The sequence below is a fragment of the Haliaeetus leucocephalus genome, unplaced genomic scaffold (genome assembly GCF_000737465.1).
Source record: "Haliaeetus leucocephalus isolate CR32 unplaced genomic scaffold, Haliaeetus_leucocephalus-4.0 Scaffold752, whole genome shotgun sequence".
Classification (NCBI taxonomy): domain Eukaryota; kingdom Metazoa; phylum Chordata; class Aves; order Accipitriformes; family Accipitridae; genus Haliaeetus; species Haliaeetus leucocephalus.
The window spans coordinates 672648-744736 of NW_010973188.1; the positions used below are offsets into that span (position 1 = coordinate 672648).

The window sequence follows — 72089 nt, forward strand, 5'->3', positions numbered from 1 at the left end:
CCCTGTGAAAATTTCATCACAAAACATGATGATGCAAATTGCTTTATGGAATCACAGACACACCTCTTATTAACTCTGATTGTCACTGAATTGCAAAAGATTGGGGGTAAGAGTAGAGAGTGAAGCCAGGGTAGAAGATGAGGCAGACCTAAAAACCAGGCTCCCCAGCCTGAGTAATCTTTATTGTTACAAGTATCCCCAATCAGTGAGGGTTCTCGAGCAAAGGCTGCTGACCTGAGTAAGTGTTTGCACATTGGTCCCATTATTTGCATACGGTTCCTTGTTCCAAAGAAATCTTAAACACATGCAGGGAAAGCACTGAATTTTCTGTCCTGACTGAAGCAATGCCATCTGCAGACTTCACCTATCTCCTTACTGACTCAAATAAATTAACTACCCCACGTAGTTTTTATTTCCTCCTCCTCCCTTTTTCTCCATCTCTCTTTGGCAAAAGAAATAACTAATATTCAAAGGAAATGAGTTGTGAAACCTCTAACAGCCTGCTAACCATTAGTTTCTATAACCCGTGCTGGCAATGCAATATTCACTGGGGACCTCTGGCTGGTACAAATGGTCCTCTTGAGTAAAAAGAGTAGTTAGGGATGTTCACTTCTGTTTGGATGCCCTTAGGGAGCACCACATCACTTCTTGATGGCGTCAGTGTTCCCTTCCCCATCCCTCTTCTCTCCCCCTCCCCACCAACTGCTCCAGAGATTTTTGCAGAGGTACCAGATCCCCAGGTATAGTTAGCCATTGTTAGAATGCCTCATAAGAATGTTCTGTGCCTTCCCTCTGATTCCTGCCAGGTCTCTCCCACACCTCATTGCTGGCACCATTATGACTCTGACCTCGGTTACTAGGACTTCTCCATGAGCTCCCAAAGGGGAGCTGCAACATGGGCAATTTGAACGTGCTCCCATTCACTCACTGCTTCCTCAGTTTCCCCAGACTTTGTTCCAATTCTGAGACCAACAGGCCATTGGACAGGATGAGTAACAGAGCACTGCTGAAGTACTACACAATACGAGGAAAACCTCCAGCATCTGACTTGCTTTACCAGCTCAGTCATGGGTTATCTTGAAATTGACTGTGACCCTCCACACACATCTCTGAAAAGCCATTGAGAGCCAAGAGCATGGTGCTCACCATGAGACTAGGACCATTGTAAGTTATAACTTGCAGGCAGCTTTTGTGCTTACAGTAGTGACAACAGTCTAGCTGTTGACTGAAGCACTAGACCGGGTGGATTTTTTCCTGATGTTCTAACTCAGTCATTTTTGTGCCAAGTTGCCTCCCTAGAGTCATATCTGCTAGTGACCTGGATTTGCTTGCTACTTCTACACCAGGTTTTGGCATGTGGGAAACACCATTGGAAGGCAACAAACACTGAAATCCAAGTTCCCCCCAAACCCTCTTAATAGCTCTCCTGATAATGGTCTAGGAGGGTACAAACCATAAATTAAAAGCCACAAACAGCTTGCAAGCACTTCACTTGCAGGACAGCTGTGGATGTTATGGCTCAGCCTTTGCTGTCTTCTTTCTCAATACCACACATGATGGAGGTGGGACCACAAAGGACCACATGACAGGCAAAGGGTCTTTGGAGGTAGACTATGCCAGGAACTCTGGTCTTCTTACAAAGAAGGAGTGCTTCTTAAGCTTCTTAAGCATAGAAAGAAGAGGCGCATGCCTGCAGACGGTGTAGGCCATGACCCTTCTTTTATTCCAGGACACCAAGTACAAAAGCAACTAGTGTCCCTAGAAAAAAATTCTTAAAAATTCATACTCTTTTAACTGTATGTAGCCAACTCTCTCGCTTGCTTACTTGATCTTTTTTTTCCCCAGATAAGACCCAATCTAACCTCAGAAGTTGTTGCTGCAGGATTTGGAACAGAATAGGTGATAAGAATGTGATCTTTTTCAATGTTTTTAGGGTGTATAGCTGTCCTCATTTGTTATCCACAAGACTCTATTCACCCAAGAGGAAAAAAAAAACCATCAACCTTCCCTCTGCTTTTCATCTGCCAAAATTAATGTGGTGACTTTGTTTCTATAAAGGGAAGAGGTAGGTGGGAACAGCTCTTCAGGCATGTTGACTAACAAAACGTGAGCACTACACACCAGGCATGGAAGGGAGCCTGATGTGGATGTGGGAACTGCCCAGTCACACACAAGGCCCTCTGTTGCACAACCTGGCACACAGACATGCAGCTGCGCAACCCAGCTGGGAGACAGGGGAGGCCAACAGCTCTGTGAATTCTCCCCTGCCCCTGTCACATTCAGGCAGATGCCATAACGCTGGAGAAGACATTTGCACTGCGTGACACAAGATTGATAAAAGTTAATTTAAACTGGTTTGGGAAACAAGTCTCAGAGCAATGTGCAGACATTCATCCATATTACTACACACAAACAGAATTTAACTCCTCCTTAATGACATAAAAAGAAGACTGACAGTGATGTTTTACATAACAAAATAACAGATTGTTGCATTATTCACTGACTCTGTTACCATGGTGCTCAGCTAGCCTTGAGCATACTATCTAGAATAGTAATGTGCTCCAGGTATCATGATGGTAAAACCCAGTCCAGGGCCAACATTGAGTTGGGGTTTTTGTACAGCTGCCTGCTGAACTGTCTAGATTACTGACTGTCATAGGCCTTTGGTACTACCAGTGTTTGTCTGCAAGACTGAGGCCATGGTGAAGAAGAAAGAGAAGGTCAGAGTCTTTCTTTGAAAAATATTTTGAAGGAAACTGGGTATTATCATCCAGCTCTGCAGATCCAGTGACTGCTGTGGATGGCTGAGGAACAAGGCAGTCAAGGAATTACATGCAGAAAAAGTGTTGAAATACCTGGACTTCCTGATGAAGACATTTCTCTCAAACACTGCAGGTATCTTGGTGAAAAACAGATGATCCAAATGCATATTTTTCCTTGAACACGTTACAGCCATTCCACACAGGTATTGTACTCATCACCAGTTATTCATTAAGCAGCATGACTAACATCTGTCATGTGGTGTTTGTTCACTCATTATCTGTCCATGGGTGAAGAAGTCTGTTGCAGTGGTAAGCAGGTTGTTTTGGTAAAGGTTTTTATTCTTTTTTTTATTATTATAATTTAGTATGTGTTACCATACATTCAGGGCACAAAACGTGCTGTGTGTAAAAAACTTAGGCCAAGAGGTGTGAACAATCCCATGGAGAAGTTTTGAACTTTCTACAAATGTCTCATATAAAATTCTGCACCATCTGCAGACCAGCCTTGCCCTTTCGGTACACAGTGGACTGTACCAAAGAAGCCAAACTGCTTCTGTACATCCCTCAACTTACTTAAAGCCATACATAGCTAGATGTGTAACACTTGAAAGCAATGTTGGAGGCATCCAAATTTCAATGGGTAAAGAAAAGTGAAAGATGCAGAGTTGACAGGCATCATCGAGAACTGAGTCATCAACCAGCCAAAAATGGACATCCAAGTGAAAAATGGCACAGACTTGAAGAGAGGCTCATAGTTTATACTCTGTACAACATGCAGTCTTTGCCACTACATGACAGGTTTGCTTTGCCCAAATATGTCTTTTATTTGCTCCATCTAAAACATTTTCTGACATTTACTCATTTATTTCAGGCTGTTCTGGGAAACATCTGTACAGCAAATGTGTCTTAGACATACAGCTTGGATGAAAGAGATTTCCTTTTGGACTGGACAGCCTGAAATATTGACCTATGCAAATAATACAGATGATTGATACCTGTAGTATTGCTCACCACAGTGCTATCTGCTGTTTCTCCCCTGATTTTTTTAATGAGATTTAAAAGTCTTTGAGTGAATAACCCCAGCCTTTTCATTAACTTAGCTAGCATGAAAAGCTTTGGGGCCTATATGGCAGGTGCTGTGGGTTAACAATAGGAGTACTGTTTAATCCAAGGGCAACAGAGAGTAGAAAAGGGCCATGAATAAAAGGATATGGAGTCTTTTATGAGGTTAGGAGAGGCATTTTAGATCAGGAGGTGCAAAGAGAGGCCAGCTACAGAAAACATTCCTTCTTGCCACACTCAGACAGCAGTATGAAATTATGCCTTGTAATTTTTCCTGCAAAAGACAGAGGAATCAAGGTGAAGTATCTAAATGCAAGAAGTCTGTTCATACTCAGAGGATCACCTCTACTTGTAGGAGTAGCTGGCTATGGTTCCTTCAGGAATAAACTATTCTTCTGGATGGTGTTCCTTATCAGGCTCACCTCTTTGAAACTTGGAGAAATACAAGGAGACAGTCTAACAAGTGCAATAGCATTTCAACACAGGGCAAAAAATGGTATGTGATTTACAGGTTGGTTTGTTTTTAAACCCTGACTCAGTTACTGAGAGTACTAATTATGCAATCAGTGATTGGGACTTTAGAGTGGAAAGTAGAAATGTTGAATCAACATTGCAAACAGACTTTCTATAAAATGCCTGAAAGTGGTTTTGCTCTCATGTGCACTTTATAAATGCAGTAGGTTCAGGGTCATTTGTGTCATTCCTTGTGCCTTTAAAATAGTGTTTCAATGGTATAAATAAGCCTTTAGAGACTTAGAGACAGATGGAGAAGAGTACAGTTTCAAAATTTAATCAAATACCTTCCAGTTACAAAGCACAGATGTTCAGGGTCAGGAACACACAAGTGTAATATTGCTATAATGTGTCAGGCTACTGATGCTGCTGTTGGAATAACCTAACTGTTTGCAGGTGACTCAGAAGGTGTGAGAGCACCAAAAGGAAAATTATATCATAGTTTGCCTATGGGAAGAGTTCTTCCTCAATACATTCAGTCACTTGCCATATTTACATACCTTACAGTTTTTAACTTTAATTTTACATTATTGAGGCAATGATGGATGCTCACATCACTTACTTATGTGGCCAATAGCTTTTCAAGTTTGCAGATGTCTTGGGCCAAGTGATAACACCTGGGAATAATTTTCATGTGGTAATTATGCATCATGAAATTCTTCTTTTCCTTTTAATTAAAAGTTCTGCCTTACAACTTCATGACACATGCCCCATTTTTGCCTTAATAAAAAAAAGGTTACTGTAGTTTTTCTATAATATTCATTATTTTTAAAATGTTTGTTATGATGCCTTCTACTTGATCTCTCCTCTGGCACATATAAATGCTTCTTTTTTTGTTGTTTTTTTACTACCACAGTTTGGCAATCCTTTTCTCTTTTTAATGTTTCCTTTACATAACTGGGGAATCCCATGCAGAGACAGTGATGCTGATCATGTAACATGCTTGTGGATTTTGTGGTTTCTCCAGCCCTGCATTTAGGCTGCCAGGAACCTTTTGCAGATACATTTTTACTGAGCACTATACATGTCAGTAGGAAGGACTGTTTAAGGGGCCACGTAATTTTCTGTGGGCAATCTCACAAGAGCATCCATTGGGCATGATTCAAAGTTTTACAGATAGGTGTCTCCGGATACCTCCTGACCAAGGCATGTTCCTTGGCCTTCCATGTGCTCTCCTTTTTATTTTCTTATATCCTGTTGTGTATTTCCTACTTGTTTCCTTCCTCTTTCCCATTCTCCCTCCTCCCATTTCAACTATGTCCGCATGAGAAATTTCAGCTGGCTTATCTCAGCCCTTCGGTGTGTGCACTCTAGCTGACATACCTATACATCCCCCAATCCTTAGTTTTGATGCAATTGATATGGACAACTCTATATTTTGAGTGTTTTCTTCCTGGCGGTGGGGGGAGCTGTAGAAGGCAGAAAATAAGTTACCCCCACAAAAAAGTGATTATAAGATGAACCCTGTCCACACCAGAAGCACTTTGCCAGGTGCGTAACACACCACTATATCCTGTCACTGACTTGCTCTTTCCCTGCCCCATTTAACCCCCTTTCCAGCCCCATTCATTCAAAACAGTCAGGTTGCCTTCATTCTGCCTTGAAGTGTGAAGGTGGAGGAGCATGCACTTAGGCATGGCTGTCAGCAGCTCCTGGGAAAGGCTTCACGAACAGGGTGAGCTTCAAGAGAGCTTCAGCCCAGATGGGGTTTTGAGCATCTCGTGGAAAATCACTAGCCAGGATCTCCCCCTCACTCCCGAACTCGGAGACGCACAACAGACACGGGCGTGCACAGGAACATTTATTGAACGTACCAAATGTATGAAGAAAGGGAGATGCAGTTCCTGCTGTAAAGGATCTGTAACGCACACGTGTGGACAACATCTCCGGGAAGGGGTGAAACCTGCCAACAGCCGCCCTTCTTTTCTCCCCAGAGCTCCTGCTCGCCTCCCCCACCCCGCCCCGCTCTTCGCTGCATCCAGGAAAGCCACAGCTCTCGTTTCATAGTCTTCCCGTGTCGAAAACAAGAAACTGCGCTGAACCTGGCAGCACGAGGGGAAAAAGTAAAATAAAGCTGAGGGACGTTACCCCTTCTTCCCTTGACTCAACAAAAAACGGAGGGAAAAACGCGGCTCCGGGCGCAGGGACCACCCCTGTTCGGGGGGGAGGCTCCCGCGGCCGGGCTCGCCCCAACGGCCGCGCGGGCCGGGCGGGAGAAGGGAGGTGGCGGCGCCGCTCCCCTCCCCTCCCCCCAGGCAGCCCCTCGCGGGCGGGCGATGGCGGTGGCCAGACCCCAGCCGCCGCTCTCCCGCCCCCGACCGGGGCCGCGGGGCCGGACCAGCCCGCGGCGGGTCCAGGAGCACCCCGGGGCGTCCTGCCAGCCTTTCCCGCGGCGGCAGTCTCGCATGCGCGGGCGGGTGGGGGAAGGAAGCGGGAGGGCACCAAATTCAAATCGCTGCTGAGGAGGGAGGGGAGAAAGCTGGGGGAAGGAGGCAGCCAGAGGGGAGTGGAGTGGTGGAGGAGGGAGGAAAAGAGGGAGGAGGAGAGAGTGGGAGGGGAGTGTGGAAGACTCTAAGGGAACGCGGCAGAGGCCAGGAGAGGAGGCACGGCGGACGGCGGGGAAGGCAGAGGTGTCAGGGAAAGGACAGGGCGGCTTCGGGCACCCACGGCCGCAGCGCGGGGCAGCCACCCCGGCCCGCCCGCCGCGCTCCGCCCGCCCTCCCGCCGGCACCATGGTGGACAGGGGCCCCTTGCTGACCTCGGCCATCATCTTCTACCTGTCCATCGGGGCGGCGATCTTCGAGGTGCTGGAGGAGCCGCACTGGCGCTCGGCTACCGACGACTACAAACGGCAGAAGACGGAGCTGCTCAAGCAGTTCCCTTGCCTGGGCCAAGAGGGGCTGGACAAGATCCTGCAGGTACAACGGGCGCGGCAGGGGCTGGGGCTGGGGCCGGGGGGAGCCGGGCGGCGGCAGCAGGTGCTGCCGGGCGCCCCGGAGCGGAAAATACCGCGGCTTTGGGCGGGCGGAGTGCTGCCGGGCTGGAAAGCCAGTCGGCTCCCCGGGAAAAGCCGACCGTAGCCGCGTCCTCACAAAGCCTGGTGCCTAAAAACTGTCCCTCGAGCGGGAGCGCGGGGAAGGCTCTTAATCATTCCTAGCTGCTTAATGATAGAGTGATTAAATGGGTCCGCGTTTCTTTCTCTCTCGTCCCCCCAGTGATACTGGAGCTCAGGGTTGATTTCGGTTTTAGCTGGCTGGTCCTGGGAGCTGAAGGCGTGTACGCACGGAGTACGCTCCCTCAAGCCCGTCTGCTCCTAAACCTGGTAGCCGTGAATGCAGCTCTTGTTTTAGCACCCAGGGTGGTTTCTCCTGCCTCAATGGATGTTGTGTTATGAGGAAGGGGAGGTGAAGCCAAGCGTCTTGATCCTCTTCTGTTTGGTCTGATTTCCTTTCCTTCCCCTCTTCTTTTTTTTTTTTTTTTTTTTTTCCCCGTACTGAATACTCTCGTTGTGAGGAAAACGTGTCTGGGGGTCCGAGTGCGGGTCCCGGAGGTCAGTTGGGGTAACCGGGGGGAAGGCTGAACGCCTCGGGCGGAGGGATGCTTGCAACTCTTGCGCTGTCCTTTTTTTAGGAGAATGACTTCTTTCCAAGCCATGAGTTGATAATCGTCCTGATAAATTGCTCGTCTGGCAGAATGCCTTTTCAAAACTAATTATTAATCAATAGTATGTATTAAATCATAGAGCAGTATAAACTTGGTTAGTGCCTTTTCATGGATGTGGTATCCATTAAAACGTGGTGGCAGGCAATGGTGAACCATGAAAAATAGGCTGCCCAGATATGTGGGGCTCCAGTGGTGAGAATGAGTCATTTGGGACTTTATTTCAGAAATGTTTATATTGACTAGATCTTCTGGTCATTGTGTTTTGGATTTTTTTTTTTAAATTATTTTATTTTTAAATTCACTAAAAGTCTACTAAAATGCTAATATACAGAAGACTGGGAAAATGGTTGATTAGTTCTATTGGTATAATCTATACTGTGCAAGCCTAGAAGAGGATATGGTTCTTAGTCCTAAAAGTTTGTGGTTTAAATTCTCTTTCTTCAGTTGGTGGCTGCTTTCTGTCTGCTTCAGATAGCAGAGCTTTCTGGCAGTAGTGTCCATATTATTACCATCTTAGTACCCTATTAAATGTGTTTGTGGTATACAGTGGAACGGGTGGGTGGAAGCTTGAAACTTTAAAGGGATGTTGGAAAATGAAAGACATGCTATGTTTTTTGAGTATACTTTTGCTGTTCAGGAATCTCAGCTGAAATCTTACTCTAGGTTATATCCCAAACCTGTCTTAACATCCTCAAGAAAAACACCCGTATTTGGATTGGGATGCATGTTAAGCCTGGCATGCTTAACTTGCTGCAGACATAATGCAGAATCTAGATTCTGGCTCAATTTAGGATGAAATTCATGTTGGTATGAGGGTATCATTAGTTGTTCTGGTTTTTTTTTTTTCCCCCCATGATACTTATCACAGTTAATCCTGAAGTGGCAGAAGGATCTTTCTTAAAATACAAAATTACTATGAAAAAATTATTGGACAGTTCATTAGAATGGACTGTGTGATAGAGCAACACTGTAGAATGGGGATGGGTGCAGAAGCAGCGAGGAGAAAAAAAATGGCATAAGGCGAACTATGGCCAGATCAAAATACTTGGTTTGACTATCTCTCCACAGCACAACGTGGAAGGCCCTCCCTCTTCAGTGTGTGTTAGCTCCTGGTGATATTCTCATATTCATGTGATTTCAGTTTTACCTCTGTACTACTTCTAATCATACCTTAACTTTCCATGTCCAGTCTTGCTGGTCTGATGATCCTTCATAGATATTCTGTTGTCATTGTAAGCTCAGGTTAGCTAAAATGTTAAGTCTTGTCTTGCTCTTATTTCACTCTTACTGGTAACTGGAAACTTCACTGCTTGCTTTCTTCCAGACTTGTAGTTTTGTTCCTGTTTTTACTCAACTTTTATGTGAGAAGTGATGGTAAGAACAGGAGTGGCATTTCTTACAGAGGAGGATGGCAGGGTGAAATCTAGCATAGCTGAAGCTAACTGAGGTGGGGGGGGATTCATGTAAGGACATCAGGATTTCATCACAAGTAAGCTGTAAAGTATACCAGAAATAGTCTTTGTAGTTGTTCTTTTTCAACCACTACCCATGCTGCTTCTATTGGGTTCTGCTGAATCTTTAAAACATTACTAACACCTGTTCTCTTTCAGCAAATCCTGATCATCCTGTTCTCATATCAAACCTCCAAATTTATTATCTTACAATAGATCCAGAATATTATTGATTTGAATACATGCATTTCCCCCCCCCGGTTTTGTCCCTTTTGAGCCTCTTCCTCTAGCCTCTTCCATGGACTCCCTGAACTTGTTCTTGAGATTTTTCATGATTTGACTCATTTGTCTGCTCTTGTCTCTGTTTTTTAAATGGCCTTCAGTCTTCATCTTAGACCCTTTTCTCTCGCTCTGCTTGTGGTCCCCACTGACACTCATGTGACTTTACGGAGGTGCATTGAGCTTTACTATTACTTCACTGATATTCTTTTTAATATCCCCATTTAAACCACAGTAGAACATAAAGTTTTTCAACAAATATCACCAACTATAGAATTTGAAATGGTTGTTAGTAAAATAAAAGAATTCCAATGAATGTTCAAATTGAACTAACAATGACCATTTTGTTTCCAGAAGCAGCCTGAAAGGTGACAAGGACTGACTTATTCAGAGACCGATCTCTCTGCTGCCCTTGTTCCCCACCCAGGTTAGCTTGTGTGTTCATCTGAGCCTAATGCTAGCTGTAAGTGCAATGAAAACTCTGTGTGGAATGGTTACAAAGTTAGATCTGTAGTGTGATCTTAACCACTTAAAAAGACAAGTAGGTTATCAGCACAGATTCTCAATTCACATACAGACTAGTATCTCTGTACCAACAGTTCAAGTGATTATTAAGTGCGCTGTATTAGGTCAAATACTGTCTAAAGTTTATATTCTGTAAAAAAGGTTTCACAACACATTACAGTAGAAATACACTGCAATAAATGTTTATCGAAATTGTGTTTAACATACTTTCAGAAAACTCAAGCTGAGTATTGTAGGATATACTAAAAAGAAAGCCTTTTTACCCAATCCTAACTGAGAAATGCCTAAAAATAAGCTTGTTTAAAAACAGCTTTTAGAAGTCTTTTATGTGAAGAATCCACTTGGTTTTGATTATTGTAAGTACCATATCACTTATCATAACTATAAGAGGTAAAGAAAGTACTTAAACTCTTCTTGGAGAAATGCTACGTAGACCCTGATTTTAAAGGTGACTCACTCTGGACAGTATATAGGCTGGTCGCTGCCTGACCACACTCTTCTGGATAAAGCTGATTGCTCGAATGAAAATGTGGCTGAGATGCTTCACATGACAATTTATGTAGGCCTCCAAAGACACTCACCGCAACCATGTATTGACACAAGGGACTATGTAATCTCTCCTCACTATGTACAATTACCTTGGAATAGAAATGTCTCATAACATATCTGGAATATCTGCAAAAATAAACATTTTTAATAATGATGTAACTGTGCCATATTTATTGGCATTGTAGAATCTTAAAAGTAGTGTAAGACCTCTGTCTGTTGATAAACGCCTATGGCCTGTTCATAAAAGTCTATGGCTTGTCCTTGCCACTTGCTGCTGTGGCCCTAAGTCCTGGGACTCTTTAGGAAGGGGGAGAAGGCAGAGACCTGCAGTGATGACACCTTTGCCTACCCTCCTGTAGGAATGAATTTTGGAGACTGAAGCAAATGCAAGGCAATTTAGTAATTTCCCTCTTCTCTAGTTCCTTACTTTTACTCTTTATTGCTCCATCCTGATTGTGAAATATCAGCTTAATGATAAAGGAGCTATTCATGCAAGGAGGAACCTTCTTGACCCTCATGTCACTATTCACATGAGCAAAGGTTTGTCAACACCAGGCCACATCTTATTTACTGGGAAATCTCTTTTACTGGCCTGCTACAGTCATAAAAAAATTAAATGCTTCCCATTAATAAACATCAAGGCCGGTGACAAAAAAGGGAAGAATCTGAAGATGAGTGAAAATGGTTACTTTCAAAACAGAGCAATAAAATGAAAAGAGAAACTGCTGGCTTCCTTTAGGAGAAGCAGTCAAACATACTGAGTATGAGAACAAATAATTGAGGTCTTTATTTGAAAAGCATGCAAGACTCTAAACAGGCCTGAGAGATAACTTTAGAAGCCTAAATGTTTAGACTTAAAGCCCAGTGCTGTGAACAAACATTTAGAAGACTTTTAAGGAGAGCTTCTGCTGGGATATACATCACACACAGGACATTTATGCTAAAGGAAATAAGTCAAGTGGCTTAATATAGTTTATCCCCTCTGTGTTTTTAAAGCCAGGATGTCTTCTCCACTCACAAATACCAACAGGTGCATTTACAGGATTTTGGTTTGTGTTTGAGGATGCTGAAGTTTGTTTCTAGATTTGTTTATTCTTGGAGTTTGTCAGTTTTATTGTGAAACTTTAAAAATACTCTCTGATTCTGAGCGGTTTCCCACAATGCTTTACTTCCAAGCTTCTACCCCAAGGTTTAAATCTGTGTGCAATACTCTTGACCGAGTCTGCAAACTATAGTTTTCTTAAAAACTTGAGGTAGGTTTTAAATGCTTTTTGTTAGTTTGATGTTTAATAAAGAGATTATGGCTTTTGCTTACTCTTTGTAGAGTGATTTGTTTTCCAATGTAAAGTTAATATGGCATATCTTTCATAATCTTTCCCTTCCCCTGTGTTCTTCAGGAGGTGCATAAATGAGATTCTAGACTACTAGGGTTTGGTTGGTTTGTCCTTAACTACCTGATCCCTTCCATCTAAGGTACTGAAGGTGGGGGAAACAAATAGGAGACTGAATCACTTAGTTGGAATGCCAGATGAGCTGTACCTTTCAAGACTATGACTTTTGCATAGGCCGAATAAAGTAAAGCTAAGCGGCTACTGGACAAGGACAAGTGACTGCCGGTGGAAATTCTTTAACTGCAAAGTTGTTAACAACTACACCTAATACCCCTTGTATAAAAACTTGACAGTGCAAATTAAGGCTTATGCCTGAGAAATAGTTATTGCTAGATTTTCCAAATGTATATCTCTAATTATGCACCCTCTAAGTTCAGCAGGGATGAACTGACATGAAAATGTAGGACCACTGTCCACAATTCTCTGTGGCATCTCAAATTATGAGTTATGGATATTGCCATTGCAGCATTAGGAGAAGAAAATTGAGTACAGGCAGTACTACATTACTCCACAGCTTTTCTCTGGGTGTTTCTACATGCAAAATCAAGTTTAAGCAGGCATGCTTTTCTGTTGTGTTTTTTTTTTTTCCCCCCTCTTTTTCTCTGTTTAACCATTAAATTGTTTAAACTTTGCTGGAACATAGTTAAACAAAGCTGATAGTGCATACACTGCAACTCTCTCTGCTGATGGAGCAATAGCAATTGATCAGAAGTTATAATTTTCCTGCTATGGGCTTTTCCTTTTTCCTGCTATGGACTTAATCCTTGAGTGCTTGTAGTATGTTGTCCTTTTGTTACTTTAGGACAGAATATTTATATTACCTGATGTGTTACCTTCTGCTACTAGGCATGTTTTCTGGCAAGCTCTGCTCTAGACACCATGGCATGCAAGAAGATTTGCAGGTTATGAACAGCTTGTTGTCCTAAAAGATCTTGGAACTTCTGCTTTGGTTCATGCTGTATATATAGTTATTGCAAGATACCTTTTGTAGCCAGTGAAGATAGAGTGTAATGATGACTTTGTACAGATTTCCTTTTTTAAAACAAACTGGTTTTTCTGCTGTTAGTGCTAATTAAACAAAATTAATTGTTTTGCTTTTCTCTGAATGCTGTTGACCTTCAGAGCAATCACATTTCATTGAGGTACTGCAAGTAGATGTCAACATAGTAACATACAACCAGAAACAAGCTGGGTTGCAAGTGGCAGTCAATGGTCTGATTAACAGGGGAGCAAGTGAGAATGCTTTCACAGTTTGGTGCTGTAGACCTGCTGATCACAGTGTCTGTATTTGCAGGGCTTTTATTTTGTGCTGACTCTTGTATGATCCCATGGATTGAATACCTATGAGCAAGTAGTTAAATTTCTTCATGGAGTATGTCTTTAGGTTTTGTTTAGTCCAAAATAAGTTCAGCTCATAAGCTTCGAGTCTGCTCTGAGTATGAAACAAAACATGGTAACAGGACAACTGGAAGGGTCGCACTCTTCATCTAAATTAAAATCCCACTGTGGTCACACCTGAGGCTCTCTACGGTGCTACAGACATCCTCAGGAGAGCCACACTTAGAAGCAGATTGAACCCTTAAAATACGGCATGCAATATACACTGCATTTTTACTAGCTCTATTTATTGAAGGGATGGCCTAGGCTTGAAGGCATTTAAGTCTTCCTTTATTTGCTGTCTTCCTTCTGATTCAGGTTCCTCAACAGCACTGCTGGTTCTAGTGTTACTAGATCTTTTCTTTAAAACACCAAGTTCTTTAGCAGGGAACTTCAGACTGGCAGTTTGTTTTCTGTGTCCACCCATCTTATTTTATTATGTCTTTATATTAGAGTTCTTAGATATTACTGTGTTAGTTATGTACTTATCAACATTTTAATTGTTGGCAGGAGAGATCCCTCCTAGGCATGCCTTGCCCTAGGAGCTCTATTTACAGTCAAATCAGTAAGGAAGTTATAATTTCTTTTTTTTTTTCCCCCCATCGTATTGTGTGAACTCTAGTGGATCAAATGCACCCTTAGGTGCAAAGCAACTTCTGAAATGTTTTAAATTCAAACCTCGTACACTGTTTTCTTAAGAGAAAGAAACATGAGTGATGAAAAGGGAGTAGGAAACTAATAATAGGTTGTATATCATAGCCTCTGTTGAATCTGAAATCAAGTTCCTTCTCTAACAATATGTGTATCTGTAGTGTTTCTTGTGATGGACCTGTTTTTTTAACCCCTGTTGTGGGATCAATTGCTACAGATTAGCCTATCTGTAGGACTGTGTTTCTGCCTTAATGAAATGGTAGACACAGATTGTGATTGAGCAAACTGGCAAATACTAATTTGACTTTGTTCTGTGCTGGCATCTTACAAATATTGTGTAAGTGGGTTCCAACTGCTGAGAAAGAAAACCCAGACCTGTGTGTCTCTTTGAGGGTGCAACAGGTGCGAAAAAAGTCCCAGTTGAACCTATCACAGGTCTCTGAACTCTGATCCTTCTTAACAAAAAAGATGTCAGCTTTTTAACATTAACTTGGACTCCAAAGTAAGTCATAAGATTGTCGAATGATGGCAGCTAAAGAGTGATAGCTAATGGAACTTGAAAATAATTCTGCAAAGGGTTGTGAAGGTCCTGAGGTAGAAAGCATAGTCAGATATGATGCAGTATTTTTGGTGGCTTGGCTAAAATATCAAATTAATCAGTGATGACTTCTGTGCATGACCTCCAAGCGCTGATATTGCGGCTCCTCTTTTCTACTCCCAATCCAATCCAAGGGAGTAAAAAAAGGTTTGGAGGAAAGTTGCCTAAGAATCATGTGTGGTCCCTTGCTAAAGAAACAGCAGCTGGAAGTATGTTTGTTCTGGCTTATGAGGAAGGTGAGGCTGATGAGTCTCCTCCAGGTACCAAAGAAATAGGGGAGGTGTTTGGAGGCAAGCAGCTGTATAAAGAGAAGGGGTCTAATGAAACTCACTGGTGGTACTGACTTCTTCCTTGGCTTCTACTGCATCAGTCTGGCTGGAGCCCTCATCCTACTATGTGCTCAGCTGTTACAATTGCTGCTAACCAGCTTCACAGACTGTAATGCAAATATGTTAAAATCAAGTTAAATAGTTGAACTATGATAACTTGCCATTTAAGTTAGAATTTCAGTCTTCAGACCTGTGTAAGTGGTGTGTACATGACTGCAGAATGACAGAGGGCAGCTCTGTAATCCATACTTGCCTTGTTGGCACAAGGGTTTTTGAAGGGACCTGGAGTTTATGCTTAGAAAATCACTTTTTTTTATTGGTATCAATGCACTCTGAAAGCTTTTCACCTGTGTCACTATCTATTTGCCCTTTTAAAATAATACTTGCATGTTTCCAACTGATTTTTTTTTTTACAACTTTTGGGGCGGAAGGCAAGAGAAAGGAGGGAAGAATGAAAAACATTGAAGTTTCTTCTGTTGTAGCAGCAAAACCAGTCGCTAATTTTGTTGTGTCTCTGTGATTTGTTTACAGTAATACTAGATTTTCAAGGTAGTGTCTTAGCTGGATTGTGACTGTAGGATAACTGCGCTTTTTCATGAACTTGCTATGTAGCCTCTGCAAGGTCCTAAAGCTGTCAGCTTGATTAATGAAGGGAGCATAGATGTCTTTATCTTACATTTAAGAAAAGTAAAATAGAGTTCACGCTCTGAGAGTGCCTTGGCTTTATTTGCATGTGTTTTAAGAATGCTTGCTCAGTTCTGCTACAATTAGACAGTTGGTTATTTGGACAGATGTCCCCACAGCTGTCTGCTTCTTGTTGTTGTTTCCTAGCAGAGAAATGCTACAATAAAGTAGTTTCAGGCTAGGCATTGACTAGGTGCTTTCAGCTGAATTCTATGCATCTTAGGAAAACAGTCTCACTTATTTGAGGTAACTGCAGCTTTTCTGTGGTTTTGACGACTCTCTGAGCATCTTGCATGTTGAGCAGCTTTTAAGCTAGTGGGTTCTCTACTTAGCAATGTGCAAGTGCTTCCTCTGTCTCAGCTTCTAAGAAGATAATAGATGCCTGCTGAACATTTAGAGATATCAGTTGCAGGAAATCCAGGTTAGGAAGGAAAAGAGTGTAACAAACAGAAGGCAGCAACTACAGTGCTTCTGCTAGCTAATTCTTCTTCCCTTTAATACAGTAGCAAGAAGATATCAAAGTGGTTTGGCTTTCATACATCCTCAGGGATGGGACAGTTGAGAAGTGACAGGGCACAGAGCCTGTTAATTACCTGCCACATGTCAATGCTGTGCATTACTCTTTGCTTTCAACTTGTCTTGTGTTAGATGCTTAGGAGTGACCTGCAAATATATGGGAAACTGTGAATCTGGAAGTGTGCACTGTTTGGTAGTCTTAAAATTGGAAGATTTTCTTAGTTGACTAAACTTGCTATTCCACTTAATCAAAACACTTTCTACATGGTATATTCAATGACTTGTTTACCATCGTTTTTTATCCAGGAGCTAAATGTGATAGGGGACTGAAAAGATTATTGAAGTATCTGCTCTGCTTTTTGTCAATGTTATTGATTGGAAGCTCTCTTGGGAAGAAAGACCTTTATGTGCACTTAGTAATGCAGTGCTGAAGATAATAGAATAGCAGAAGATTGTGTTCCAGTGTGCATGTTGTATGTGTGTGGTTTTTTTTAATGTTATACTATTCCTGCAAAAATGGGGTTTGTGTGTATGCTGACACAACTGTGTTTAAGAAATATTTTAATGCATAGGCAGCGCTTACCAGCAAACTGATGCTATGACCAGTCTAATTCACTCATCCAGCAGAAGAAACAAGATAGGCTAGGCAAGTTGTGCTATTTCAGGTCTGAGACTGTCTAGATCAGACTGTTTTCCAGTGTGCTTATCTTAGTAACTGATCACACTTCTTTCTATCCTGCCGTAATTGTGCTGGCAGATCTCTGTATCTATATTTGAAAACGTTTGTCCAGACCAGCCTCCTCTCCTTCCTCAGTCCTCCTCAAAGATCAGTCTTGAGCTAATCTAGTGTTGAAGGGATTTATAGTAAGTAACATAACAAAATTTTGTCTCAGGTTAAGCCCTGGATAAAGCTAAATACATAGTAACAGGAATCTCAAAGCAGATAGTATTTCTGTGGCAGACTTTTCCCCCTTGTTCCTCCTCTTAATATAAACCCATCACCTTGCTATTCATACAAAGCATCCCGTCCATGTTGACACTGGAAGCCTGCCTTGCCTCCTCCTCCTGCTGTCTGATGGACCGATACAGGGAGAGAGACTAGCATGGTTGAGGTTATGTAAAGTTTTTGGTTGACCCTGGAAACTTTGTTGTTTGTTTGGCTTAACAAGGTGCGTTAGTAAAGGTTCTACCCCAAAGAGTTAATAGCTAACAGTGTGACCCTGTTTTGCTCCTGTTCTGTAGTTCAAATGTTTACTTGCTTAATGTTGTTACACTTGGTACTCTGCTCCACCCAAGTCTGATCACTTTCAGTTTTGTTTCATCGATTTGATGCTGTTGGGACAAATAAGATTTTCATTCTAGCATGTGTAAGCTCACTGAACTGTCAAGACAAGTAACAGTTGTTTTACCAGGATGTGCTTGCCTTTTCTTTTTTTTTTTTTTAAACTTGTTTCTCCTTAAGATAGGTTGTTAAATAGGAAATGAGAGGGGTGATGCTACTAGCACACTTGGGCAGCAGCTTCTAGTTTGTCTTCAGAGAAGCAAGACCTTTAATGTATTGAAACTTGGGGATGAAATACAAAAATGCTTGTGAAACCAAAAATATATAACATTTTGGTCCTAGCCACTAAGAAACGTATTCCAAAGTTTTTAAGGTGTTCTATCAAAGTGACTTTCTGTACATTTCTTAATCTGAAGCATGTGTTTATGCATGGATATGGGAGAGAGCATAATATGCTTCTTAATGCAATGATACTTTATGCTGCAATTCATTCACTAAGTTGAAAAGCTTATTTAGGCCTCTAAGCAAAGTTGTCAAGCTTGGATCACCTGTGTTTTGACTTGTCCTTATGAACTATTCTTATACATGGAAAGCATGGGGGGCAGGGGGAAAGCTTAATTTTAAACTCAGCTTCCTCTTTTACTTCCCCTGTATAGTATCAAGGCTTTTCTGTCTAAGTATTCCAGTTTATACTATTTTATGGGTGGGTGAAAATCTGCAAAGATTAACTAGATTGCTGAGTTGCTGCTCCAGGTCTTGAGGCCTTGTTTGAATAAGGAGGTTAGGGGGGGAAAATTGCAACACTTTGAAGATGTGGTCCAACCCCTCCCCATCTAGTAAATTAATCTCAGTAAACTGTTTTTATTGATACTAGGATTGTTTGGGTTTGATTTAAATCTACTTAAATCAATTGCGGCTAAACCGAAATATATTATTTTGGAAACTTAGACTGCTGCATGGGTTAGCATCTGCTTATGCAATTGGTACCAACTCTGTTGCAATAGTCTCATGTAAACACTGGTTCTAACCCTGCCTAACATAGGTCACCAACCGGTGTGAGGGCTTGATTAAACTCTTGACTCTTCTGCTTCCACTTTCTTATCTCTAAAATGGGGACAACAGCATTTTTCAAAGCCCTTTTAAAGGGGAGTTGGCTACAATAGTCACCATGTATGTATTCAGATAGAAAGGAAGCCTAATCTGCTATGATAGATTATTCCAACTTCTTAATTTCAGCTGGTGTAACCTAAAAGTTGTTGAAATACTTTTTTTTTTTTCTGCAACCAAGAAAATGTGTGTTATAAGCAAATTGGCACAGAAGCCCTCAAAATTAATCTGTATTAATGAAAGCTATGAAATCATCTGGTAGATTTTATTTCTGAATGAGAGTAATTGGAGACCAAAGAAAAGTTGGGACACTCAGCATCTGCAGAACAGCTGCAGTTCTCATGCAGCAGTAACCTTTAGTTAATTTGTCTTCAAAACATGTCTATGTGGAACTTGGGAAAGTGAAAAGGAAACAGTTCCATAATTGCATTAATCGCAAGAGGAAGGGAATGCTGGTAGAGCACTGAATATGCTTTTCATCAAAATAGTTTATTAACTAGTTCATTAAAGTGGAATCTAGTCCTGAAACTAATAGGGGAAAAAATCCATATCAACTGTCAAATTTTATAGTCATGATCTGTCAAAGAAGCCAGCTGCCTTTTCAAAACTGTTGGTGTTTACATCTATTGCATATAAGTGGAAAGGAGAAATAATGTTAAGCAGCTTTAGTTCATTCAAGCATAGGATCTGCAAGTATCACAAATAGGTGAGCTTCAGCGTTCAATTCTGCAATGACAAAATAGTTTCAGTTAACTAATTTGCTGAATTATGAGTTTTACTTATTATTTAACTCTGCAGAAAGCCACAAAAAGGAAATAACCTTGTTGATCTCTTTCCATTAATATTCCTCACATTGTTTGTCCTATGAATTATGACTTATAGGAAAATTAACTGTCCATGCTATACATCATACACAAGCAAGTCTTAAATAGTGCATGCTGTAAAAATATTGACATGCCTCCAAGAGGTTAATATCCCTACAAAATAGACCGTTTTTCCAGAGGAAACAGTAACACCTATTTGTCCTGCAGAATGGAAGTAGAGCTCCATTTGTTCAAATGATATTTTTTTAAAATTTTTTATTTTAATGAGATCTTACCACCTAAGTCTCGCTTGACTTCATGTTTCATCCTAAAATAGAAACTATTCCAAAACTTGGGGGTTTTGGAGAATTAATTCATTCTCTCATTACGATTGTTTACCTTTAGTTGTTTTTTTCACACATCTGGGCTGGCAGGTCACTAATAAAGCATGCTGTTAGCTAGTTATGGCAAAGGGAGGGTTAGCAGCAGGATAGCAAGGGTTGGTAGTGAGGAGAAACTTAATCATTCAACTGTAATGGTTCAATTTGCCCCCCCCCCCCGCCCCCCAAAAAATCGCCATGTAGCAGCTTATGACTACTTGATTTCTGATCAAACAGTGGCTTTAAGTTCTTCTGTGCTTTCTCTTAGGGGCTTGATTACATGATTGATTTCATTTCTAAGAATGAAAACTGCTGATGTAGCCACAAGAAAGTTCATTATTACATACTTAAGGTACAGAAACAGCAATAAATATTTCCAAAGACCTGACTACTCACAGTTTTCCTGTCAAGTCACGTGAGCAATGCTGGCTTGGCCTCAACTTGCCTTGGTAAGGAAAAAGGGGCATGTGCTTATGTCCAACCTTGTTTGGGCTGAACATCCTTTTGTGGCCTTATTCTTGAATTTACTGCGTGCAGACTGAAGCCTCAGACTTGAGGCGTTCCATTCAATAGAGGTAGTTTGGGAAAGCAATGGGGAGTTTCCATGAGAACGGAGAAAAAGTCAAAATGCAGAACTTATTGCAGACTGTGAAATCAATAAGCATTATCCAAATACTGGCTGGGCAGAGTACAACAGGTTTCCGCAAACATGTGTACACAATGTGAGGACTTTTTAGAAAACACTTATGTGTCTTTTGACTGAAAATTTCTCAAACTGCCTATTTTTAAAATACTGTTTTGTAAATTAGAGGTTTATGATGGAAAGCTGTAAGGATAAATGTAATTCTTGCTTTGCTTTTTACAAAACAAAAGAACAAAGACCTACCCTTCTTCACCCCCCTGCCCCCAGCTGTGTAGTGTTTCTGCTGCAATCCTCGATTAGTGTTCTGTTTCCGTTATCAGCTGGAATATTTTCATGCAATACTTGCTTAATTCGAAGAGGATAGCTCTTGTTATGTCTGTAGCTGTAGATGTAACAGCCATCTGTAAACCTTCAGTAGGGCACCACTTTGTATAAGTAAGGAGTGCAAATTATCGTTACAAAATCACTAATCTTGACTAATACTTCTCTTAAATGTGGCCTTAAGATGAGGCTTCACAAAATCAGTAGGGCAATGTGTCCACTTTGTAGAACTACGAGTGTATTCAGTAAAGGAAATTACATGTATTTTATGATGCTTGAGCCTTATTGAAAGACCTTTTAAAACTCTTGTTAGAAGTCTGCCAGGAAAAAAATATAAATCAAGCTGGTGCTGCAAAAGTTTTGGTGTTCTTGATCCTTTCCAAGTAATTTGTTTTACTCTTTAGCATTTACCTCTTTCCTACCCTGCATCATGTCAGTCCTTGAGGAAGAACTCCTGCATGCTTTTGAATGGTGCCACAGAAAATGGTGAAATTGTTTACTCTTTCTCACAACTTCTGTCTGAAGAACTCCTCTCTTACTGAGAGGATTTTACTGTAGGACAATAATATGCTCCCCAATGCACTATAATTGTAAGAAGGATTTCAGATCCAAAATCTTACCTGTAATGCCATGTTGTAGAAATATTTACATTAAACTAAACCAATCATTGTTAAGCTGGATCTTGGTTTAGACAGGGAGGTTCATCTACACTACTATGCTGAATGCTTTGATTAAAAACTATTGCATAGGTTGAGAACTTGTTTAAATTTACAGGTTAATTTCACTCATGCTCAGTTTTTTTGTTTTGCTCTTATACCAACACTGGGTTTTGTTTGTGGTCTTGCTTTGTAGTTTCTGATGTAGTATAAAAGAAAGCAATGCTATCCCCACTCAGCTTTTATTTTTGCAGTACAAATTGCTTTGGCTGACTCATAATAGTCTCCTCATTCTTCTAGCCCTTGTCTTACCTCTGTTCCCATTTCTTGAAGGTGAATGACCAGAACTGTAGAAATCATGCCAGCTAAGTTTCACCAGTGCTTTGCAGAATCACAGCAAGACATCAGGAAAGGGATTTCAAACATCTAGCTGTTCCTTGAAGTTCTTCCCCTTTTGTTTTTATTGATATGCTTCTATTGTTGGGATGCCTAAACAGTATGACTGGACTGATGAGATGTCATGAAAAAAATGTATTCCCCTTGCCTTTACTGCTGTAGGTTATGATAGTGTTTTTATGTCAGAGTGGGAAAGGAGAAGCAGAATAAATTGCATTGGGTGACTAGGACATCTTAAAGCTGACTTTAAAAATACCCAATTTTTGAAACACGATTCTTCATTAAGATACATTATCCTTGAAACTAAAGCAGTAATGATTTAATGTACAATTGGCCAGGACTGTTTGCAGGCCTCTCAAATCAGCTGAGCAATAAATGTTTGAAAAAGGTGTTTATATGTTGAAGGTATGTCGAAGTCTATAGTATCACCAGATTTACAGGGTGCCCAGGTACATGGGTAATACAAATGAAAGGTCTGGTGCCATCCTTGCTAATGACTGAAATTATGCCAGTAAATGACTCTAAAAGACACAGCCAGTGTGCCAGCTGATTGCTCTGTCACTACGGTTTTTTTAAGTTTACAGCACTGCTGGGCCTTATCACAACCCATGTGCTACCTGTATAATACCTTATCTTCTCTAAATAAAATTGATGACAAAACCTATATTGCTTTCAAGGGCAATAAGGTCCAATTTCAAGATACAGAAGTTCTGGAACTTTGCTCTTACTTCAGGTTAATTAAAGGAGAGATTCAGTTCATAGCATAGACTGAAGGAGGAAATTACGGAAACTAAGATAAAATTTAAGCTGTGTTTTGCTAGTCTGCTCTCTCCAGTAGAAGGATACAATTCCGCTAAGTCAAATGGTTTTCCAGTGGTTCTCTTCCACAGGCAGGCACTTTCTGTTGTTAAATCAACACCCTTTCCTGGAACTACTGTTTTTCTATTTATTTTCAGATACTGCAGAAGTTGGGAAGCTAGGAGGGTTAAGTGGTACATTTGTTCCCTGCGCACTTGTTTGTCCCACAGGAGATGATCCTCTCATCATGTCAATGGTGATTATTTCCCAGGATATTTTCCATTAACTTTAAAACTCCCAGCCCTTGTTCTCCATGCCAATGAACAAAAAAAAAAAAAAAAAAGTGCACTTGCATGATGTCCTCAGGCAAGCTTTCACGATTAGGTTTATTACTCAGCTGTAACTTTCCATGCAAAACTCAAAAATACCAATACATTTTGTGAAGCTTGTGTTCACCCTGGTGGGAATGAAGAGGTGATAGTGCTAGTTGCCAGTGCTGATTGAGCAGGTCATCTTGCAGTACATTACAGCAATACTAAGACTCTTTATCCAAGTAGAAGCAACCCTAAGGACTTGCTGTAGGTAGAGTACAATTTGTTGTAGTGATCAGCATTTAAATCTATGTGAACTACTAAAAAGGTCAGCACACCACTTTAACTGGGGGGGGGGGGGTAGAGAGAGAAGAATATTCAGTATATCTAATGCTGGCACTGTAGAAATGCCCAAGGTATTTATCCTCACTTCTTCTGTATCCTGTTTCATCCTGCTCATGCTTTGTCTAATTTTGATCATCCTTCCGAGCAGGGAATAGCTGTCACAATTATTTACCTTCTCTATTTCCAAACAATAATGTGGAATTAATTTGACTGTAGACTCACAAATTGTTTCCACTGGACTGTGTCCTGAGGCCTCCAGACTCATAAATATTAGCCACAATTAAATTTTTATGAGTCTTACAGGTTGAAGCAAGTACAAAGATGGTTCTTTACATCTCCTCTAAATTCATGATTTATTGCACGGCCTTCAGATAACAAGCTAAAACCAGGGTAGAGCATGTCTTCTAATTTTGCATGTAAAAACCTTTTCCCCCCTTTTTGTCTCTGACTGATTAGAGCTATTTCTGGGTAGTAAATTGAGATTATGCTTGAAGAGCATTATTTGTTCTGCCCAATATGGAGTAATTAACCGATTGCCTTTCTAAAAGATCACTTAATCTGGTTAAATTGTAATCGAAAAACAAGAAAACAAATGAGCACTTAAAAGAATGAAATAACAAGTGTTCCTAACTGTGACAAATGTGCATTCTCTACCCTTGTTCTTTTTGCCAACAAGGAAGCGTATAGAGTTAGAGAACACAGTGGCAAGAAGAGATGCTTGTGCCTGTAGTACTGTCTTTAGCAAGAATACCCTTCACAGGTTAAACAAATAATTTCCTCTCTTTACTGGGTTGTCAGTGTCAGCAGTTGATGCTTGATGCTTGGTCCCTGCTACAAATTTATCTTTTTAATATTGTTCCCACACACACATTGCACTTGCAAAAAGATAAAACCCAGGAGGAAAAAAACTGAAGTGCCCAGGCTTATTTAAGTTTTCGCTCTGTTCCTTTTGAGACCACTGAAGAACTTCTTGCATTGTTTAACATGCATAATTGGTGGTGTGTTAAAATAATGATGCCAGAGGGGGGGAAAAAGTGCTGTCATCAGTGCTTGGGAGAAGATGGGAGAAAACTCCATTCCACTTAGCAGAATAGTTACAAAGAAGGTCTCTTCTGCAAGGTCAGGATGGATATTTAGACCACTAGCCTGCCTAATAAAGGTAGGGATCCATGCCAGTATTCTCTCTTCAGTTTTATTTATGATGGCATTGCATCCAAACGCAAGTGCTTTTGAAAACCTTCGCTTACAACCGTTTTGGAAAGTCCTGGAGTCTGTATGCAGTAGTACACTAACTCATAGCAAGGATGCTCTTGTTTAAATGCTCTCTGTACATAGAGGTTGTTCTAGGATTGGGTAGTGTGAATTTTAAAAAGAACAGCTAACCTGATATAGCTTCAGGTGCAAATAGGAATTCACTGGTGTTGTGGTTTAACCCCAGCCAGCAACTAAGCACCACACAGCCGCTCACTCACTCCCCCCCCATCCGGTGGGATGGGGGAGAAAATCGGGAAAAGAAGTAAAACTCGTGGGTTGAGATAAGAACGGTTTAATAGAACAGAAAAGAAGAAACTAATAATGATAGTGATAACACTAATAAAATGACAACAGTAGTAATAAAAGGACTGGAATGTACAAATGATGCGCAGGGCAATTGCTCGCCACCCGCCGATCGACACCCAGCCAGTCCCCGAGCAGCGATTCCCCGCCCCCACTTCCCAGTTCCTAAACTAGATGGGACGTCACATGGTATGGAATCCCCTGTTGGCCAGTTTGGGTCAGGTGCCCTGGCTGGGCATGAGAAGCTGAAAAATCCTTGACTATAGTCTAAACACTACTGAGCAACAGCTGAAAACATCAGTGTTATCAACATTCTTCACATACTGAACTCAAAACATATTACTGTACCAGCTACTAGGAAGACAGTTAACTCTATCCCAGCTGAAACCAGGACAATTGGCATATCCAACAAACTGTCTCTTCTGCAGAGATACCATAGAGCTCACTGTTGAGCTGTTCCAGTTTGCTTTGGGATATATCTGTGTTCTTCCTTAGTTCTGAGCACCTAAATAAACCACAGATGAAGCTTCCTCAGAACTACACTAAATAGCAAATATTTTCCAGTGTAAAAGTATGTGTGTAGGGTTAAAATGTGAATGCTTTCTAGTCCCTTTTCAAGCTCAGTAATGTTCTTCGAAAGACATGCACAGGTTTTCTTTACAGCAGAGTGATCCAGTTTAGTCAAGAGTATTTTCCATCTGCTGAAGACCACTTCTGTGTTTCTCTGGTTTTGGTAGTACCTTGTACACCTGTGTTTAATGCTGTGATCTTCAGGTGTTAGTACTAGACAGCCTGTTCTGCTTTCCTGGCTAATCAGTAAATTTAAAGGAATCTGCAGCTCTAATCCATGGCTTTCCTCATAGCATTTACTTAATTACTTTAATTGGAATCTGGTTTCAAAGTCCAGTACAAGACAATGTATCCCACTCTGTGCTTTCTCCATCTAATAAAACTAGCAAAGCTGCTTTGGGAAAAAAAAAGAAAGAAAAGAAAAAAAAAGTGCTAGGCAAGTTGAAGTCTAGGAACGGGAGTTTCCCCAGTATTAAAAAAAAAAAAAAAAATCAATAAAGAATTGTGACAAAACAGCCTAATTAAGAAACCAAGACGCATGTAAAAAGCCCTCTGGGTGTGCTGTATTCTAAATTAACAGACACAAACCATGTCTGGTTTGCTGTCCTGTTATATAACAGAACTATGCAAAGTGAAAACCAGGCATGTATTTACATGCATTCTTTAAATATCAGGCTTAGATGTAGGGACAGCTCTGTATGAAGTGGCATGTGCTGGAGGCTCTATTAGGTAAGAAAAGGTATGCTTAGATGGAGGTCCAAGTTGCTGACAGACCAAAGTTAAGCATAATGAAAGGAAAGCAACAGAGTGTCTTGGTTGTGTAATTCATTTATGCATTGAGAAGCAGAGTTGTATGAATAGAATGAAATGCTGAGAAGTTCCCTGGATAAACAAAGAATCAACAAGATTAGCTAAACTTTCTCTGCAGAGCAAGTTCAGTCTTGTTTTATAATCTTTGGATGAAATGTGGTATCTACAGTGCGTTTGACCTATATATGTACCTTTCTATTTTGTATGCTAAGATACTGGTGAATCATTTAAAGTGACTTTCAGCAAATTTAAACAACTTTTATAATTGCCTTGTTAAAAAAAAAACACAAAAAACCACTGATATGTGTAAGCAGTTAAAAAGAAGAGTTGAGGAGAACTTAAAGAAGTTCTCCTTTCCCTGCAGACTGTGGAAAACTGACAAGATAACGTTCTATCTGCAGTATCTGTAGGAGTGTGAAAATACCATCTCATTCTGGATTAAATCTTGCTATTGCTGAAAAGAAAACCCTTGCCTGAAGTATGTAAACCCGTATTTTGCCAGTTGTTTTTTTCCCCCCCAACTGGGAATTTTCAAAAGTTTGCCCTTCGATAGGAACTGTATTTTAAGACTAAACTGTTGATTGAAAAATGCAAAATATGATTTTACTTGCAATAACACTTAACCATTTTATAAATGCAGTGTATGACAGCACAGGGAAAAACCATCCCCTGCTATTTGTAGCTGACCTATGTAGGAATGTAAACATGGGGACTAACACTTACTTTCCAGGATTTTATTTTATTTTTGTTATAGTTCAATTCATAGATAAGGGGGAAGGAATCCTGTGTACCTGTATTGATCTCTCTAGCTTTTCAGCTAATGTTCATGTCTGCTTTTTATTAGGTTTATTATTTACATCTGTCAACACTAAGCATGAGGCTTGCGGGGTTTTTATTCTTTTATAAGTAGAAGTTAACATTAGTCCCTCAATGACTACTTCCTATTTTTTGCCTCAATTTCAACTTTGTCCTTGTGGTAGGTGGCTACTGGCCATAACCCCATTGTGCTATTAGAAACAAGCTGTTTCTGCCTCAGATTTAACATTTGTTAAAATAGACTGTAAAAGTTCTAGGATTAGTGAGAGTCTTGCAGAACCTAGCAACTCTTAGTATAGGACAGCTGGGAAGAAATGCTGTGCACAGCAGTTGAATTAACTGGGGATTCACTCCTACATGCTCAGTTATCTGGAATCAGACTTGTGTAGTCAACTGATGTCCTCTTTAATAAATGTGGAATTTATTAAATCCCACCATCCTTCTCTAACACAGGTGCTGCTGACTCATATCCTGCACCTCTTGCCCCAACCACCTTCCAATTCTACTCTCTGCATAGGTCAGTAAAGGACAGTAAAACTTCCACAGGTTAGCAAGACACAAGGGTGTTGCCTGTTAGACCGAGACAATATGGTTCACTTGTCTTATTTTTCTTTCTACAAAAAAGGTCGCAAACCATTCCCCACAGAAGTGAAGTAGGAAATCCAGGACTCATCTAAAAAGACTTCTTTTTACATCTGGCATGGTTCTTGTCCTGACAAACATGAAATTCATATTGTGAACACAGATAATGCTGAGAGGGAAATGAAAGGTCACCTATCCTAAGTCCTGCTGGTTAGCATAGTCCTGCAGAGACTGTCAAGTGGCGAAGGCACCCTGAAAGACTTGTTCGCTTGGCCCTGTGTGCTGGCCCTGGTCATATGCCAGCGTGTTTCAGTCAGCTGGGAACTCAGAGTCCAAGTGAGCAATCAGGATAAGCCTGTCATTATGCTAGAGATGAGGGTGTAAAAAAGGATGTCAGGAACCACAAGCGTATGCTTTTTTGGTGACTTTGAGCTGCTCTGAAGGGGTAGATAGTTACTACCATCCTTCCCTGAGAACTTTTGCCTTGAGCTGATTACGTACTATGTGTGCCAGGTGCCAAGTGGCTGGCAGAAATATGTGTGTCCAAATAGGGTGCTGCTGTTTTGTATTGTAGGCTGTGGTTTTTTGTATTCTAATCCTCAAAGGATTTCTTTTTTTCCCTATCCAAGAAGCGGTGAGCTTTGATTTCTCTGTGCAGACACATGTATAGCAGCCCTTCTAAAGATGACACTGGAATAGCTGCTCTTTCTGCTCCCTTGATGAAATCATTTAACCTTATGTGTATTCTCTCATCTTTCTGCAGCTCTGCCACATTGTGTCTCTGGCTACCAAAGTGAGCATCATGGCATAGGAAGATTTTCTTAGCAGTAGTGCAGCTGTCTTTGAAAGTGAAGGCTGGGGAGAGAGGTGAAATATTTTAGTCTCAAGAATATATAGGTTAATATGAAGGTTTTGGAGAACTCAAACAGAAAATTTTAATAAATCATTACACGTATACACCTCGTATATCTAGACATGAAAAGTAATTGGGGCAAAAATGTTTCTTACTTATTGGTAAAACCATTAGTTACATAGTTGGCTTCTCCTTCCCCTTCCTTACCCAACCCCCAAGCTGCCAAGATGCTCTAGTGAGGAAAGTATTTTCTCTGATGGGCAGTATCCTCCATTCAATCAGGACATATCAGGGGTGTGGGGGGAAGGCAGTTGGCTTTAAATCTTTATTTTCTTCTTTTTTCTTTCTTTTCTCTTTCTCCAACTACTATAACTCAAAACAATAGATTATGGCATTTATTATTATATTAAATATATATTTGTTGCTTAACAGCTAGACACACAAACTTACTCAATAGATGAGCTATGACGGCTGTCAGCCAGGATTAGTATATTCCTAGTTTGACTGTGAATCTACTACTTTTGGTCTAGGTATAAAGTACTTACAAATTCAGGCTGTGCCTGTGAAATAGTTTCTGCTGCTTTTAATATGCAAGCAGATGTCAAATTGCAATATGCCAACAGGGCAGGAAATTTCTGGCCATGGCCGCTGTGTTGCCTGTCTGTATGATGAGTCTGAGGAAGTTGTTCTGCCAATCTAGCTGTGACCACCCAAAGACTTTTTTCCTTCAAAAGGGATACTGACTGAGAGGGTTTCTTTTCTCTTTATTTACATGTAATCCTGAGACAATATTATCTAGGTCAGCAGAACTTTGTAGTGTGTATCTGACCTGGGAGTCTTAACATGTGACTCAATTTTTTATTATTGGAAAGATAAACATTATCAATGAAATGTTTTGTTTGCATTTAAAAATCTGATTATTATAAACAGCTGACTGCTACTGTAAATTTATAGCTGGAGCCAGAAAACCTAGGTAACTGCAAAAACCATGGGGGACACATAGAAGGGTGTGCAATTTGCATGACATGGTTTTTTATATTTTTTTATTATTTTAAAGTAACTTAGGAGTTACTTTAAGCCTTTTCTTGATTTTAAAAATCATGAAAAATGTCCATACAGCCTCTTGTACCACTTCTTGTATTTGTTTTGCTCTGCTGCTGCTGGATTTGGTTAAAATTAAAATCTGCTTAAAGATGAACAGCAGTATAGAGTTTCATGTGATATTATAAATTTAAACCTCATTACCCTGGACAATTTTATTATGATTGGCTAAATTGTTAGTATTGTACGTACCTATGATTAGATAACTACTACACAGTTTTCTGGTTTCTTCAAATTGTATAAAAGATTTGGGTGTCAATGTGAAAAGAGATTGCTGTTGAAGCTTTATTCCTTGTAGGAAGGTCTCCGAAGTACTTTGTAGTAATTCTCAGTGGTTTTCTGTGCATTAAATCTTTACATCCTCTATAAAACAACTTGACAAAGAAGCAAAATCACTCCATGTTCCTTCAGAGTCAGAAGTTGGGACAAAGCCTGAGAGTCCTGAAAGGATGCATCAGTTATTGCTTTAACGGCCTCTGCTTTTGGATGCAGCAGCCAGCAGTGATTGTCCTTTATGTACATGGTAATACTCTTGAGAGTAGAATGAAAGCCACTGGTTACAATTTCAGGTTTAATAGTTCAATTACATCTCGTTTCTTATGGAGAAACACTTCACATTTGCAAAAGAAAATTGTTCATACCACTGGGAGAAGCTTAAAACTACCATTAGATTTATGTGTCAGATCTCCAAGAAATGCTTTGTATAACATGGGAGGCTTCAGCCTCTTCAGAAGAGAGCTGGCACTGAGCAATATCTGGCTGTTCTATGTAATAGGGTGCCTGTGGAGCGGGATCTGTTGCTCTAGTTTATATAGCCTATTTATTGTCTTGTGTCTTTAGTCTGGCTTATCCATCTATCTGGCCATAAGTACCCCGGAAGTCCTTTTACCTTCCTATTGCTCATTGTTATCAGACCCAGCTAATACTTATTAAAGTGTCTAGGATTTCATGCCAAATACAAAATTATACCTACTTGATATGCAAAACCTTTATCACAGCTTTCTTGCAGTCCTTAACTCTTGGAATAAAATCACTAACTGCATGTGGATCCAGGTACCAGTACATGCTGGGGGCCACCCTGCTGGAAAGCAGCTTTGCAGAAAAGGACCTGGGGTCCTGGTGGATGTCAAGTTGAACATGAGCCAACAATGTACCCTTGCAGCCAAGGTGGCTAAAGGTATCCTGGGCTGCATTAGGCAAAGCACTACCAACAGGTTGAGGGAGGTGATCCTTCCCTTCTACTCTGTGCTGGTGAGGCCACACCTGGCGTACTGTGTCTGGTTCTGGGCTCCCTGATACAAAAGAGACATGGGACATGCTGGAGAGAGTCCAGCAAACAGTCACTAAGGTGATGAAGGGACTGGAGGGTGCTCCGGTCCTCCTATGATGAAAGACTGAGAGAGCTGGGACTGTTCAGCCTGAAGAAAAGGCTGAAGGGGATCTCATCAATGTGTATAAATACCTGAAGGGAGTGTGTAAAAGAATATTTTCTTCTTTTCCTAGAAAGAAAACAAAGCCTTGCGCACTTCTTCATGCTTACAGAGGCAGAAGGTGATAGTTCTGTCCCATTTTTCCTTCTTCTGAAGGCCAAGAAGCCAAAGTGAAATGGCATATTCCACATACCTAGTTATGGTAAAGCTCGCTCGCTTGCAGGCAGTCCCCAGTGTGCTTGTTCTCTTACTTTTGTACCCTTGCATTACTTCTACAGGGACTAAATGTCATTCTGTTGTGAACCATTTAATCTTGCAGCAGTATTGATCACATTTCAAACTTTTCTATCCCTCCTGCTAATACAAAGACAAGGACAGCTAAGACGCTTCTGCTGACTATTGCAAGCTTTTAAACCACCATAGAGACTTGCCCTAGCAAATTTTGACAGGCCAGTAGAAAAAAAACAATTTTAATAAATTCATTATTATGTAGCTTCCCAGTTTGGCAAAACCTTGCTGCTGTTCTGGGCTTGCCCCCAGCAGAAAATGGAGAAGTAGAATAAATAGAGGTAGGAACATATCCATAATACCTATGTGGGTCCAGGCTTCTCCTTGCTATTTTCAAATTTGGTTTGAGAACTTTTCAGCCCTACTGGTACTCATGTAGAGAGGATGCAAGTGGCATGTGCCCAAAGGATCTGAGAGAAACTCCTCTCCTTTGCCCAAGATAGGGGAGATTTTACAACTACTTCTTGTGATATCTGGTAAATCTTGAGTGAACCTGGTCATCGAGAGTTAATAGAAATGTCACCAAGCCCAGGAAACACAATGCTGTATTGGAGCAATGCTCGGGTTTGTGGGGAAGTACCTGCAAGTGGAGCAAATTGTCTGCTTGATTATGTTCAAATAGCATTCCAGTTTCTACTTGTGTTAATGTCATCAGAAGATTTATTAGTTTTATGTGTGTCTTAAATCTCCCTCTGCAATTGCAAGTCTGTTTACCTTCAGCAATAGCTCCAGGAACTCTAGATCTTATTTTTCTTTTTCCTTTGCCAATGTGCAGAATTGGAGTGGTGGGGAGTGAGGGAGAAGAGGGGGTTTGACTCCTGTGAGGCAGAAGTCATTTGACTGAAAATGAAGTCCTGCCTTCATCAGTACAAACTGTCACGAGGTGGGGTCTAAGGCGATGTGTAAATTCTGAGTTAGTTAACTATTTTCAGCTTTTGAATTTGGGCATACTTGAAAAGGTATTTTCTAAATGACATCTTTCAAGATATTAAGAACACTTGCACCATCTACCCTTTTCTTACTCTCCCTCCTTGCCCCCTATTTTCCCATCCAAAGACTCTTTAGAGTAAATTTTCTGTAGTTTAAGAAATCCAGCACAGGCAACCTGGGGCATTCTGTATTCTAGTGTATGAAAATAAAGGCATCTTTGACATTGCTTAACAGATTTACCAAGCAAAAGAACCCATATTTGCTGTTCAGTTGTATAGTGTCCACTCACAATGTTTGTTGAAGCCAAAATATTTAATTATTTCAATATGGGTGAAAGTTAACGCTGCTTGGAAAGCAGCTACGTATTTCCCACTGCACCAAAGCTATCTAAGCGTGTTTTGTGACCATCTTTGTTCCTGCAGCTGGGATGCATATAGTGCACTCAGGCTTTTTGCAGGCATAAAGTAACTTAAAAGACTAGACTGTAGGTCATAGATAATTGTGTGCTAATAGCCGATAGCTGTGTGTAAATAGGGACAGGGAGAGGGTGACAGCTTTGGCTGGAGAATATCTGTGTCTCTCTCTAAGGTGTTTATATAGAGACCTGGTCATCTCTCCCCCAAAATGTTAACTGCCTGGGCGTGGAGGGGAGCTGTGTGCTACTCAGTCCATCAGCTTCTTCCCTTTGGGTCTGGGCGCCCTTCACACCTCCAGACCTCAAATGCTGGCAGATCTTAATGTTAACTGTATGTACTGGGAAACTGAACTCATTAGCTCAGACTGAAGGTGGAGTAACACAATGAGATAATGGCCCAGTGACAATGGAAACAGATACTTCAGTGCATCTCTTATAAGGTCAGTTGCTCTGTGAGGAAATAACAAAAAAAAAAAAAAGTCCCAGTATGCTTATAGCATGCAAAATGACTGGAGAACTGGTGTTTGATATAACATTTAGTGCACTGTTGCTGGACAGTGGAAGAAGTCAAAGAATCTTTTCAGGGATAATAGATCACAGATTGTGTCTATTGCATACTTTGGATGTCCTTTGGGACTTTTAGGAAGTTCATCTGCAGACCATAGCAGAAATAAATGAAGCTACTTTGATTGTTCTCTACTCAGGTGAATTCCTGTGATCCACTGTAGCTGCCTCAAATATTTTTTTTTTTTGGAAGGGGATGGCATTGTGTGTTTACTTGCCTGCTGTCGACCTGCCTGTTTTAAGGCTACTTCTCATTTCAGCACTACTTTCTTATGACAAATTACTGCCTTGGTGAGAACTCTCTCTCTATCCTTTTCTATTCAGAGCCTGTAGGCTGTGGAAAGACACTGCACACAGTTTTGGACATGCATTGAGTTTACCAGGAGAAAAATCTAGTTATGTACCTTCGTTCACTTTCAATGCTTCTCTTTTTATCTTCTGTAAGAGCTTGTGTGTTGAAAGTGCATTTTTAATTAAATTATTTGCATCTTGTATATGCACAATACATTCACTTTGAGGGCATTTTTATTACAGTAGGAGGGTGGTGATACGTAATAAGTCTCAAGAATAATTAAAACCTGTGTTAACTTGTGTACGTTTTCGGTAGTGATTGAACTTTGTGTTGAGTCTCTGCTGGGTCCAAGATCAGATCTTAATCAAGGAGGAAGGAAGCAAGGGGTGACAAGGGAAGGAAGAGTTGGTTGTAGGTACATCTAAGTTCTTACCAGTTGAAGACAAACCTCACCTGTCATGTTTATTAAAAAAAAAAAAGTATACTGCCTCCAATTTTAGGTATTTAGCACAAGATAGTTTCTGTGCTCAACACTTATTGAGGGAGAAACACAAAGTGGGATAATGTTATGAATCAACTTTTGAAGATACTTTCACCTCTCCTGTATATGGATATAGCCTCAGAGTTTTGTTCAGACAACCTTTGTTTACACTGAAGGGGAAAAAAGCAGAGTAACCTGAGAAGGCTTTAACTACATCATGATGTGACAGAGCAAAGATTTAAATAACTAGGGATTTCTAGAAGAGAATATAATAAATCATTTTTCTCTTTTACTTCAAGGAGGTAGAAATACCTGTCAGAATTGGCAAGATGCATGATTTTGATCTGAAATTTTGACTTTTCGAGCACTAAATAGTCATTAGGGGTTTTTTATCAATGTGTTTTCTACAGTCTAGTTTTGGAAAGGCAGGGGAGGCTGGGTCTTCCAAGTCCCTTCCTATGAAAGATGAAGATGGTTAAAAATTCTTGAGCACCTGAAGACCTGAACAGATGTTAAAAAATTGACTTGCTGAATCTGTGGAAATGCCAATAACTACACTTGCTTCCCTAAAACATTGTCAACGAGTGCTTTGCATTCATCATGGCATACTAGATTCAAAGATGGGATAAGAAAGGGGCCTGATTCAAGGACAATGATTGGAGTCCTCTTGAATAAAATACTTTGGAAAAGTGTTAATTTGTCTGCCTTTACTGAAAAGTACAGTTTTATGTTGGCTTGTAGATGGTTTGACTTTGCCAGGGACAGCAGGTGAATTAACGTTAATCGCACTAGCTTTGCCAAGGATTCTATGACGTCCTACTCATACCTAATGTATGTATGTACCTATGTACAAGCTGAGGCGTGTACCATTGTTTTGAAATGGATAGTAGTTCTGAAGATGTCCCTAATATTAAACCAAACTGAAGAACTGCACTGGAGGTTAAATGCTAGTTCAGTCTGGAGGAGTGTGCTTGGTCTCTGGAAGAGATCTATTTGGGTTAGACTGGTAAATCAAGTAAAAGCTTATCTGATTAAACCCCCCTATTTAAATGTCAGAGCACCTGCACTACTTTTTCTTAGGTGAAGCAAGTTTTTAATATTTCATAAAATTATTGTTGGTGAGTATACTAGGCTAACCTTCACAAAAAACTTGAGTGATTATTTTGGAAGTTTGAACAAAGGGGGAAAACCTGAGAGGGACAGACACTTTTCTTTTTCATGCTGCCAGGGTTTTCCAAGAATGACTGTAAACTGTTTTCTTACAGGTTGTGTCAAATGCTGCTGGACAGGGAGTTGCCATCACTGGGAACAATACTTTCAACAACTGGAATTGGCCTAATGCTGTGATCTTTGCTGCTACTGTGATCACTACAATTGGTAAGTATTTATTATGTCAACTTTCCTAACTGTAGTTTTCTGTATGCTGTAGTGTGTTTGTACTCTTCCATTTATGTGTCAAGCTAGCCACTGGATAAAGTGCCCATGGCTGGAGTTACCTAAAGTACATGTTCACCTGCAGGTTCATAGAGGAAAAAAACAGGGTTTTGGCACTGTCTGCATGGGTATACAGAAAAGAAGTGTGTGCCTTTCCAATAAGTAATGGATTCAAGGTGCTGTTGGGGATGACTGGTGTCATTCCAGTTCCATTAATTCATGCACTTAAATTTCCAAATCATAAAATCCCCAAACAAAAGCATTACAAAGCATTCAATTAAACTAATACTTAAAACATGTGCATATGAGGTTTTTGTATACCTGTCCTGTTATTCACGTTCATCCTCTTAAGCTACTGAATTATCAGTGTTCTTGGCTTGCAGAACAATCTAGACTTTTTATTTATCTCTTTAAGAAGGCAAAGTAAAACAAGTGTTGTCTTCTACTACACTACTGATTTGTGCTTGTAAAACCCTCTTCATTGAAAGACTTCTTACTCCTTTGATGTACAGACTTTCAGAGCTCAACATCATCTGCCTTCTCCTTTTACAGAAAAATCCTTGCTATGTGGTATTGCTACACCCTTGCTACACCTACAGTGCAAAAAAAAGGAATGCAAAATAACCAGACAAGGCTGGAGGTATACAGAAATGGAAGTCTTACTGTTAAACCATATGCAGTACTCTGGTTTTCTTTATTATTTGAAACTCACAATACCCAGCTTATAACGTAACTTAAGACAAAAAGTTGAAGTCAGGAACACACCTAAATAAAAAAGCTCTGGCAGAAGTTCTGAAAATAGGCTGCTGATATTAGAGCCTGAGTCTGTAATGCTGTGCTGGGTTCTGTGACCAGCAAAGAACTAAATTCAGTTGAAATACCTTGCTATGTCACAAGTTACCTTGCACTTAACTATCAAACCCTTACCCTGGAAAGGTACCAGGTCACATGTTAAATGTGGATCTTCCATGTGGAAGCTAGCTTCAGGATGAATTTTGAGCTTTTATTATATAAAATTGAATCAATCAAGTTTTTAACAGTGCTGGCTAAGGTTGGGGAATCATATTAGAAGTTTTGAGATGAGCTTTATTTCATATTTATCTCATCTTGTCAAGAAAAAGATGCACAAAATCTAGGAAACACTTAAAATGCGGTGATCTTCTCAGCTTGCATTAATGGAATACATGTTTGCTAGAGTAGAATTGGAAGGCATCCAGATTTAGAGGATAGCAGCAGGAGTAGACTAAAGCTCTTAGAGATGGTGAAGTAAGGAGTGTCTGATACAGCAAAAGCCCACACAATATTGTTTTGTGCATAGGTGGAATTGCCTTGAATTCTCTGCACCAAGAACAGACGGTGCACATACTTATGTCTTTTAGGTTACGGAAACGTTTCTCCAAAGACACCCTCTGGGCGTCTCTTCTGCATATTTTATGGGCTCTTTGGAGTTCCTCTCTGCTTGACATGGATCAGTGCTCTGGGGAAGTTTTTTGGAGGACGTGCCAAGAGGCTGGGCCAGTTTCTGACAAAAAGAGGAGTAAGCCTGGTAAGGCCCTCGCTTGTTTACCCTCGTGCTATGTATTTTTTGATGCATGAATTAAGCTTACACTTCTTTACTTAACCTGCTAATCTTGGTACTAAGTGATCACTTGCACGAATATGAATTTTCCCAAATGGTGTTGTGTAGAAATAACTGAAAGGGGGATTGGGTCTGATACGTTAGTTCCACAAGAAGTTTTAGCAAAATGAGTTCTTGTAGAAACCTTTGATGCTAAATATAGATCTTGCAGCTTCTATGGAGACATGCATCTCCTTACATTAGAAACCTGTAGGACAAATGTAGGTAAGGCTCCATTTGACAGACGTTCTGTGCAAACTCCTCTGGCACGGAAATAAGCTGTCCTGCTTTGTTCCTACCTGCTGCTCTACTAGCATGAGTAATTCCTGCTGTGCAGTGAACCAACAAGAAAATAAGGTTTTGTTCTGAGTTACTGGCTTGTGGTTTTGTTGTTTGTGTCTTTTTGGTGTTGTTTTGGTGGTGGTCTCCCCCCCTCCCTACCCCCACCCCAATGAGTCCTATATCAGTTCTAACTCTCCACAGAGATGGAGGGCAATGCAGGGCCATAGTGCCTGGAGGACAGTGGGACTGGTTTAGGTCCTGGTTTCAGAAACAGAGCAAGAAATTTATTCGTTCAGCACCTGAGAAGAAAGTACAGAAAATGATGGTGAAATGCATGTGTGTGTGCAGCTTTGTGCAGAGGTTGCATGAGTGGCAAAGGGTAGGAGACATAAATAGGAGAGAAGCATCTTAAACACTTCTGATCCTCTATACTCAAGTGGATAAAAAGAAAGTCAGACGTACTGACTGCTTTTTAGACTAGAGTGTTATGTCTGTATCCCATGCCTATTTATAAAGTATCAAACTTTTCAGGAGTGTGAAAGAAAACTATTAGGAAATAATTCTGTTTGAGCAAGTAGTTGTAAGAGTAGTGGGTTCTGCATAAAGGAAAAAAAAGTTGTGTGTTTACTTCAGTCAGTGACTTTTAGTTATGGCTGATAAACTGTTAGCACAAAACTCTGAAATGTCTGATAGTGTCAGATGATGCTTGATGCCATGGATGGGAAAAGAAAATTTGGATAACTTTCCCTGACTTTTTTTTTTTTTCTTTTTTCTTTACAGAGGAAAGCACAAATTACGTGCACAGCTATTTTCATTGTTTGGGGTGTCTTGGTCCACCTCGTTATTCCTCCCTTTGTCTTTATGGTGACTGAAGGATGGGATTACATTGAAGGCCTCTATTTCTCATTCATCACTATCACCACCATAGGATTTGGAGATTTTGTTGCTGGTCAGTAATTGTATTTTATGTATTATTTCACTGCATGCATAGTGTCGCAGTTCTATTTCCCAACTTTAATTTGAAAAGGTGCTTTCTAAGCTTTTCCAAAACATTTTGCTGAAAAGAAGATTCAGTTAAAACTAGGTACTGATCCAATGGTCTAGATCTGGCTCTTCAATCTTGGTTTAGATAGCTAAGGCCTTTATTGGGCTTAGTCTGGAGCCAAGTTTTGGAGTTCGTAACTCTTTCAGGTGCCCCGTGTCCCTATTACAGGCAAGGAGCTATCCTATCCACCATGATAGTTGTGTACCTTTGAATGGAATCCAGTATACTAAGCAGGGTGCATAAGTACTGGGCAATGCTCTCTGTGCAGCTGTCTAGAACTAGTCAACAGGAAATGCTGAGCATACTGGTGTCTCCCTCCTAAATCTTGTCTTTCTCTAAAATCCACTGCCTTGTTCAGGGCTTTGGAGATGGTCCTTGTAAGTGGACTTATAAAACCTTTTCTCAAGGAAGGTGCCTATATCCGTACCTCAATGGCAAGGGAGAAGGCTTATAATTTTCAAACAGGAAAAAAAGTTTACTTTTATAGCTTACAAGGAGAGGACAAGTATGTTGCCATTTGATGTTGTAGTCCAGTGGTTAGAATACATGCAGCCAAGAAGTGGAAGACCTGGGATCAACTTTTACTTTCAGAAGGGTTTCAGATCCCCACTTATCACCTCTCAGAGCAGTGTTCAAACAACTAGGCTCTGTTAGTGTGGAAGGGAGTAGTTCTCAGGGTCATAACTTCAAAGGCTTATCAGCTGCGAGTCGTCTTTCAGTAATGTTCTTGTTTTTAATTCTTTGTAGGTGTAAATCCAGATGCAAACTATCATGCCCTTTACAGGTATTTTGTGGAGTTATGGATCTATCTGGGACTAGCTTGGCTTTCACTCTTTGTGAACTGGAAGGTCAGTATGTTTGTGGAAGTCCACAAAGCAATCAAGAAACGGAGGAAAAAAAGAAAAGAGTCTTTTGACAACCATCCTCGGTCTAAAAAACCCCTTCAAATGGGTACCTCAAAGGACGTCAACATTTTCAGCTTCCTTTCAAAGAAGGAAGAGACCTACAATGATCTTATTAAGCAAATTGGGAAGAAGGCCCTGAAGACAAACAATGACAAAATGATTAAAGTAGAAAATGCCAAACAAAACTTGCAGAATGCCAGTATAGATGCCCAGGTGACTTACACAAAGACAGAGTCATTCGAGTATGATGAGGCTTCCCTGGACATTCAAAAAGGTCATGTACTGAGACCCCTGCATGATAAACGTATTGGAGATAGCCCATTAGAAGGAACCATGTTTGTAAACCAGCTGGACAGGATTAGTGAAGAAGAAGGTGAAGTGTGGGATTCCAGAGACTATCGACCCTTAATATTTGAGAATGCCAATATAACATTTGTAAATGAAGATGATGAGGAAGAGGAAGATATCTCAGATGATGAGGAAACATCGAAATCCTCCATGGATGATAATCTTGCAGAGGAATCTGAAACTGCAAAAAACCTGGTAAAATTCCCATCCTCTGATGAATCTACCTTTACGAATAATGAGTTAGAACTTTCTGTGCCTTATGAACAACTGATGAATGAATATAATACAGTAAGCACTGTGAAGTCTGCAACGTGAAGCATGTTTGACAATGGTTGTCTGGAATTGATCAGTACATATTGAACAAATTAACAGAGCAAGGAGAAAAGCATGTTTTTACAGCTTTTCCTGTCTCTTTGAAAACAAAAGCAAGTCCCAAACTAATAAACTCCAGTGTTTTTTTCCCACCCTGAGTTGGTTTCTGAGCCCATCAGCTTTGCTTATCTGAAAAACTTGTAAAATAACAGTTGAATTTGGAGTCCTGCTTCTTCTTGGGGTTTTATGGTTCTTGAACAAAGTAGAAAAGAAAAGACTAGTTAATACACTGGACCTGCTCTGCTTTTATGCATTTCATTGAGGAATTAGTTTGGGAGTGTAATTATGCTGTTGCAAAGAGACTGTTTGGCGCATCAAATGTGTTCGGTTACTCCATTAGCCTTTCACCTCTGAAAACCTGGATTTGAATCCTGCTTTGATTGCAAATGAAAGCAAGGGGGTTTTGTGGTTTGGGTTTGGGGGGGGGGGGTTGGTTTGGTTTTTTTTAAAGTTGCCCGTTGTGAAATTGTTACCACAAAAAAATGGTGCAATCACTAGTTGCACTTAATGAGAAACTTTAGATGGAATACTAGGACACACAGATCTGAGCTGAGGTGTGCTGGCAGACTGAGGAGGAAGCTTCTGAAACATCTGTCTAGAATATGTCAGTGCTTGTCAAATCACAGTCAATTGTAATTTCATAAATAAAATATTAACATAAAAAATTCCAAAGGAATGGATTGAGGAGCCCTCTAACAAGGAAGAATCATCTGGGATGAAGCTCACCAATTGGGCTGCTAAACTGCACATCAGCCCCAGAACTGTTAAAGAGTAAAATGACTGGAAGACCTATTGATCAAAGCGTGTATGAGCACAAGCAGGATGCAATGAACTTTTCTAATGTTGAAAGTGTCCTTCCACTGTTCGTTTCCTAGAGGAAATACTTGAATGAACCTTATACAGTATCTATGTACAGGTGAAGTTTTATTGACACTGTTCTTCTGAGGAAAACATCACCTTGGGAGGCACAGATATTCTCCAAATGCCCTAATGCCTGTCAGAAGGGACCTGTAGCACTACTGCGGATCTGTGCAGTGTGTTAGTCAGTATTGTTATTTGATGTTCCTCCCTGTCATGGTACTTCAGACTAGACTTGAATGAGAGATGGTTTTTGAAACAGTTGATTACACTTTGCTTATTTGTTTTGTTTTAAAGTTTGACCTATGTGCATATACAATGGTTATTCTATCCCACTTTCAAGAAGGCTGGGCAATGTCAAATCTTGGACAAACTGAGATGTGATCAAGTGACTTAAGGCCATAAGGCACTTCTTTTAAAGAAACTTTGGCTCTAAGCTCCTGAAAGTATTATCTTTTGGCTTGGAGATGGGCTTCTCATTGAGAAGGAAGTATGTTTCTTCATAAAATTTATGCCCAAATTGTTTTGGCTACAAAGAAAATTATTCCATGGTTTTATTTTTCTTTCTTTTTCCATATCTATATGTTAACCCTGACAACTCTTGCAAATGAGGCTCTTGATTGTATGTTGGCAAAAGGTACTGACTTCAGTTGTATCCAATATACTTGGAAGAGAAAATAGCCAAGACCTTTGAACCTTAACATGTCAAGTTCTATGTTCTATTTAGTTTTACAGTATTCAAGTCGTTCCAGTATGTCTAAAAGTTTCCAAAGTTCAGTGAACAGTTAAAAGTTGTCTCATTCTCGTTTCAGTGTGATGCTGGCAGACTCACTAGCTCTGTAAGAAGAGCTTATGGAATATTGCAATGCTAATCTTGAATTACTAGCTATTTCTAATAACTGCAAATATTGGCTGCAGCTTCAGTTGCTGGCCTCTTCCACAGAAAAAGGAGGACATATGGGAAACTAGCACTCTGGTTGGATAGCCTGTTGATGGGAAGTTTTGAAGTTATCTACTGTGAAACAAGGGACTGTCTTTACTAATCTTTTTTTTCAGAATTTTCCGCATATATGACATTTTTTCAAATAGAAAGTGAACACAAAACTAGGGCCAACTCTATTATACTGGCAAAAGTGTGGAATCGACATAATTAGATTTGGTAGTTAATCCATATTTTATGGTAATATCGCTGAAGAGACATTCTAATTTGAAATCAAATTTTATTATATTACTGCTTTTCGGAGCGAGGGTGACTGGATGAATTTGACTTCTATCTGACAGGAAAGAGAGAGAGGCCCTATCAAGAAGATTCTGATTTACTTATTATAGACACCCCAATCCCCATCATTTTAAAGTAACTCCAAGCCCTTCAAGTATTTCTATATATCTGAAGGGTTGTGGTTGACAGCTATACCTTGTAACTGTAAGAAATCGTAGGTAAGACAATGCATGCATGATACACAGGATGGATGCTTGTGTAGCAAGTCTAGCCTTTTTTGTTGTTGTTGTTTAAAAAAGTGCACATTAACTTAAAAATAATGAGAAGACACTCCATATAGCTTTTGTTCTCCAACTTGTCTTCCGTTATTGACACAAAGGTCAAAGTTTTAATGACAGTTAGAAAGCTACAGGACAGCGAGGAGAGAAAAGGCTTGCTGAAAGTGCATGAAATGGAAAAGCATAGTCCAATCTTCATTTTAAAAAAAAGAAAAACAACTGTCTTTAATACAGAAATAATACAACCCAGACATTTGGCTGGGCTACTTTGATTGGGAGAGGATTTTGCACACTGGAACCCAGACTCTCCATTCTCCGTAGCGAAGTGCACTTGTACGCCAGAGCTGAGAATGGATGGGATCTGTTTCATATTATCAAGTTAGATGTGGCTCTCTGGCCTTTCCCAGTGTAGTCAGCATAGACTATAAGTCTGTATAATAAGTATCATGGGATTTAAAGTAATAGTTTAAATTTATTAAAACAAAGTACAATATTCCCACTTTTTTGGGAAACATGATCACACCTCACTAAACTGTTCTCAAGACATCCCACTATGTGCCTTAATCTAATCCTAACACTGGGAAAAAATTCCTCTTTACACAGAGGCCAACACAATTGGTGTCATTAAGCCCTACTTGTTTTCAGTGTTTTGGAGGGGTTTAGTTGGCGCATAGCTTTCATACTGGCTCCCTCCAAAAGTTGAACCATTTCCCAGAGTTTTTAAAATTATGGTGCCATCTTAGAACTGCCAAAGTGCTAAGCAAGACAGCCTTTTGCCTGCCTGTCTTCCATGCCTTGAGAAAAGCAGCTGCCTGGGAGATCTAAATTAATGTCTTTTTGCCTTCATATTTACATGTAGTGAGTTAGAGGGGTGTCCAGGCTGGATTTGAGCTATTCAGCCCCAAAAGTGCCTCTAAGTTAATTCCCCAGTGCTACTTGGTAAGGTCTTGTAGTTATTTCAATTATCTGGTCAATCTGGAAACATTTTCTTTGGATGCCATATAAGATTTCATTTAGCTAACCAATAATGTTAACAGCTCTCTTAATGCTATGGAATTGGTTTTATAGGTGAGACAGATCTCTTCCTGGAAAGAAAGGAAAGGAGATTTTTAAAAAAGAACAACTGAAAAAAAAAACCACCCCACCAAAAAAACACTTAAAAGCACATATAAGGAAGGGATGGAATAGAAGTAGAAACTCTTCTTTCTAGCTATTGCCTACAAGTAGATTGTATTTCCAGTCACATCATGTGAAGCATGGGTCCACTTTCACAATATAAACTTAATAATTTTGCCAAGATGAGCCAGTACTTAAAAAAAATAAAATAAAAAAATCCTGAAATGTGACAACAGAAGTCTGTTCCTACAAAAGCCCTTTTAAGTGCTATAGACTGTGTGACCCCATCCTTCCTGACATCATTGTGATGCTTCTTGGTTTTGTCTTGTGCTGTTGAAGCCTATTTTTACCAGCAGGGCATCATTTCCAGATACATATCTCACAGCGGGCAGTCTAACACATCTGATACACTGGTACGAAATCACTGAGGAAATATAAAAAGTGGTCTGTTAAATTTTCCTGAACTAATGATTTTTGAATCTGTTGCTGGCAATGGATGTCACAAAACATGCAGAAATATAACCATAGACTGATAACAGATCCATGGTGACACAGTTGTGTGTGTTTGTTGAGATTTTTTTTTTCTTTTTCTCCAGTTGATCTGTGAGAGTGTGTGTAGAGACAGACAAGCGTCACTGATGAGGAGAGCAAAACAAGCAATATATAAGTCTGACCTAAACAAAAATACCCCAAGAACTCTGTAGACTTGTAATTTTTGTGCCTCGTAGGATTTATTCCATTTGTGATGGATTTATCTTTTAAAAAATTAGCTTGTCTCTCATATGGCTTTTGAAGTTTGTACAGTTCTGACTTATCACTCCATAATATGTCTGTCTGTTCTTTGTTGCTGATTGTCACTGGAATCACACTGTATGTAAATATTTGCTAAGTCTTTGTAAAATGTAATTTATTTTAATATTTTGCAATAAAAATTTTACAATTTTTCCTCTCTGTCATGAGGAGAATGGCAATCAAGAAATGAGATGTCTTTTTACAACTCCGTACACTTGTAATGCACCTCACAGATGAGACTGGTCCTGGTCCAAAGAGCTCGAAGGTAAGGAGCCAATAAAGCAAGTTGTTTTATGGAAGCAGATGCCTGTACTTGTATGGTGTATCAATGACTTCAGTTCAACGGCATCTGATCTTCAGTTAGATATAGCATAGGAAAGTATTATTCAATGAGGATTTTGGACAGCTGTTGAAAGGTAAACAAAAGGTTATTCTAGGGGCTGTGTTTTATCGGGGGGGCTGTTTTTAAAGAAGTTGCACTGAGACAAGAAGTGCTAGAATTGGTCAGTACTACAATAAAATGGGTGTTTGACTGCTATCTGAATATTATGCCAGAGCTATTAAAATATCTGAGTAGATGTTTATGAATTTTCACAAGATTTGTAGCAGCAGTGCTCACCATTTTGCAAGCTGGAAGTATTTGCAGTCCTTCAACTCCAGCAGTTTCCTTAAAACACCTTGGAAAATAGATTGCTACCTACCTTAATGGGTAGCAAAATGTGACGTGGTGATACCCATGATAGAGATGGAGCCATCTGCAGAAATTGAGACAACCTCAGCATGAGGGCAAAGAGACTGAACCTTGGCTTTTAGGCAACTGAATGAAATTGCTGAGGCCTGAGCTAGGAAAGTGGGGAGATGCATAGGCACAGGAAGGAAGGGTGGATGCTGTCACAATTTGAGTAAGGGTAGCTGATCTCTACATTTTCCTCCAGCCCCACAACAGAGGAGTAGTGGAGGAGGAAGAGGTGCCTGATGGGTGACTGATGCCCAAAACAGCCAAAAAGGGAGATGGGGTCCCCTCATGGAGCTGAGGGCAGGACATAACATCAAGTCTGGTAAGCACCTGATAATTCTATCTGCTCCCAGCAGGTTGGAGCACACAGACTATTCTTCACCTCTGCCCTTGGTATTTTAGTATAGTGTTAGTAATTTATAGGGGGTAAGGTAGCAAGAAGTAGGAAAACAGGATAAACCTGTATCTGTTAAATGCCTGTTCTTATGGTGCATGCCTGGCTTTGGGTTCCTCTGAACACAATAGCTTAATAGATAAAATCGCAGACCAGCTGACACTTAAAAAAACTGCAATCTTTTCACTGAATGCTTATCATAGGTCCTTAGAATGTGTGGTGCAACACGATACCAGCAACCTTCACAGTTTGTGGAAACAGAGAACTCAAACCTTTAATTCTGGGGGATGAAGATGGTGACATAGCAGGTAGAGAGTTGCTGTTCAGGACTGTTTTACACAGGAAAATGCTACTTCACTCCTTTCATGGCAGTTTCCTGTAGCTGGACTTAAGTCCTGAAGAACCCATAAAATATCTCTTTCAACTCTATGTGAGGACCTGCAGGGAGGTGTGGAGGTCTGTTGCTCTATAGTTTGAGCAGGAAGAGTTTTCTTTTTAAATTCACGACTTGTACCTTGTGCCTTTCAACAAGGGTTGGATGGGTTTTGTTGGGGTTTGGGGGGGGGGGCGGGTTGTGTGGTGTGGTGTGGTGGGTTTTGGGGGGGGCAGTGTTTAGACCTTTTTTTAGCCCCAACCTCCCTGTTGAGTTTGGGCTGAGCACAGCACCCATTCAATTTTGGCTTTTTGTTCCAGAAAGCCCTCAGAGAACTCCCCTGACCTGCATGCAGACTGGGCCTCGTCTGTGTACCTTGCTGGGCTTCACAGCATGATTGTAGGCTGCGGCTTTATTTCAACTCTATGCCCAAGAAACAAGGGCAAGAAACAATGGCTGGCTAGGTGGGTGGGAGCAAACCTAGCCCTGCCAGGGGCCACGCATCTCGCTGAGAGCAAACCTGTGGCATTGCCTTTCCCTGGCAGGCCCTTTGCTGTCCACTCAAACATGTTCATCACCTACAGGTCTTGTGCAGCCTGGGATACTTGAAGGGCTTGCTAAAGGATTGCTTTTCACTTTCATGTTGGCAGATGCCTTCTGTGATGCAGCTCGTGAATCCTGCAGACTCATGGCATGTGGCCAAAGTCTCAGGGAAAAGGGGTGCACTACTGACTTTTACTGCCTTGATTTCCATTCTGGCTCCCAAGAAAACCAGATGCATAAGGGGTGGGATTTTGGGGGGGTGTTTGTGGAAACACAGATAGGTGTCCAAGTGGGTGGTTTGTGTCTTGGGGTGAAAACAAATTGAAGCAGTGGTTATCTTGGACTACACAGTCACTCTAGCACAGGGAGTGGTACCATGACTGATAGGAGCACAGAGGTCTCAAACAAAACGCCCACAAATATTCAGCTTGCTGACCAAAGAAATTTGCTCTTTCTCATTAGAAGGGCTTATCTGGAAAGGGAGAGTTGAGGTGGACTGGGATGCTAGAGGCATTATCCTGCACAGAGGCTCCCTGAAAGCCAGGAAGCATGTTCTAGTTAGGAGGGCTTCCTCTGATGGCCAGATTTCCAAGTACAGCCCATAGCCAGAACTCCTGGTTAAAAAAAAATATATATGAGAAATATATTGACATATGAGAAATATTCTGATGGAAATATTTTAATAATCACTTTGGAGTTTACAGGTTGAACTGAAACAACTGTGAATAAAAGAGTTTTATTTTCCTATTTTTAGAAATTTTTTTAATGGGGTGCCAGAAGTTGTCTCCCTATTGTTGCTCCTCGCTGCTCATAGGAAAGAGCAGAAAAGAGATGGTGACAACTCACTCTTCATATTTTGATGGTTATGTTGTTTTCTACATGGAGAAAGTTGTGAAAATACACCCTGCCCCCCTTTTCTCCTTACTAAGGTGGGACCATGAATGACAGAGAAAGCAGAACAAAAAACCTGAAAATTTGAATTCTGAAACCGGGGTGAGGAGGTTAAAACACAAAACACCTGAAGTAAAAGCTAATATTTTTCCCACAGGCATTCTTTGACATTTCCCATGCTAACCTTTAATAAAATTCTTTTTGATACTTTCCTAAATATGCCAAACAAAAGTACCTGTGTTTTCAAATTAGCTCTATGCATTATTTATTCAGAGAAAAACCAAGTACTTTGACACACTTTTAATCTTATTTGAATTATACTACTTACAAAAGTAGCGTGTAGCACCATGATATGCCTTTTAATTGTAAGGAGAATGAATATACTGTGTGAATGACCATAGTCCAGTACCAAGAGCAAAAATCCTGTTCAAGGCCTGTCAATAGCTTTGCACTATTCTGTGGACTTACAGCTTTGGGCACTTGTTGATCACGTTTTTGCTTATCTACTTAAGTTTCTGGGTGTATAAGGAAGTATCATAATTCCTAATGCTGCTAAGATCAGAGACAAAAATAGTCTTGTGTGCTTATTCGTGGGTTGGGCCTTACCTGTACTGATCAAAATAAACTGGGTGCAGAGGAGTACTTGTTCCTGCGTACTCCTGCTTGCTGGGCAGAACCGCAAAATACATGCGTGAGGATGTGAAATAAGTTTATGTTCACCTTGAAGTAGAAGTCACAAGTTTCTGAAACTAGAGGATAAGTTTTTATTCATAAAGCTGTGTTGTCCTTCTCTGGCAACCTTCATATTTGCTGCTTATGGGTTGTACTTTGGTCGTTAGCGAAAAGGAAAGGAACAAATCAAGACTTGAGACACAGACAACTGCTTTTGATATTTTCTATTCCTCTCAGACTAGCACTTTTGCCAACTCCATCTCTAGTACAGCTGGAAAGGAAGGAAAAATAGTAAGGTAATTGGTCTGCTTTTTAATTGCTGATTAGAATGGGAAATGAATGCAAGAGCAGGAGTAAGCAATATGCCTTGGACATCTGAGGAAGACGCTGCCCTCTTTGGCTGGTTTTGTGGCTGTTAGTTTTTAATAAATGATAGAAAATTGGTGGTTTAACTCAAATTGAGAAAGGCTTGCAACAGGGGCTTGCTTTTGCATAAGGAAGAAGGCCCAGGTTTTAAGATTTTCTTCTGTGCTGCCTTTCTTCACAAATTGGAGCTCTTTAAATTAATCAAAAATATCATACTAGACTCTAAGATGTACAATAGGGATCAGATGAAGGCAAGAAGGTAAAGTGAATACCTATTTTTAAACTTTAACCTCGAAGCTCTCTGTGTGGTGCAAGTTCTCCATCCTTTACAGCTGCTCAAATTGAGGAGAGAGCCTGATATTTAGCCCCTACTCTGATAACCTCAGCATGTCACTCAAGCAAAGTTAAAGGGATGTGGTGTTGAATTGAGAAAAATTCTTTTAGGGCAAAAGACATAATTTTTATCAAGTACAGAGACCCAGAACTCTAGTAGCTGAGGAATCTGTTATTTGTGGGGACATTTGCTCTAAAACACTAGGAAGTAAATTTTCTGGCAAATAATTTCAAGCAGTTTTCTGAAGATGATCTCTAGCTAAGTGATATTGACTTCTCTGAGGGAGTTTAATTCTATGATGCTTATCAGTAGCTGAAAAGTATAATCTTATGGGGACATAATAGCTGAAAGCCTCAAAATCTGCAGGAAAGAACTGGCAGCCTGTTAAAATGTGTAGGCTTGAGACAGACTTTTTCTTTCAGAGAATGCAATAAAAATAAAAAATAAGGTGGAAATGGATTGAAGCTCTAACTGGCTTTTATTTAAAAGTTTCTGACCCCATATATTAATGTGCCTGCAAATGCTCTGTGGTTTTGGAAGTGCTTGGGATAAACTTAGCTTCCTCTGGCACAGAGAGGGAGGAAAAGGCTTTGGGGTTATCACAGTTTATTTACTGAAAAATGACCGTTCTTTAAAACAACAAGATTCAGGATGGGGAGAGCAGTGACTGGTTTCAAACACTATTCTACTCAGACCTATGCAGTAATGACCCAACTCATTTTTCACAGGATACCACTTCCACCTCTTTTGTCTGCCTCTTCTGGCTCCCACCACCTTTCTCCTTGCTTATATGTCTTAATTTTCCCTTTCCTCTGCTGCATTGCATCTGCCCCGTTATGATTCCTGTGGCCCCCTGGGAATGCCACAGCTGCCTGCAGGCAGGACACAATGACCACTTGGCATGTCAGGCTGACAGCCAGAAGATAGATTTGGCTTCTCCCACTCAGAGTGCCACCCTGAACTGCTTCAGCTAAAGGAGACAGAGGTTGAACAACCAAGGCACCCAGCTGAGTGGTCATGGCTTCCTTCAGTGAAAAGGTTCAAGCTTTTGCACATTTTCAGCCATGCTATTTTTATCTGCTGTGGATTTAGATTTGCAGGGATGTGATTCGGTGAGGGCAAGGGTAGAGCTTCACCACGGGGCCATGAAGTGGACTAGGCAAGCCTATCTAAATACTTGCAGAGACTTGTTAGTGAGGCTGGGGTTCAAATGGTTTTTGAAAGAGGCTCTGCCTATTGTGAGTTGTAGTTGCACCCTTTCCAGCTCCATATTCCTCCTCCCCTTCTTCCCACTCCAGTTCCCTTTTACCACCACTCCTCACTCCCCAATCCCATTTTATGACCACAGTTGTCCCTACTGCTCCAGCCCCTGAACTGGGAAGATAAAACTCAACTCTTTTAAGTCTGGAACTCTCCAGAAGGCTTCCAAAGCCTTAGAAACAATTTAGCTTGTTGCTGTGTGTTCAGACTGCTTGACATGACTACGTTTGTCATGTAGATGTGACCTAAAACTATGTTCCAGTTGCACCAAGTAAGCAGCATAGTTATCACCTGTTTAAATAAACCTTTGGCTCCTAATCAACAATGCAACAGAAGAAAAGAAATTGAATAGAACAAAATATGTTTGATTATTTACTAAAGACATAATGGCCTGGAGACTGAAAACAAAGAGTGGGACTGAGAGCCAGATGGCAACCAATATAACCTAGACAGCCTACATGTTGAGTCTTTAGGGTACAGAAAACTCCCACGGTGGAATTTTTTAAGCACTAGAGAAATCTTTATGTGCTACTTTTCCAGTTACAGTTGTTCCCAATAAATGCCAAAACTGTAACTTTAAAAATATCGTAGATCGATGTCAAGCACAGTTTGTGTATTTCATAACACTTGAATGTAAATGGCCCCAGAACATCAGTGGGAGGGCAGGAGTGGGAATGGGGTGTCTCACCGCATCTGTGCAGAAGCCACCATCGAGAGATTTGCCATCTGAGTTGTCAAGGAGTCTATAGAAAGCTAATAATGCATGAGAGCACGAGCTCATAGCATGGATATAGCTGGTACCATGTGCTGTAGTTGAATACTAGTGTATTGTGGTGCCAGGGAGCGTAAAGGGAACATTTTAGGCAGGGACTATCAGCTGCTTACAGACACAAAAGAACAGACCATTAATAGTGGGTGCCACTGGCCCCAGGCAGAATTATCAGCAGTATTCACATAGTTTGCATACCTCTTGGCTGGCTAGTCATGAACTGAGGTAGAGTCGTCATCTTCAAGTACCAGGGATAGCTAGCACTATTAAAGTAATTGTATTTGTACACAAAAATATAACCCTGGGAATGAGAAAAAGGGCTAGATGGGGACAGTCATCATCTAGAGCTTTGGGAAGGAGGAGGACAATGGAGTGACCCTTACTCCAGAGCATCTGCACACAGTAGGTACTTTACACAAGGCGGGGCAAGAAGCTTTGTTAGCTACAGATGAAGAAGATTCTTCTACATACCCATGTCCTGCTAAACAGATCTTTGCTTTGGCTTATGTTTAGGCCTGGCTGATATTTGAAGGGGCAAGTGTAAGAACATGAATTTGAGTGAATGCAACAGCTTTAGGACACTTTCTCTTGTTTCTCTTGTTGGAGCTGAAGACCCTCTCTTCAGATATCCCTGTGCACTGGGACTCCGGGATGTGGCATGTTCCCTTAACAGGAGTCTGCAAGAGAGGAGGGCAGAGCATGCGCTGCCATATGTTACCTGCTGGGAAAGGAGTTTGGGGAAGCAAAAACTAGCATCTACTCACAAGGAGCAAATAGTAAAGAGATGTTTCCCCTCTTCCCAACTGATTCCCTCACTGAATCATCACAGTCATCTTCCAGGGTTAAAAGCAGCTAAGCCTATGTTTTCATACTGAAGATCTCCATTATATGAAATTTAAACAAAAACTGATCTGTATATGCTTCATGAGAAGTGTATAACCTTCTCTTGTGGAGAAGACTCTTCAGGAGGGCAGCTGACAATTACTGAGGAGATTACCTTGTTTTCCTGTTGCTCCAGACTGTGAGGTGTCTCATGCCTTGTTACTGCTTCTTCATTCACCCATCTTCTCACAGGGAAGGCAGTGGTACTGTTTCCCTCAGGATCAGACCAGAAACTAGGTATGTCTCCTTCTCAGAATCCCTAATGCAAGCTTAGTTTTCCCTCAGCTGTTCAATGCTATTTATAGCCTTGGAAGGCCAAAGGGTGTGAGCAGACCTTTTTCCTCCCTAACTTGTGACTCTTTGCAGTAAGCAAACTTGTACAACTGTGTGTAGACAATGTGTGTAGCCAGGTAGTCGTCACTTTGGTGAGATCTACTGGTGGTGTTTCCAACACCACCCTTGGGAGATTTTTTTTTTTTCAGGTAGCCTAATTTTTCTTATGTGTAATATGCAACTCTCTGAAGTTTAATTTCATGGTCATTTTCTGTTCTCATTAGAAAGTAGAAATAATTAGTTCCTGTTCTCATCTTAATTTTAATTTTTGGCTGCCCTGGGTGCACAGGTCTCTGGGCAGCAAAATAGGAAGAAATTAAAAACAGAATTCGTGAGAAAAAAACCAACACGTATCAGTATAGAGCCCATATCAGGAAATTCTTAAAATCCCATCCTCTCACCTCAAGAAAGTCATCCCAAGCACTTTGAAGATAATTAAAATCAAATAGAAGATCTGGAGTAGTATCAGAATTACTAACTGCATAAAAGGATCTGGGAGGTGTAAAAAGTTCCCCCACCAAAAAAGTGTGATGGCTTCCAAAATGATGAGTGTTATCCCGGTATGTATAAGCAAAAGTTGCATGTGTGAGAGATGGGAGGTATTACTCCACTCTCTAGGACAGTGGAGCTAGTATGGGCTCAGATCATCAGATTTTAGGGAAGCTGTAGATAAGCTGAGAGTATCACAGCAACAAGAAAATGTTTTAAGAAAGCATGATGTTTGAGAAAAGCACTAGAAAAGGCTGAAAAAAAGGGGTTTATTCAAATTAGAAAAGAAAACAAAACAGCTAGTACACAGAAGTTTTCTGATGGGTAAAAGATTGCTGAAGAGTGCTACATGGGGACTAAACTGTTTCTTGTAGACCTTAGAGAAAATAAGAAAAGAAACCTGTCCACATTGCAATAAACAAGACAGAGTCTGATGCTACAAAATGCTTTCCCACTGTAAGAGCAATAAACTCTCCTAGATGGACATAGACTTCAAACTATTGGAGGATTTGAGAAGTTTAGGCAAACAGCTTCAGGGATGGTCTTGCTACATTCACTGGCCCCCAGTACAGAAGGGAGGATTCAGTAATCTCTTGAGGTCTCTTTCAGCTTGAAGTTTCTGTGGTTTGTATCCATTTCTAAGAGGTCCGATATATTTTTATCATCCCCTAACATTATTCCTAGATTGTATAATTAGGGTTCCTCAGCGCACTGAGTGTCTGCTAGAAATTGGATGCAATATTTCATACACATCTTAGAAATAAAATATTCTCTTCCACTTACCAAGACTAACTGGCTGCCCTAACATGGTTCAAATGCACTAACATAAAAAAGATTGAAGCTCTGTAAATAAGAAAAAGACAAGGAGATGTCATATCATTTCTATTTCCTGAGCTTCCTTAGCTGTTGAGGCCATCAGAAAATTATGCTGTGTGGAATCTTCTAGTTCATTGTCTGGCTCCCCTTTCCAATGCTGAGTGTTTGGATACACTAGTGTTAAGTCAAAGCTTGCTATGCCTAGGCCAGTGTATTCCATCTCTTTTTCTTCTTGAAAAGAAACAAGGATTTTTTTCTTCTCAAGCAGCTTTTCCTTAAACAGTGTATCCTCCTTGCCTAGCTTTCCTCCTGTCCTTATTCACCTTCCATTGCTTTTCAACCACACGTATGGATTTTTGTGACTTGGATGAAGTGGTTGTACTGTACATCAGCTGTCACGCATGTAAACTTATGAAAGTTATCTCTCGATTATAGCCCTCTGGGTTCTGAATTTGGTGGCCTTTCATTGCTGTGTAGCAGGTCCATGCTCATTTACCCCACTGTTTACAAGAAGGGATGGAAAAAGAGGTAAGAAATTCTGTGGAAGACTTTGCCTTCAAGAGAAGCACAGATGTTTTGCACAGCCACAGTTAAAAAGTAGCAACTGGTATCTCAGAGGAGCCTCATTCCCTTCATGAGTGAGAGAGCTGGCAAAACCTCTGACTGTTGGGAAGATTTATAAAAACAGCTCTCTCAGGAAAAAGAACAAGAAGCTTATTTACAATTCACTTCCAATTTTATCCCTGATTTTTTTTTGTATGTGTGTGAAAGGTTTTAAATCAGCTCCTGAGACAGACTCCTACAATTCACAAAATGCTAAGCTATTTCTGTTTATGGAGCAGAGGAATAAACAATCTTCTCAGATGCCTAGGATTTGCTTGTATAGAAGAGAAGCATATTATAATGAACTGATAAATCAGCTGGACATATGATTTGAAAGTGCAGTGAAAAGAGAAAAAAAATTGCTTTACTAAGGTATGTTAGAGACCATCTGAAATACTTACTGACATAAATCATGTTTTATTCTGCTCAGGGAAAGGATCTAAATAAGATCCGGATTTCTGAGTCTTAATTTCTTGGGTTACTTGGATTACAAGGCCTTTAAAGATTGTTTATATTACAGCTAATTACAATTCCCCAGACTAGAGCCAAAAAAACTTATTTACTCTTGTATTTAAGCATTCCTGGTAGAGAAATGGGAAACACTTAGCTGCCACAAGGGTGATCATGATACAGATGGAAGATCCTTCCTTGTAGCCCATGTTAAGCAGGCCATTCAGGAAAGACAGAGGGACAGGTGAGGAAGAAGTGAGGGTTGGACCAGTGTAAGGGAGCAGCCTCTTTTCACAAGAGATGCAGCAGCCAGGCCTGTGCCTTTCCTAGGTGGGGACCAACAGCACCTCATCCAGGCAGGGACACATCTGTCCGGCTGAGGACAGACGGGCTCCTCTGGGTCTGAGGCTGGCAGCCCCTTGGGTCCTGCAGTGCTCTCACAGCAGCTTGGGGTTCCCCGTCATGATTCATGGCACTTTGCTGTGTCACATGGAAATTTATGCTCATAAAACAGGAGAAAGAGCTAAGAAAGTGGTCCTGGGACACCTCTTTTTCCCAAACTCGCATTCATTTTTTGTGTTTTCCCCTAACTTTTGCAATTTTTCTGCTCTGCAGGGCAACCAGTGTGATTTCTCACATCGAGCCTAAAGTCATCTTTGCCCTCTACTGGCATCCTGTAGAAATACAGGAGCACATCAAGCAATAGCTGCATCACTTCAACTATTCAAAATCACCGGACAGGAGGAGAGGGTACACGGAGACGACATGCAGTCAGTGGTGGGACAATTCTCTTGGGGTGGGAAGCAAACCTGCATAAAAGCTCAGTGAACAGCTTCCTACAGCTCCTCTAGCAGTAACATTCTGGTGAGATAGGACACAGTGATCCCTTCCCCTCATTCTGTCCAGATGTTTGCAAGGGAAAAAATCTGACACTTTTTAAAGTGGTGTCTGATTTCAGGTTATTTATGAACAAGCCAGTCTAGAAAATAAGAATAGGCTCTGCCAATTGCTGTTGATGATATTTCTTTCCTTTATTTCTAGGTATAATGCACTCCAGCTGGTTTGCAAGCTCAGGGAATGAGAACAAGAGTGGTGGAAGAAAATTATTTGAATGGCTACCATGGATGTAAGAACAGGCTGGTAATCTCAGATGGCACTTTCAATCCTGAAGGATCACACAGTGCTTGAACATAGTATAGCCTTGAATCATTGCACTGAAACCCGCTGGAAAGCCAGATTTGGGGTGGGATGCAGTGGCTGCTCAACAGTATGCAGACATTTGGGACAAAGTAGAAAAAAACATTTTATTCACTTGAAGATATGTGGACACTTTAGCTTGGCAACAGATTACTGGATAAATGGAGCCAGCACACCAACACTTCTGAAAATTTTGACCACAGTTTCTGTATTCAGACTGACCTATTCCTGTCTTGCAAGGTTTGGAGGGAACGTTCATATCAGCCCCAGCTGGAAAATCCAGTAAATTCTGGTTCCTGATAAAATACACTATGAAAATACTCATGGAAGAGTTTGTTAATATAAAATAACTTGCAATAGTTAGGTAGCTAATGCTAAATAAATTTCTGTTAGTCACTCTTATTCTTTTTTATTTTTAAAATTCAATGCATCAGAAATAAATATGAAACTACATACAAGTAACAATTTTCCCTCAATTTGTACATCAGTAATAACAACCAGCGAGGGACACCTCCAGCAATGGCACAAATAGCTTAAACAGAGAACAGCAATTGTTTTCTCAGAGAAGAAATGTTCAAATGGCACCTTTAATTCCAAACTTGTGATGCCGTTTATAATCTTTAGTTGTATATGTTTAAAACAAAGTTAACAAAATAACTTATTTAATCATGGCTTAAAAGAGCAATTAGAAAACCTGGATTATTCTTTCAGACATTGTCAATGTGCACATTACTGTGGGTATATGTGCATACCATGTGCCAAGATCAGACATTTTGCCTAGCCAAAACCTGTATAGCAGTGCCATTGGTGCTATGTCCTCCTTAGCCCTGACGACAGGAAGAGCAGTGCAAACTCTCCATTCCTTAGTTTCTTCCAGGCAGCTCCTAATGTGCTTTTCTGCAATGCATTTTCATCAGTCCACGTCAGCCTCCACACTTAGAATGGACTTCCCCTCCAACTAACTTCTTCATCTGCTTCTGCTTTTTGCAACCACAAGTTAACCTCAAAAGCTCAAAAATGACTGAACATCTCTCAGTACCTCAAAGGTAGCAAGGTCTTCATGAGGAGCTTTCCACTTTGTCCTTTGCCAGCAGAAATTGCCACTGTGTTGGTATATCACCCTGAGCCAGAGAGAAAGGCTCAAAGTCACCATTGGATCCTGCCCCAGCACTAAATCAACTTGTTTTTTTCTTCTGCTCAGCCTGGGAGGATGTCTTTGTCCTTCTTATGTCCACAGTGACTTAACTGCAGTACAAGCATTTACCTTGAAATGATCTGATCTATCAACACCTGATTTTGCAGTAACACTGGGTTCTCCAACCCTTCCCATAATCTTGCCACCCAAATTTGCATCTGAGACAGATGTGACCAGAACTTCACTGGATCCAGCAGCACCTAGTGCAAATATTCTGCATTGCCCATCCTCCTTCAAAACTGCATCAGTCTTTACAGTAACAGATACTGGTCTTTGGAACATGCTGAGCCAGCATGTTTAACTTTGCATCCCAGACATCATTCCCATGTGGCTTTGCCCTTGGATGCTCTAATGCTCTGGTGGCTCACAGGAAGACTGTATACCTCAAAAAGCTTTTGAGACCTTGGCATAAGCTTCAAAAACTGTTTCTTTTCTGTTATTGGTTTTCCATCTCCAGATCATAAGGAATTTGTGGAACTGATTTGCTACCAAAATCAAACCATTACAGCCCTTGTGCCCTGTAGAAGTGATTGCTTCTCTGAACTAAAAAGACAAGTATCTGAGATACTCCATCCAGTTACCCCAAAAGCCATGTCTTCGTCTTAGTTATGCAGACCTTTAGAAATGTCCCATACTACTACTAGTGACCATACGTAGGTGCTCAGCTATTTACATCACCTTGACCCTTATCTTCAGCTTCTGGTCTCTAGCCCTTTTTAACCTAGAGATCTTTCTCTCCAGATCCCACTGCATTGAGATGTTTCTTTGCTACCGTCTTCTTTGCAGTAGTGAAAAAGCAGTGGAGAAGCTCTGTTTTGGGGTGTGAATGTTCACATTAGCATCAAGATTCACCACAGAAAACATCTAAGGCTTTTGGTGTGTTTGCATTAATTACCAGAGCTTTCACGGGAGAGGCAGTCCACTGGCCAATGAATTTCATAGCAACGTAGTCCAATAGACATATAAAAAAATGAGTCACAATATAATCTTATTTATCAAAGAAACACCTCCTGGATCGCTTGTTTGCTTGTTTGTAATAAACTCCAAATGTACCCTGCTTCCATAGGATCTAAGAAATGACATCTTAGGTTATTTAATTTAATTTTAATAACAGCTGAGAAACTGCATTTTTTTTCCCCTCTGTTTTTTTATAGGGTAAAAATGTCTTTCAAATTGACCTCTTGGTCACCAATTTCTTCAATTACAAAAGAAGAGAACTATTTTTCCTCTAATTCACAAATGAGGCTTTTATTCACCAGTAGCAAGAGTTCCTGAAATGAAAGTGAAAGAGGCATCTGGTCTATTGAAGTCACTAGCAGAACTCCCACTGCCTGCAGCATTGTCAGAATTTCACACCAAGGATTAGGCATATCCTAATCTGTCCTGATCTTTTATGCAAAAGACCAGTAAAACAGCATTTAAAGTTTTTCAGATTAGACAGACACATACTTAACAAATCTAAGGCCTTTTAAAGATAAACCTTGTGCCTCTAAGAGGCCTGAATAATGATGTCTGAATGTTTGGAGACTTTGACTTAATTCTGCTGAGAGGCATACCTTGTTCAGGCTAATGATCTCACCCAGCTGATGCCTGAGGCACGGTGTTGGCAGCAGAAAAACACAAGAGGTAGTTTACCTCAATAGGCTGATGTAGCAAAGGTTTGGCAGGCCCGATTTCCCATTGACTCTTCTGCCCTTCAGATTCACCAACTCCCATTACATTAGGTATTTTGTTTCCTCTCTCTTGTTGCTGCCTAAAGATATTAGGGAGGATTGCTTAAGCTCCTATAAACATGTATTATTTGCAATTGATAGATGCAAAACAATACTGTCTTGGAGGAACTCAGCAAGGTCATTTCCAAAGCAACAAAGTTACTCCCTTTTATCCTTCCTACTAAAGGAGTACATTCCTGGCTTCTTTCCTTTGGGGACAAAATACAGCATGGAGAGAAACAAGTAACTAAAATACAGTGTGGGGAGAAACAAGTAACTTTTTTCACTTGTTGAAGATTTGTTTTTGCTTAGTTTGGCTGATAACAGCTCTGAGTTTGAGTAAGGCCATGTTTCAACTCATACTGACAGATGCACAAGAGGTGCACCATACTGCCTTGTAATTGTATGGCAAAGACATCCTAAGGTGTATATCTGACCTGCATACTTTCTGAGATTTTTTTCATGCTGCATCCAAAAGGAAGGGCTGAAAATAAAAATGTCAGAGGAGAGAGTATCTCCTAGTCGATCAGGCATACTCCATGGGCATCACAGGTATCATTTTCACAAATACATCCAGCTTCCTTTTAGGACTGGTGAGAGATTTTGGCCCTAGGAGAAGGCTGTTCCAAATTTTCATTCCTCTGGGACTTGGAAACCTGATTTCCAGCACAGATTTATTCTTGATCAGTTCTTACCTACTTTTAGTAAGCTAACATTGTCCTTTAGCTTGAGTATTCTCTTCCTTTCCTAGTGTTATGTCCTGCTGTATTTACTTACAGTAATTGTATCCCCACTCCACTAATTTGTCCTTGTTCTGCTAGACTAAACAAGCTGATGTCCTTTACCTTCTCCTTAACTAGCATATTTGCCTTTCTCTGTTCCACTCCAGTGTGCACAGTAGTCATCAGGTATTTTTACAGATTAAGACTCATCAAATAAAGACTCTTTTTTCACTTCAAGAAATTCAATAAGGAAAACTATATTGTAGCAATAAACTCTTGGTACTATTGCTATGAATACTATTGCCCTAAAACAGAGCAACAGAACTTGGGACTACAGCAGGAGCTGGGGATGCAGGCTGAGCACCATAAGCAGGCCCAGAAAGGCTCTGCACATCTAAAATGTCTCTTCTAAGAGGCTCTGAGTACACCATATAAACAGGGATGCTGTCACCAGAAGAGTGAGAGGAACTGCTTTCCCTGCGGTGCCTTGTGCCACTGATGGCCAGAGACTCTGCCGAGGTCTGCTGCTTTGGTGACCCATCTCTCCTCCCAGACACTGAGCTCACCTTTCCCAAGGAGGAAGGCTGTAATCCCCAAAAAGCCTGGGGAGGAATCAGCCAGGCTTCTTATGTCAGACCTGTGCACACTGCATGTCTTCTGTGACCCTGAAATATGGTATTCACCATTGGTGTAGAATCTGTTCAGAAATCAGCCTTCATTTATTAAAAAGTTAATTTCCAACCACTGTGATTGCAAGGAAACCTGAACACAAACTGATGCATTGGTATTTACTACCCGAAAAATGGCACTTTAAGCTATTCTGCTCTCCTTAGCAGGAATATGAGTGTTAGTTCCTTGTGATGAAAATGAAATATTCATGGATTTTGGGAAGAATAACCAACAAACTTGTTTATCGTCCCCACCACATGTTGCCTCTTGTTCCTTCACAGCTGCTTACTTAAGCAGCTGTCCTCCATTCCAGCTCTCCTTTTGATAATTCTGCGATACTGTCACGTTTTCAATGTAGTTTTGCAGCACACTGAAATTCTGAAAGTGTGGAGGACATATAAACCAAATTGCACTTATGCATAGAAATATTGTTTTACCAGCTTTCTCCAATGTATGCTTAGTTCAGTAAATAAATATACATTTAATTGATAAGCAGCTGAATTTTCTCTTTGAATTTGATATGCCCCCCAAATCTAAATACCTTGCTGTCAAAAGTGGGTCTAATTTGCTAAAGAATAGTAGATGTAAGTAAATATCCAGCATGACTGCACCGCCAGGATCTTTGTGCTGAAGACTTTTGGTTATGGAACATTATTTTCTTGTCATAAAGAGCTGCATGTGACAAGGACTACTACCCTCTGAGGCCTCAGCATGAGAAACAAAAACTGAATTTCACTGGCAAATAGATGAAACCTACTGTTTTGTTTTGGTTTGGTTTATTTTTTTACCTCACCCAGTGTGACTATTGTAAGGAAACCTGTAAGGCTCTACAGTGAAAAATTTTAAAAACATTAGAAACTTCTTCTCCCCACCAAAATGTTCACTCTGTAAACCTCTGCAAACACAAAAAAAAGTATTTAAAGATGTGTCTGGCTATGCTATTATTCAATGGTTTCTTTGCCCCTAAAACACCAAACAAATGAAAATACTTGGAAGTGCTTTGGGGAGAAGGGAATGCCTGCATCATGGAGTGAGCCACTTAAGGGAACCTGCTGTTCTTCCAACTGCCAATACCTTCAAGTGACACTTAGAGGCTTCCTCTGCTTCTGGAATGTGGATTCATAGAAATACCTAGCACAAAGGTAATCTGAGTGTTGATGTTAGCCCACACACACTGGATCAGTCTGGCATGTCTTTCTTCTCTCCTGGGGATAGATGTCTTTGATTGCGACAGGTGCTTATTCCCACATAGAATTTCAGGTCTGAAACAGACTTTCAGAAGCAAGGTTTTGGCTTTGAGTCTCGTTAAAGAACTGCTGAGCATCTGTCATGAAGACAGTCTTCAGGCATTTTTTAATATATGTTTCAAAACATTTACAGGAAGAGAATGCAACAGGCAGAAATATTGGGGAAGAATAATGGAGCTTGAAAGCAGATGCCAGCTCATACAGAGTCCTTCCTACTGCATATGTGACCCTTGTAAAGATTACGTTTGCTTCCTTGAATGTATCTCCAGGCCTGAGTTACCTACCCTAAGTTACTTTAATTAATAGAAAAAGCAAGTTCTCTTTGGAGTGTCGGGTGCACCGAGTCCTGGCTTAGAAGTCCTGCATGTCTCACCGGGTAACTTAGAACATGTTCTGGTACATCTCTGTGCCCCAGTTGTCCCAGCTGAAAAAGGAGTAAAGCACTCAAATTTCACCCTGGCATGAAGCACCTTGAAATCTGCAAGATCAAAAAAAAAGAACTTCAAAGCAAAGAGCAGTATTATCACTCTACTATGTAGGCAAACTCCTTGTATGTATTGCTAATTTCTGATTGCTTCTTGTCCCTATCTCCCCAGAGTGGCAGCTACAGAAAAGGCAAGGCAGGTACCACATATCTTATCAGTGGTTTCAGATGAAGACAGAAGGAAAAGGAAGGGGGAGAGCCAGAGACAAAGTGGGGGGGAAATGCCCATCAGTTTGCAGCCCCGCTTCCAATGAGATTAGTCTTCACTGGGTCCTTGTGTACATCTAATCTAGACATTACCCAGAGGTTAATTTTACACTGATGAGAGCACTACAGCCCGTTGTACCACAGCTTAGGCTTCCACCTAGTTGTCAGTGTAACTGACAGAGAGTAAACTACGACTCCCTGATTTAGCCTGAACTTGCTGGTTCCTGCCATCTCTGCAGGAACACGTCCTGAGCATTAAGTGATTTAGAACAATGCTCTGAATAATCAAAGGAATAGTGTGTGCACCCACTGCTATGTTATACTGATGAGTATGATAAATGAATTGACCTGTAATTTCCTGCAGCATTAGCTAGAGCAAGTATTTCCTTTTGTAGATTGTATTTATGGAAATCTAACTGTAGCAGGTCAGAGTGACTTGATACATGGCTGAGGCAAGCAAAGATCTTTTTAAAGTCAGACAGGCTGGGAAGAAGCTTTCCTCCCATCAGGCTCAAACATGGTTCTGTCACTTTGTCTTCTGCAACTATGAGAAATCCAGGTAACTGGTCACTGTTGGTCACACCACAATCATGCAAGGATCATCACAGCTGAATTATTTGTGGCACTCGAGAAGTATCTATTCAGAAATGACTTTGAGAGTATCTCTCCAGGTCAGTGATGGTAAAGCACTGGCACCGGTACCCAGTTTAGCACAGGCAGAAATTTGGACCAGCCAGAAGTTCCAATAATTTTTTAAAAGAAATTTGATACTGCACATCAGAAGAATTTACTGCCATTGATCTACGTAATGATTTTTCAACATAGACAGTACAGAAGTGTGGCTGCATATAAGGAGATTTATACTGTTACACATTTGGGAAACAAGAGCAAAAATTCGCTTAAGAAAATATAATATGCTAAAGGCAACTATCACCAACCTACCAGCTAGTGTCTCTGTGTAGCTAAATTAAATTTAAAACATTTCTGATTGCAGACAGTCTTTAAAAGAAACCCTGGGCACTCAGTATCACTTTTCCTGATTCATAAGGAAGCCTACTTAAAATCCCCAAAGGCCTTACTGAGCCCAGACTCAGGCACACTTTTCCACTTCAGTGACCCACTAGGACCCAGCTGTGCTATCAGGTACCTGCCCTTGCCAGCCTCTAGGAAGCAGGCAGCGAGAATAAACGTTACCTGAGCAAACTTCAGGGCAATTATCTTTACTTAAACAGTTTACTGTAGTAATTCCACACCCATCCCCCTGTCCCATCCCGTCATTCCCCCTATCCCACCCCCCCTGCCCATTTTCCTATTTGTCTTGCAAGCAGGGGCTGGGGAAAATATTCCCCACCCACAGACACAAGCCATTTTTGGAGCATGAGTTGTATGTATTTCGAAACTTTGTATGAGTAACTCTCCAGATCCCGTCATGTTCCAGCCCAACTGACCAATTCCAGCGAATTTCTAATGTGCCACCCTATGTCCCCTGTGCTTTCCTTTAGTTGCTCTTCCCTCCTCCTCCTGATCAGACTGCTGGGATGGTTATAGTAGCTAAAGGGAGAGAAATGGGGAGCTCCTCACGGGTGGGTTTTGCCACAACCCTGGCTCTGAACCCTGCTGTTCTTTCCTCCCTCTCACTTTTCACCTTGGGGCATAAGGAAGTGGCATCTGGCTGCAAAGTCTTCTGCTTGACTTTGCCTAGGGCAGGATAAACCAATCTTCCTCATGCTCAAATCCTGTCCCATAGCACATGACAGGCAGCTTCATCACCCTCCAACTCCCACTGTTTTCCTCTGCTACCATGTGCTGTTGCCCACAGCAGGCAAACAGTCACCTTCAGGGTGACTGTTGCTGTATCCTGATGTTGCTGCAGCTTCCTAACCATAAAAAAGTCAAACCCAGTGGGTCCACAGAAGAATGTCCCCATTAGAAAGTGAGGTAGTGCACGGGCAGCTTGTCTGGAAAAAAATGGGATGTTTCTATTCCTTTGCTACAGCCAAGATCTGCCAGATATTTTTGCAAAGTTCACAGCATCACCTATACTGATGCTCCTTCCTTCTCCCTCTGTAACTGTTCTAAGAAAAAAAAAGAGACACTAAACGGCTGCTGTGATCTTAGTAGTGCAATGACAAAAGCTTATCAGCATGTATGCAATAAGCCTCCTTTTCTCTGTCTCCTCAATATAAAATAGCCAGCTTCAGCTTACTAAATATTACCAAGAATTTCGGACTGAGATCGCCACTCCCTTTGTAAGAAGTATACTATCTCCACCCAAATGGAAAGAAAGGGTGATTGTTCCTTGGGGAGGGTGACTCAGGGTTTGGTGGCAATACAATGTGCCTTTTGATCACTATGTTAAACAAAGTCTACAATGGAGAATGCCAATAGCTCTTACTGCAGGAGAGGAGGGTTAACACAGTGTTGCCAAACACTTGCACAACATTTTCAACTGACAGATGCCAAATGCTGTGTAAGAACAAGGATGAAAAAAATACTCATATTCATTAGCAAATCTTTGCAACATGCCTGTATTATTAATCCTTTTTACTGCACATTAGATAGCGGTATGCAAAATCAAGGAATTGCCCCTGCTGTAGACAGCAATTCAATAACACCACCACAAATAAACATCACATAAACACCTAGTCCACTGATGTACAACTTAGACACCTTATATGATGGAAACATTAATCTGTGATATATCCCCATTGACTTCCGTTGTGTTGAGCAAATGGAATTGAAGCGAAGTTCAATGGATTAACATGTTGCTGATCAGAAATATTATATGAACCCATCAGCACAAATATCTATCTATCTTGTTAGGAAGAAAAGTAATTTAAACCTGAGGCAATGCAAGTAACTGTATTGTTATAAAGAAGCTCAAATCTTCAGTTAGAGGGGAAATAGTTTTCCTGATCTATGAACAGAGCCTTCCAAAATTTCAAAGTCTCAAATTTGTACAAAATGAAGAGAATGTAACAGTGCATCCCCCCGGCATAGGCCTTCAAAAGTCTTTTGACAAAGGCACCAGAGTTCACAATAGATATCACAAATTGCAATGATCAAGAAAGATGATAAAAGTTATGTGGAAGGTGGAGGAAGTTTGAAAGAATGTATTTAGTCTGGATGAAAGATATCAGGTTGTCTCAGGTTGCTCAACAGATTTTGAACATATAAAAAAAGCTGTTGCAAAGACGGTAGTAATCAATTGTTTTCCATGTCCAGTACAGGCAAGACATAAAAGTGAGGAGATCAGCACTCATCTGCAGGATTGGAAAGAGCTTTCTAAGTTCAGGAATAAGCTACGTAGCCCATTTTGGAGACTGATATTGGAGGGTTTTAAAACAGCTGAGATATATACTAGGGAATATCTAGATCCAGCTATTCTTATCTGGATCAAACAAGCTGTAGGTGATATCTTGAGGTCCTTATGGATTTAGACTTCTGTGATTCTGAGATACTCTCCTGAAGTTTCAGTTTTGAACACTTGCCATTTTCTGACAATTTTTTTCAAAAAAACCCCAAATAATTTAAAAAGGCTATTTAAAATGGTCTTTTACTGTCTTCATGCTGTCTTGGCATGAGAGAAACCTAGAAAATATTGCTGTAAGGTTTTTCCATAATCAGGAAGTTAGTTTAGGTTGCTTGTGGTTGCTGGCCCCAGGGCTGAAAGCTACAGAGGCCTCCAGCAAGTGTGGCTGGATGGCTGCTCAACAGCAGCAGCTACCACAGCTGCTCTTCTTCCTGGACTCCACTTGTAGCTCCTGTTGCATAGCATACAACTGATATTTAGTCTAGCTATCACAGCTGGAAGAAACAACGTATCTGAAATATGCTCCAAGTAAACGACCTAAACCCAAGTAGGCTTTAAAGCCCACAAAGAATGTTGTTGCAATAAATTCTTTCTCAGTCCCCCAAACTGAGGCAGAGTCTCTGAGTGACTTTAAAACTTGAAGCATCGGGGGGTGGGGGGGTGGGGTGATAAAAGTGTTAAGTTTACTGAAGATGATGTAACTGGCTAGCACTCTGAAAAGGCTGAAGAAATCTGACAGGAGGGAGCAATGGCCGTTCTGTCTTTAATTGCCTTGTTAAATTAGTTCAAATGACACCAAAAATAACCAGCACCTCTTCTCAAAATATCTGGGGAGCTGAGGTCTGTTTCTCCCAGTCAACAGTGACTCCCAGGACTGTCCCAAAGTCATCTCACACACACACACACATCTTCTCAAAAACAGATTTGTGGAGGAGACTAAGTTATCCAGCTGATAGCTCTGAAGATGTGGGATTATATGATGCGTTGACCTGATTCACGAAGCTCACCACTGGGGAAATCTTGTAATAGAAAATGTCAAATGGCATGATTAAATATTTAAATAAAAATCAGAGATCCAGAAATTATTTACATCTGCTATTCTCAACCTCTGGGGCATCCAAGTGGCTGTCTTCTATAGATGGTAAAGCCCAGGTCTATTCCAAGCTGTGTGCGCTCTGCCCCTCATCCTCCCAGACCAGCCCTGTGAACACTGCAAAAACTTGCCATAAAGCTCGTGGCAACAGAGAGAGGAACAACACCAGCTGATGAGCACCATGGCCCAGGAGTGGGGATAATTATTAGGGACTTGTCTCAGGAGAAGTAGTACTGGCTCGGGGGATTGGTTGGATAAGGGAGTCTGAGTCAAATCCTGTGCAAGGAAGGGCGCATTCTATTCTGTGCTCATATTGCTCTTACTTTTGGAAATGCTGCTGGTGGTGTCTGTAAAAAAGCTGGGAGAGAAAGATTTAGGTCACTTCAGTCCTGATAGTTCACAGAGCTGGTAGCACAGCTCCAGTGAATGAGACCAAGGCCAAACAGTTAGCACAACGGTTCCCATCAGTGAGCGATGCTGGATGCAAAAATGACCAGAGATTTGGCTTTCAGGTCTACATACAGTGGCAGGGTCTGAGCTGTTTCACTGCTGTCTTTTCCCTGCATTACACTACATGCATCAACAAGAGAGACCACAAAGAAGCTGGAAAATAAGCTAAGAATTATTCCTGCTGAGTCATGTTATTGAAACAACAAGGACATAAATGAAAACCCAAGCATGCAATAATATGGTTATATAATATGTTCATGATGAATGCAGCAGTTAAATAACATTCATTAATTACATTTATATAGCTATGATTAGCCACCATAATGTGATAGTCTTTAAGCTGTTTTACTTCAGGTTCAGGCAGCATTATGCTCCACAAAAGATGCAGCCCAAGGAAAGAGCAACAAAATCATTTTGTGCTACCTATACCCTTGGCTCCCTGTGGACCCACTCGCCCACTCATTCTTGTGTAAATTACAGGAACACTGGGTGGGTTGTTTTAATTTCCACATGGCTTGTCAGTATTGAATGTTGGTAATGAAAATGCTGCATGTGCTCTTGTCCTGCCTCTGTATCTGGGGTCAGAAAGCAGATGCTGAGGGCAGTGGGTGGCAGCTGCTCTGGTCCTGGGCTGAGCGAGTTCTCTGTGCTCATTGCAGCCTCCACAGTCTGCATCACCAGAGCTGGATTTGGACAGAGAGAAAACGACCCTGAACTGGTGCCTTAAATGACCACTCAAGCAATTCCAAATCAGGTAAATATAAAATATATTTTTAAAAAAGAGGCCATTTAAATTACGCACTTTCATGTTTGGCAAGCACAGGAATGGATAAACTCCCCAAAGGAGATGTCCTTATTGCAGGTAATAGTGTAGCACAAATGTTTATCTTGTTTCAAATGTCTCCTCCTGACTTTCAGTAAAGATTTGAAATGTATCAGTTTTTCTTTCCCAAGGAGGTTTAGGTGAAATCCATCTCCTTTCTCTGAAGCAAGGCTTCATTGCTTTCAATGTACACTGCCTACAGTCTGCAACCATTTTTTCCCACAGAGAATTTAATGCTTTTGGTCCAGGTGTTATGTTTTCTTTTTCATTCATTTTGGCCATTATATTATATTTTAGCATATCACTTTACCATAATTTTCTGATTTCCCCCTTAATAAGAGTACAAAGCAATTCTTCCTACCAACCAAGCAGTTGAGACTTTCTGCATACTACTAAGAAGGGGTAACCATGATGTCCTTTCAGAAGAGGGGATATGTGTCATTCATTGGCATATAACGGTAGAATATTTATGCGAAGCCTGTGGTTAGTGTTTTTTCTTCAAATCATGAGTAGTTAATATTTAAGCAAACTGCATGAAATCTTTCTTTGTTGCACATAACAACAACATTACTAAGGAAGGAGGGAAAAATCCAAGCCATTGAGACAGACTGAGGGATTTTATGACTAAAGCTAGCTCCTTGCATTGACTTTGGCCTCAGCTCTTGACTGGACCAGACATAAAGAACATTTCTTTCACTTGGTGTTTACCTGCCCTTCTCATGGACATGTCAGCGCAATTTGCAGGACTTGAAAAAAGAGCCTGTAAAGCCCCCAGTCCAGTGAGTTTCCTGCCCTGTTCTCTTCTCATTGTAGACAGTGGTTGCAGCTGTTCTTGTCTGCAGAGTTTTATCTGATTTTGTTACCTCCCAGAACAAGTTCTTTCACAGTGATGCAAGTTACTTCTTCATATACATGCTTTTGGTAAGAGCAGTGTCCCTCAGGACAAGCTGGCTTGGCATCTAGCAACATGTCCACCCCTGAGAATTCAGTTGCCTGAATATTATTTCCTGATACTGTGGACATCCCCACATTTCTGCAGGGGCTTTCTCCTCTGCTAAAATACCGACAGCTTCATTTCAGAAATAAAATACCCAACCAACTTCTTTGCCTTGCAGAAGAACAAGGTGTGAAGTATTGCACATTTTGGAAACTGGACACTAATGTTGCAAGGCCCACATGCACCAAGCTTGAAATGGCTGGTGTGCTCAGTCTGTTTTACTCATGGAGCAACTCTAGCTTTAATGAGGCTCAAGACTTACTACTATAAAGACTTTGAACAGAGGAAGTTAGCATTAGTTTATATTTCCTAAGTAGTCTGATGCTATAAACCACTTAGCATTAGCTCCTTTGTCATCCAAGTTCCCAGTAAATGGATCCAAGCTTCATGGGGAAGAAGAGGAATAACAACTTAATGGCTTTTATAGCTGCCTCTTATGTGAGTCACAGGGTGACAAGAAATGACATTTGGTGGCAGTCTTGTGGTTGAGACACTGTGTGTCTCAGATTGCTCAAATAGTGTTCATCCACTACTAAGTTATCACTGAACTTGCTTATTTCCTTAGAAGTTGCTTTTCAGGTCATTTGTCAGTGCTGAGTCAAGAAGTGGAATAATCTCTAAAACTATGACATCATCAATGCACCAATGTATGCTAAAAAAGTCATGTCACTTTTACACCACAAAAACTCAAATGGTTTTGCTGAGCAATTATGTGCTATGGATTTGACGTTTATCCTTTCCCAGCTCGGTGCCTTGCCTCTTCTCCAAAGGGAATTTTTGTGTGTGTAGGTGGTTTATGGGGAATCTTTCTGCCCAATGCAGCAGCAGCATTAGGAATGTTGGTAATAAACCAGGTCAGCTTAGAGCTTTGGAAATGGCACCATGCAACCACAGGACAGTAAACAATAATTTTTAAAAAGTCAAAATTATGCTTTTTGTAAATATGTGTGTATGGTGGAAGTAAGAGAAGGGATACGCAGGGAGAAAGCTACTTCTTTGGTCTCTGTGGACCATTTCTTTTGTATACCAGGGCACAGGTAATTGTTGCCAAAGGATTGTGTGCATTTTATTGTATTAAGCTAGAAAAAGAACATAGGTGAATTTTCAAAACAAAATCAGACAAAAAAAAGTAAGCTGGGAAAAATATTACCAATTTTTTAATGGCATTTAGCACATGATAGGAAGCAGTCCCTTCTTACAAAACATTAAAGACATGGTGATAGGGTGGGGAAAAGCTTATGCATTCCTTTCTGTACTATCAAGCCTACAAAAATTCCAATGTGTTTCAGCGCTCCATACTTTTACCTGCTGAGGACACTCCACAATAGCATACAGCCCTGTGGTGCTTCTGATTCTGGAGAGGCCTTCTGTGTCCAAGGTATATCAATCTGGCATCTCTGATCAACACTATGTTTCATTAAAAGTTGTTGTGAAGATGCTTAATGAATAAATTTACACTCAAATACAGATTAAATCATAAGTTCTAGCTTCATGGTGTGGACAGAGGAGAAGCAGTAATTTAAAAACCTGTGTCAGTTTTTTCCTGGATGAGTACGTGTGGGGTTTTGGGGAAGGTTTTAGGGTAAGTCACAATCTGTTTTGTAAGTTGTGTGCTGCGTAGAGGAAGTGGCTAGTCTGAAAGTCGTAAGCATCACTCGTGGAAAGAGTTTAAACACACCCACCACACAGGTTTAAGTATCAGAAGGCAAGGCCCAGAGGTGCTGTCAGAAGTAAAGATAATGAAAAGAATAATGGACCCTAAAAAGTGTATTGGTAGGTATACCAACAAGCTAAGTATCTTTGGTGTCTTTGTATTCCTTTATATGAATTCAGGGCATGATCTTCTGGCCCAAACTTTTCTGGTAGCTCTGGCAATTGTAAGTCTTCTTTAAGATTCCCCAAAGCCATGCCCAGCTATCCATGCGTTTCCTTCAACAGGAGGCCCTTCCCAGCAGTTTAACTCTTCTTAACACCTCCCTATCTCCAAATGTAGTGTGGGGGAAAGCTCTCTGTTTAACCTCAGGATTAGTTATTTTGCAAGGGATGGGACCTGAAAGTGGAACAGTGAAGGCTTCACCATGAGCCATGAGCTTCCTCTCCCTGCTGCCCTGCCATGACTTTGCCCTTTTTGAAGGGAACACAAATGCACAAAGGAACGCGCAATAAAAAGCTGTAAGCAGATTTTCCCTCTCAGGTTTTCATTTCACCTGGTAAAGCTATAGCGTCTCAAGTGGCATGTGGTTTATCAAATCTCTGCCACAGCTAACACACAGGAGAGAAGACTGCTAGCTGATAGTCACATTTATTTTCAGCAGATAAAATTAAAGGGACTGATAGAGACATCTGAATTATTTGAAATATATGCCTCAATCATTTATGTATCAAGTCTTGGCAGAGGCAGAGAAGCCCTCCAGGTTTTTTTGGATTGCAGGATGCAGAAAATAATAAGAGGAGCCAAAGACGAAAACCTGAATGGAGTTTAAAAAAAATCACTTCACCTATGTACAGGTGAGCTGCATTTGGTTTTTAATGTTTACTGATAAATCCAAAGAAAGACACGGTACATTTCTCTAGAGTTGCTGAAAGTCCTAGCATTATTAGGCCTTGACTGTAGGTAGTGTAAAAGAAAGCCATGTGCTGCTTTGTTTTCTGCCTGAAATGGATAATATAAGTGAAGTTTTCTTTCACTTGATGATTTACTTTATTAATGATGTTACACACTGGAACTGTGTAAGGCTGTCAAGTTTGAAAAGACAAGGAGGCTGGAAAGAAAAGCATGCAAATACGATGGAGGGAACAAACAATAAAAGCAGTCTCAGAGATATTGCTGGCAATAGTTCATTAAGACAATACAAACATATGAAGGACCTCAGGTCATAGAAGCAGACACTTCATAAGATAAGACATAGGTTAGCCCACATGCACCCTGTGACTTTGCCAGAGCTAGGATAAACCATGCATATGGCCAGGTGAGATAGGCTGGAAGCAGAGAGAGGCACATAAATGTGTAGAGTAGTTTTACTATAGTCTCACAAAATCTGACTTAGGAAGGAAAATGGACACCTAGGTTTATAAATAGATGAGTATGGAAACTGGTCAATGGGAAGAATAACTTGGGGGATTAAAATTGTTTTGTGATGCTGGGACACTCACAAACAAGATTGCCTGGATGCATTGCAAAATCAGACCTTCCTGTCCCTTTATACAGCCACCCAGATCAAATACGAAAGATAAAGTATTTTCCCAGCCCTAAAGTAGCTCAAGCTTCAGCTGGTTAAAATGCTTCCCCCAACTTCAGACCATCTATAAAATTTTGTAGTTTAAATAAACAAGTTCTTCCTTGTCTGTCTCTCATGCGGGAGATAAAGACCCCTTGGCTGCTTGTTTAAAAATGTAAGTAGAGTTGCAAATATGCCTTTCCTCTGATATAGATAGAAGCATTCTCTTATATTCTTTAGTTCATGGCCCAGATTCATTCACTTGTGTCCTGCTCAGCAATATTCACCCTGAGAATAGCACAGAGGCTCATCTCACTGTGAAGCACTCCTGAGGAGGGCAACTTCCTTTCTCCTGGGTGTTACACAATGTCGGTGCCAACAGAAACAGCCTCTATTTCCAGCAGATTTAACTACTGCTGTTCTTCTCTACTGAGCAACACTCCTGGACTTCCACTTATAGGCATGCTGTCATTGCTGGTTTGGTCATTTCCAGGAGGGATTGA

The 72089-nt window shown here is 40.7% G+C and overlaps 1 protein-coding gene across 2 annotated transcripts; it reads left to right on the forward strand.

Annotated features, from left to right (window-relative positions):
* Nucleotides 1-6900: 6900 nt before the first annotated feature.
* Nucleotides 6901-40468, forward strand: KCNK5 (potassium channel, subfamily K, member 5). Of its 2 annotated transcripts, XM_010581126.1 has the most exons (6): nucleotides 7173-7255; nucleotides 10085-10193; nucleotides 35347-35458; nucleotides 36895-37061; nucleotides 38196-38364; nucleotides 39208-40468. In XM_010581126.1, the coding sequence occupies exons 2-6, from the start codon at nucleotides 10185-10187 to the stop codon at nucleotides 40026-40028; spliced, it is 1278 nt and encodes a 425-aa protein (XP_010579428.1). In that variant the 5' UTR covers nucleotides 7173-7255; nucleotides 10085-10184; the 3' UTR covers nucleotides 40029-40468. The 2 variants fall into 2 exon arrangements, with proteins under 2 accessions (XP_010579427.1, XP_010579428.1); XM_010581125.1 differs by lacking the exon at nucleotides 10085-10193 and having other exon boundaries at nucleotides 6901-7255.
* Nucleotides 40469-72089: the final 31621 nt, after the last annotated feature.

Excerpts from the sequence above, each read along its gene's own strand:
- KCNK5 (XM_010581125.1), top strand. The coding sequence starts at position 7,070 with ATGGTGGACAGGGGCCCCTTGCTGACCTCGGCCATCATCTTCTACCTG. Across the intron at positions 37,062-38,195 it reads CAAAAAGAGGAGTAAGCCTG|AGGAAAGCACAAATTACGTG; the intron begins GTAAGGCCCTCG and ends TTTTCTTTACAG. Across the intron at positions 38,365-39,207 it reads ATTTGGAGATTTTGTTGCTG|GTGTAAATCCAGATGCAAAC; the intron begins GTCAGTAATTGT and ends AATTCTTTGTAG.